The sequence below is a fragment of the Urtica dioica genome, chromosome 3 (assembly GCF_054948205.1).
Source record: "Urtica dioica subsp. dioica isolate 48M chromosome 3, U.dioica_male_clone48M_v1_H2, whole genome shotgun sequence".
Taxonomy (NCBI): Eukaryota; Viridiplantae; Streptophyta; class Magnoliopsida; order Rosales; family Urticaceae; genus Urtica; species Urtica dioica.
Genome location: NC_142758.1, coordinates 38,788,560 through 38,860,648, shown reverse-complemented (window position 1 = coordinate 38,860,648; position 72,089 = coordinate 38,788,560). Strand labels below are relative to the sequence as shown.

General features: G+C 39.1%; 1 pseudogene; it reads left to right on the top strand.

Moving 5' to 3' along the window:
- Window positions 1–39,596: 39,596 nt before the first annotated feature.
- LOC149402746 (UTP--glucose-1-phosphate uridylyltransferase-like) lies at window positions 39,597–71,226 on the top strand (annotated as a pseudogene).
- Window positions 71,227–72,089: the final 863 nt, after the last annotated feature.

The following is a 72,089-nucleotide window of genomic DNA, read 5'->3' as shown; positions in this document are numbered from 1 at the left end:
CGACGATAAAGTCGTCGCTAAATATGTGAAATTTACTATTAGCGACGAAGAAATCGTCGCTAAATGCCTGGTTTACGTAAGTTCATTTAGCGACGAAATGAAATCATTTAGCGACGAGAAAATCGTCGCTAAATGTCTTTAAATACCAGATCGCGACCCAGCTTCCCCATTTCTCTTTCTTTAACCTAAATCGATTTTCTCTCTCTTTTTCTCTCTCCCGCCGTCGCCGTGCCGTCCTCCGCCGTGTGCCGCCGACGCCGTCGACGCTACCCGGTAAGTCTCTCTCTCTCCTTACTTCTGTCTCTCCTCACATGCATCTCTCTCCTTACCTCTCTCTCTCTCCCGGTGCAGATCCTCCGCCGAGCCACTCCGCCGCCGACGCCGCCCCTCCGCCGCTCCGTCTGCTTCCCCTCTTCCCCGCGACCCGCGTCTGCTTCCCCTCTTCCCGGCGAACCCGCGCCCTCTTCTTCTTTTTGTCCTCCGATCGGTAAGTTTTTTTTAAAAAAAACTATATATATATATATATATATATATATATATTAGTTAGTTATAGGATTAATATATATTAGTTATAAATTTATGTATATATTAGTTATATATTAGGTATATATGATTAATATATATAGGATTATAAACTTTAGTTATAAATTTATTTTAATTAGTTATAGGATTATAAACTTTAGTTATATATTTGTTATAAATTAGTTATAAATGAATTATATAATTTTAGTTATAAATGTTTGTTATATATTTTTTAGTTATAATTTTAGTTATAAATGAATTATATAAGTATAAATTAGTTATAAACTTTAGTTATATATTTGTTATAAATTAGTTATAAATGAATTATATAATTTTAGTTATAAATGTTTGTTATATATTTTTTAGTTATAATTTTAGTTATAAATGAATTATATAAGTATAAATTAGTTATAAATGAATTATATATTTTTAGTTTATAAATTTGTTATAATTTAATAATCGAACCACTGAGGTTGGATTTATTGTTAGTTTTAGGACGTTTCTATGCAGGTTTTAAAGTTAAAGGCTTGATGCCGGGTTGTTAAGTTTATAGGGGAGGTTCTGTCGAAATTTCGGTAGGATCGATCGTGAAATTATAAAATAAAATCCGAAAACTACTAAATTTTGAAATGTTCAATCTATAGGTCAAATGAGTTATCCAAATAGGAATTGGATAATCGAGGACCAACGTTTAAGCGTTGAGTTTGCGGCTGGCATGACAGAGTTCATGGCAATGGCCCGACAACACGTAAATGTCGAAGGACGAGTTAAGTGTCCATGCAAGAGGTGTAACAACGTGTTGATGCAAAAAATTCCTGATATAGAGAATCATCTCTTTATCAGAGGATTTAAGAGGAATTACACGAGGTGGAACTTTCACGGGGAGGAAGAAGATGACGTAATGCAGTATCAGACGGAGTTCAGAGGAGGAGGGATGTTTGATGCTGTACACGATATCTTAGATCACAACGACGTAGACGGTGACGATGACAGTATTGACCCGAATGCAGAATACCAGAGTGGACAGTTCGATGACCTTTTCAGCGACCTGAACACAGAATTATGGCCGGGTTGTACGGAGTATTCGTCACTCTCATTTGTTGTCACGTTGATGCATTTGAAAGTGATGAACAAGTGGACGAATAAGTCGTTTGATCAGCTTCTGAAAGTACTGAAAAAATCTCATCCGATCGACAACACGATTCCAGAGTCACATTATGAAGCAAAGGCGAAATTGCGTCGATTTGGTATGGGTTACGAGTCGATTCACGTTTGCAAACACGATTGCGCGTTGTTTTGGAAGGACAACGCCAATCTAGACGAGTGTCCAGTTTGTAATGAGAGTCGGTGGCTGATGAAAGACGGTGGAAAAAAAGTAGCGCATAAAGTGTTGCGCTACTTTCCACTGAAAGATCGACTTAAGCGACTGTACGCGAGTCGGCACACAGCTCTAGAGATGCAGTGGCACGAGAATGAACGCATTAAAGAGGATGGTGTACTGCGACATCCTGCTGACGGAGCAACGTGGAAGGAGATCGACCGAAAATATCCCATGTTTGCGACAGAACCGAGGAACGTCCGGCTTGGACTTGCCGCCGATGGTTTCAACCCATTTGGTGACATGAGTTTATCGTACAGTATGTGGCCGGTAGTCTTGACTGCGTACAATTTACCGCCGTGGTTGTGCATGAAAACATCGTACTTGATGTTAACATTGCTTATACCAGGTCGTAGTGCGCCGGGTAAAGACATGGATGTTTTCTGGTTTTGCGGGGAATTTGAAGAAGAATGTTACCGCGGATGGGAGGTTGACGGGTTTAAAGTCTCACGATTGTCACGTGATTATGCAGCGCCTATTGGCTCCTGCTATTCGTCCTTTTCTGGAGCGAACAATTCGAGATGCCATAATAGAGCTCTGCAACTTCTTCAGACTTATTTGCTCTAGAACGCTGGTAATTTCAGACATTGAGAAGGCGCAAGAGGATGTGAAGCTTATATTGTGTAAGTTGGAACGAATTTTCCCGCCTGATTTCTTTACAATCATGGTTCATTTGGTAATGCATCTACCGGAGGAGGCAATTAACGGAGGTCCAGTTCATATGCGGTGGATGTACCCATTTGAGAGATACCTTGGAACGCTCAAGAACTTTGTGCGTAATCGAGCTAGACCAGAGGGTTCAATTGCCGAAGCCTATGTTGTAGATGAAGCATTGACATTCTGCTCAAGGTATCTAGAAGGCGTTGAGAATCGTTTCAACATGCCCCAACGAACAGACGTTGCGTCTAACTTCGAAGGTGTCGAACGGGAGTTATCGGTGTTTCAGTCATCAAGTTGTCGGCCTTACGGGAAGATGACCACGATACGCTTAGATGAGAATATACGATTGCTCGCTGAGTGGTACATTTTACGAAATTGTCCCGAAATTGACGATTTCATGAGGTAAATGAGTGAAATAAATGAACTTGAATTATATATATACGAAGTGATGTATTAAATGAACATGAGATAATTGAGTTCCCAAAGTGGTTTTGGGAAAAGGTATTTCACTACCAAACTCAAAAAATATGAGATAATTACTAACCGACTCGTTAATGGTTGTATGTAGGTATTTCGCATGAGCCAAGACGGATTATCCGTTACCTCCGAATTATATGCATTGGCATTGGGACCACATTTCGCACCACAGACGTATCCGTGTTGTGTAGTGAACGGGGTTAAATTTATCTCTCGTCAACGTGATAGCAGAAGAACAACTCAGAATAGCGGGGTATGTGTACCAAGTGAAGGAGGTCACGACTTCTACGGTCAAGTAGAAAACGTCATTGTCTTGACGTATCAGAACAATTGTCGCGTCGTCTTATTTCAATGTTGTTGGTTCGGTGATCAAGATCCGAGGAAAAGGACACGCAACGACAATAACTTGACAAGCGTGTATGTGGCAAAAGAATGGTACAAAGACGAGCCATTTATTTTGGCAACTCAAGCGAAACAAGTTTTCTACTTGGAAGATAACTTGAATGGTCCTGATTGGCGAATCGTCGAAGAGTGTAATCATCGAAATGTGTGGGATCTTCCTGATATTGACCTCATTCTTGGTCAATCTTCGTCTTCCGTTCAGTTGTCAGTAGAACCGTTAGATTTAGATTCACTGTCAACGCGTCATTAGTCTGCGATACCAGAGCCCGTGAGCAACGACGCAGTGAACTTGTTGGAGAATATTGAAGAAGAAGAGTTTATCGATGATGAAGAAACTGAGGACGAAGATTTGATGGAAGAAGATGATTTGTCAGACGACGATGATTGATAGTATATAACGTTTTTCATTTACTTACTAAATTAATTGATTTAAATCATTAAGAATGCATAACCAAATAATTTTTTTTTTGAATTTCAGATGGCTGCGGCTACAGGAGCTGGAGGCAGCGGAGGCGGGGATGACTTCTTAGCCCGTCTCCCGAATTATTGCCAGTCGGCGCCCGTATGTGATGGCGTCGAAGAAGAAGACGAGGATATCGAACCGGCCGTGCGTGGGCCGACGGTCGGGCATCGATCTGAGCGTGCACGGCTCCCCGGGGTGAAGGAAGTCGTTGTTTATAACGAGGAGTTTCAGTCGTTCTTGCAGCCAGAGCGCGAGATGGATCCGGATCTCGCGACGTTCGTGAACACGCTCGGGTTGGTCGTCCGAGACAAGATCTCGCCTACGGTCCCAAGGTGGACGAATGCGAACGTGGGGCCGGCGAAGGAGGCCGAGATCCGAGCAGCGATTCGAGACAAGTACGACATTCGAGTCGATGGTGATGCAACCGGGAAGAAGAAGGCGATTGTCGATGTGGCAATCATTCGAGACGCGAAGACTCGTCTTCGCGATTGGAGGCATACATTGCGGTCGTGGTTCGACATCGACTGCAAGAGCAGCGTACAGGTGGCGCGGTCGCTGAAACCGAAGACCGTTAAGCTCGACACCGAATGGGAGACGCTGATACAACGATATACGAGCGATGAATTTAAGGTAATATCGAATCATTTACGTTACTCGAATGTTTATTAAACGATTTGTTATTTACGTGTACGTTTACTTATATTACAACAGGCTATACAAGCGAAGAATAAGGCGAATCGCGCGAAGAAGAAGACAAAGACTCGACAGGGGACGATTGGGTTCTCGACCCACCGCATGAAAAACGTAAGTTTTATGTTTATATGATACATCAAATCGTTAAAATTATCTAACACTTGAAGTTTTGTTTACATGCAGAAGAGCGTCGAGACAGGCGCATTCGAGAGCTTGTTTGCGAACTACAAGCGCCAACATCAGTCCGACAAGTCTGAATGGCTGACTCCTGAAGCCTCCGCACGTTATGTAAGTTTACATTTATTTTTCTTATTTTTCGATTAATATATACTAACTAGTTAATTATATCAGGATCGACTGGTCGCTAGGTTCAACACGTTGCGAGCGGAGGCTGAGCACCAAGGAGCGGACGTTGATATTTCCGTTCTAGAGCAGCAGGCGATCCGCGATATTATGGGTTCGCGGACTGATCACTTGACCGGCGTCGGACGTTTGGTGCCACAGGGAGCACGGATGGCGGCTGAAGTCGCCGAAGTCTACGGTTCGGAGGCTGGGACGTCGCAACCAGGATATGTCTCGCAGGAGGTGTTGGCATCGACCCTCGCCGCGTTCGCCGAGACAATACAGAGTCAGGTGCCCGGCCTCAACCTTAGCTCGTTCATGTCCCAATTTCCGCAGAGTTCGCAGCAGGCTCCGTCATCCCACAGCCAGCAGACTCCGACGGCCGACGTCCACACTCCGACGCCCGACGTCCGCACTCCGACGGGCGGCCAGCAAAGGACTCCCGACGCCAGCCAGCAGACGACGCCCGGCGGACCAAGTCAGTCTACTCCGACGCCGCAGCCTGCAGAACTTCAGCGCCAGCAGAAGAGCGTTTCTCGTCGAGGAGGGGGAAAACGAGTGGCGGGACGACAAAGCAAACGTCGCGACTAGTGGTTTATTAGTTCTTTTGTGTATTTATTATTTACATATTTCTCGATAACCGAAAACGTACGTAACCGGATTTTATATAGTTGTTGATTTGGATAATATAATTTAGTTTTTATATGATTTTTCATTTTAGAATTTCACAACAAAAAAACCGTAAAAAAAAATAATTAACGACGAAAAAAAAAAATAATAATAATTAGCGACGATTTGATCGTCGCTAATTATCATTCACACAATGTTTTAGCGACGACTTCGTCGTCGCTAATTGGCGCGGGAAAAATTCCCGCGTGAATTAGCGACGACAAAATCGTCGCTAAAACTCTGTTTCACAACGAAAAAAACTTTTCGTCACAACATTTAGCGACGACTTTGTCGTCGCTAATTGACGCGGGATTTTTTCCCGCGGTAATTAGCGACGACAATTTCGTCGCTAATTGTCTGTTTCAAAATGAAAAAAAACTTCTGGTTACAACATTTACGGACGATTTTATCGTCGCTAATATCGTCGCTAAATATTTACCGACGATTAAATCGTCGCTAAATATATTTAGGCACGGCGAATTAGCGACGACTTTTATCGTCGCTAATATCGTCGCTAAATACATTTAGCGACGATTTCAGGGTTATTACCGACGAATAAAATCGTCGGTAAATGTTGTAAATGTTGTAGTGATGAAATGAAATTAATCCACAAGGCCCAATAAAAGTAATATTGGCCGAGTGATGCATGTCATCAAATGACCATGTCAAAAAATTTATTGACATTCATTTCATCCTATGTCTCAAAAGACAAAAATACCCTTTTGACAATTTTCGTAAAACTTGTCTCGTTTTTGTTTTGACTTAGATTCTAGTTTAACTATTCCTACTCGATATGATTTGTGACAGTGACCTCATGGATCCAAATGAACAAGGCTTGAGCTAAACATTTGGACTCAAAAGTTCACAAACCTTTTCCAACTTTAGCTTAATGTCAACTAACTCCACTAAAGAGTTGACACTGAAAAACTCTCGGTTCAAATGAATTTATTTTCTACTCAAGAATTCAACCAAATTATGATGAGCGGATCCACTGAATATTATCTATGTTTAACCTTCATGAATATCATCAGCTAGTCGGGATTTACGAAATTACCATTTTACCCTTCTAGCTTTTATTTCCTTAACTCCTTTGTTGCTTGTGAATAAGTTAGAAACAATGAATTGACGAGGAGCTAACAAGTCACATTGTTTCATCCAAAAGAGTCAGGACTCAATTTGGACACTGGCCAGTTCATTTATTCACATTCCAAGGAACAAAGCATGATGTGATATAAATTGCATTTCAGCAATCTTGTACATGAATTCCATATCTATGAGAACTTCACAAAGTTACTCATGACATCTTCACACCTTAGTACTTCACCAATAGGTCCTGTTCGGAATCACATAGTGAGTCCGAACTCTGACTTTCTCAAATGAGAATACGTAAGCTGTGAAATGACATGTCTCATTTCAGGATTAAGGTAAGCATGATGCAATTCATACGTAGTGACTTCGAGACATAAGAGGTTAAATGGTTTGTTCTTATCTTGTCTCTAGAAGTGAACTGGTCAATTCAGTACATTCAGACGATACCTAGAAGAACTATAGACTCTCTAACTCTCAATGCCCCATAACCAGACATCATAGATTCTCCTAACAATCGTACTGAGGTCAGTAGTCCTTTGACCCTTAGATTGCGAATATATCGTTTTAAGCAAACTACGAAGAGTTTGTTCATGCAAATCAATATTTGTCTCTTCGTAAGTTGTTGAGTTTGTTTATGGACTAAAGACTAAGGTTTTATCATAAAGCTTCAAACAAACAAGGAAGAATGAATGAACGTTTCACCTTTTTATTATTGAATAAGCAATTACAAGCAAGAGTCTTCGTGAGACTTTATTTCATCAAATGTACAAAATAAAGACTACAACTCTTCTTGTGGGCACTATTGACAACAAACTCTCACTTGACTCAAAGAAGATGTGGGTAATCCTTCATGCCTGATCCCTCTCGATGTTGGTCGAAGACCTTGTTCGCTAGGGCCTTGGTGAATGGATCTTCCAGGTTGTCCACCGGTTAGATCTTCTTCACTTCCACGTCTCCGCGCTGCACGATCTCTCGAATCGAATGGTATTTCCTCTCAATATGTTTATAGCGCTTATGGCTTCGAGGTTCCTTTGAGTTAGCGACAGCCCTACTATTATCACAATAAAGGGTCATGGGCTCGTCGACGTTTGGAACAATTTCCAAATACTTAAGGAATTTTCTAAGCCATACAGCCTCTTTGGATGCTTCACAAGCAGCCACATATTCTGCTTCCATTGTGGAGTCAGCAATGCAAGATTGTTTAATACTTCTCCACACAACAGCTCCACCATTAAGGATGAACACAGATCCCGAAGTGGATTTCCTGGAATCCTTATCCGCTTGAAAATCGGAGTCGGTATATCCCGTCATAGTCAGGTCAGTACCTAAGTATGTAAGCATCAAGTTCCTAGTTCTTCGAAGATACTTAAGAACATGCTTAACAGCAATCCAGTGCTCGGGTCCAGGGTTGGATTGGAAACGGCTTACTACACCAACGGCGAAACATATATCAGGTCTAGTGAGGCTTCCTACGGCAAAGGAGTAAGGAATTTCCTCATGTCTTCAATCTCTTGTGCAGTCTTGGGAGACTGGTCCTTAGAGAGTGAGACTTCATGCCTAAAGGGTGTTTGGCCCTTCTTGGAGTCTTGCATCGAGGAGCGATCCATCACCTTATCAATATAAGATGCTTGAGAGAGCGACATGGTCCGGTTTTTCCTATCTCGAAAGATTTAGATCCCCTGAATGTACGCGACTTCTCCTAGTATTCTAATTGCTTTGCTAGCCAGACCTTAACCTTAGATAATTTACCCACATCGTTACCTATGAGTAATATATCATCGACATATAGTACCAGAAACACAACTTTGCCTTTGTGTATTAACTTGTAAACACAAGGCTCATCTATTGACTGTTCAAAGCCGAAGCTTTTCACAGTTTCATCGAATCTAATATTCCATGGCCTAGATGCTTGCTTTAGTCCATAAATGGACTTAAGCAACTCACAAACCTTGGTATCTTGACCTTCTTCCACGAAACCGTCTGGTTGAGTCATGTAAATGCGCTCGTCAAGATTGCCATTCAGAAAGGCTGTCTTGACATCCATTTGCCAGATCTCATAGTCGAGAGCCGCAGCTATGAATAGGAGTATGCGAATGGATTTAAGCATTGCGACTGGCGAGAAGGTTTCTTCATAGTCAATCCCTTCTTGTTGGGTATAACCCTTCGCCACAAGTCGTGCTTTGAACGTCTCGACGTTCCCATCAGGACCCCTTTTTTTCTTGTATATCCACTTACACCCTACGGGTTTAATCCCTTCAGGAAGGTCTACAAGTTTCCAGACTTTGTTGACATACATCGAGTGCATTTCAACTTTCATGGCGTCAAGCCAAAGGTTTGATTCAGAACAAGCCATCGCTTGGCTATAGGAAACAGGATCATCCATGTCAGAGACGGCTACAAGCGAGTCTCCATAAGACATGTACCTGTCAGGCTTTTGAGTAGCCCTCCCACTACGTCGAAGTACTACTTGACAAGATTCTGATGAGTTAGGTTGTGTTTCTGTTGGGGTAAGAACAGTTCTTACAGATGAGGTAGAAGCTTCCTCACCCAACTTTTCTTCAAGCACAATTTTGCTTCTAGGTTTTGCATCCTTCATAAAGTCCTCCTCAAGGAAATGAGCATTCGTGCTAACGAAAGTCTTATCGTCCTCGGGACTATAGAATGTGAAACATTTGGTTTACTTTGGATATCCAACAAACAGGCGCAATTCTGACCTACTAGGAAACTTGCTAGTGTTTTGCCTTAGCACATGTGCAGGGCAACCCCAAATTTTGATGCGGCCAAGATTTACTTTACGGCCAGTCCATCGTTCATAAGGAGTACCAGGAACCGTTTTGGACGGAACTTGGTTCAGAATGTAAGCAGCTATTTTGAGGGCATATCCCCAAAAGGAAAGAGGAAGTGATAAGTAACTCATCATTGATCTAACCATCTCCATAAGAGTTCGATTTCTTCTCCCTAACACTCCGTTTTGTTGGGGTGTGCCAGGTGTGGTAAGCTGAGAAGCGATACCTTATTCTTAAAGAAAGTCATAGAACTCTCCAGACATATACTCAGCACCTCGATCAGATCGAAGGGTTTTGATCACTTTGCCAGTTTGTTTTTCCACTAAAGCCCTAAAGACCTTAAATACGTTAAAGGTCTCGGATTTGTGTTTGAGCAAATAAACAAAACCATATCACGAGTAATCATCGGTGAAGGTAACGAAGTATTCGTATCCTCCACATGCCTGTTGGTTGAGCGGACCACATACATCAGAATGTACTAGTTCCAGCAACTCAGTGGCTCTTCGACCCTTATCGGAGAAAGGTCGCTTAGTCATTTTTCCTTCTATGCAGGATTCACAAGTAGGTAGTGAACCTATTGCAGAGGCTTGGAGTGGACCGTCCCTCACAAGTCTCTTAATCCTATCTAGACTGATATGACCAAGTCTTAAGTGCCATAGGTATGTTGATTTTGTTAGATCGGAGGATTCAGAAAGTTTTATCCTCTTTGGCTCCCTAATTAGATCGTTATCTATTTCGGTGTCTAAAAGAGAAGGTTGAGTGGGATAAATGTAAAAAAGACCATTCTTCATACATGCATCAGTGACAAAAGAATTAGAAAAAGAAATACGAATTCCATTCTTTATAAACTTTAAACAATAATCTTGCTCGAAAAGTTGAGCAACAGATATTAAGTTTTTCCCAAAGGAAGGAACATAATAAACATTATTCAAAAAGTGCGATCTTCAAAAGATAGCGTCACGGATTCCACAGCCTTCGCAGACACCACGCTCCCATCACCCCACTTGAAGCAGAAGTCGCCATCCTAGAAGCTTTTGCTTTTCCTAAAACCAGTTAAGGAGCAACAAATATGGTTAGTAGCAGCGGAGTCAATAATCCACGATGATACATTATCAGCTACTAAAGAAGCTTAAGTAATAAGTACAATACCTTTTACTTTGGTTTTGAGGTAGGCAACACAGTTCCTACGCCAGTGACCAGGCTCATTGTAATGGTGGCACTTGTCGTTAGACTTGTCCACCTTCGGAACCTTTCGCGCCTTCTTCTTCATTTGAACCTTAGATTGGTTCTTCTTCTCAGCCTTGCGAGGTCTCTTCTTAGATCTAGAGGTAGAGGCAGTAGCATGTACCTCTCCTTGAGCCCTCTTTTTCATAGTGAGTCCTTCAGCGGTTTAAAGTTCCTTCATAAGCTCGGTAACAATGTACTCTAGCTTGTTCATGGAGTAGTCAGTTTGAAGGTATCGAAAGATTTGGGGAGAGTTTCCAAGATCATATCTATTTTAGTTTTCCCATCAATTTCAGATCCAAGAATCTCCATTTCGTTTAGATAGCTAATGATCAGCATCATATGATCTCTAACGGGAGTTCCAGCCTTCATGCGATAGTTCATAAACTGTCGGACCGCTTGTTCCCTAGCTTGACGTCCTTGCCCTCCAAACATCTCATTGAGATTGTAGAGCATATCGGTGGCAGTCTCGAAATCACGATGTTGTTGTTGCAACACATTGTTCATTGATGCTAAAATATAGCACCTCGCAATCTCATCGGATCGAAGCCAGGCCGCCAGGGCGTCTTTTTCCTCTTGTGTCGAATCTTCATTCGTTTGAGGACATGGGGTGGTGAGAACCTATCTGTGCTTGTCGACAGTAAGGACTATGTCGAGGTTACATTTCCAGTCAACGTAATTTTCGCCTTCGGGTTTATTCAAGGAAAGAATTTTTGAGATAGGGTTGAGAGACATTTTGCCTAAAAAAAGTTGAAACAAGTTTATGATTAGTCTTTGGTTTAGGTTTTAAGTTTTATTTAAGACTTGATAAAATCCAAAGGTGTTATAAACCAAACGATAATTTACTCCCTCAAGAGAAGGCCGCAAAAAATCTCCATTTATAAGTAAATGACACATCATTAATGCTTAGCCAAGATGTCAATACACCAATTTTGACTAGCCACCTTTTAAATTGGTTTGATCACTCACATCCTTTCGCAGAACCTCAAGGGAGGATTACTAGGGATTGAGCCTAACTGTGCAACCAACCACTTAGTCCAAAAGGTTAACTTTGAAAAACAATCCCCCAAGGGGAGGCCTTGTCATCATCATTTCACTCTCGGATGTAGCTCATTGAGCAATGATCGAAGCAAAAACGCCTTAGAGTACTCCCATTTAACAGAGGGCCACAAGAGTGGCTCTTAGTCTCACGTTAATTGCTTCTTTCTTTAGTGTTGGGGATCGTGGCTTACAAACAACAAGTATAACCCTCCCACTTAGTTTTTGGAGTTGGTACATTGACTCTTATAAGTTCGGAAACGGATTTCCTAGTTATAGAGCGATAGAGCGGACAACTAGAAAAGAATCCCAGAGTTTCATGTTCAGAGCAGTGTTAGTGCATAAAGGCACAAGGTACATACTCGGATCTTTTCTTATTTTCTATTCGGGGAAAGTGCATGAGGGAAGTGTGAACTTCAACTCACTCGAACACTTGAAAGTTTGAGATTACACATCTTTTTATTTTTCGGCTCGTCTACGAGGAGACCTCCCACCCAAATTTTCAAGAGCATATAGATTTTGAACATATGTGATATAGATATAGTTTTGAAAATACTTTGAAAACTTATTTGATTTGGATGACAAAATATTTTCAAGTTTGAAAATGAAAACGGTTTTTCAAAATTCAAACTAGTTTTGTAAAAAAAACATTTCCATTAAAATTTCCAAAATCCAAACATTTTAATCTTACACATCATGTTTATAATCTTATGAAAAACATTTTTGCTTAAGAAAATTTTCTCATTAGAGTTCTATAACTCATGGTAGTGGGGCTGAAAATCCGGATTTCTAAAAAAACTTGGACTTTCGGAATAGCCGCGCACCTCGGAGTAAAATCGCCATAACTGGCGGCTCCGATGACCTTTTGACCCAAAACCAGTGGCATTGGAAAGATTACAGACAGACCTTTAATTTTATATGAGAATCATTTAATTTAGAAATCTGAGCAGAGAGTTATTCCACTTTTACTTCGGGTTTTACTCCAGCTCGAAGAAAACATAAATAATTAAAGTTCGGTCTTTTAATGCGTAAAAAGAATCGAGTGTAACGAAACGTTTGAGGAAGTTGTTAAAGCTTTTATTTGTTTTTTATTAGAAAGGTAATAACATGATATAAAACAAATAACAACAAGCCTAAAACGATTAATGTAAATAAAAGAAACTAGCAAGACAAGAAAACTAGTCACAAAATTTACTCGAAATTTTCTCAAACTTTTAAAACACGTTTTTCAATATAAAAAATTAAAAAAATTTAGAACTGATTCTAATGTGTTTTAATAATATCCCAAACTCATAGAAAAACAACATGATTTTTAATTTAAAGGCAAGAGCAATAAATTAAAATAAAACTAAGATAACAATTCTAACTTGTCACAAAATTAGTAAACTTTCGAAAACGATTTTCAAGCTCATAATTTTAAAAACATGTACATGCATATCTTTGACCATAGCTCTGATACCATTTGTTGGATTTGATCTAGGGTTTAAGAAAAATTTTAACGCTTCGGTAAGCGGCGGAATTTTAAAAAAATTTCTTTTGCCAAGTAAAACGATTTTACTAACCTAGACAAAGAGCAAGCACATGTAAATAAAAACTATTATGAGCATTAAAGATTACTAACCTTTTTATAAGCTTGAACGTTGATGAGCCTTCAGAAGGTTGAAAACGTTCGTCTACCTCGCATCACGTCTCTCTTCTTTCCTCACCAATTTGAGCAACCACGATGGTTTTTATCACAAGAATCACTCGAGAAAAATAGGAATTAGTGTGTGGGCACTTTCAAACACTACGACTCGAGAACAAGTCTCAAAGTCGAAGAGCTAAACTCGCTAGGTCAAATGAGGACCTAGGTGCCAAAACAAAAAAAACGAAATTGACTAGAGAGAGAGAGAGAGAGAGAGAGGAGTCGGCCAAGCTAGAGAGAGAAGCTCTCAAATCTCTAAAACTTGGGATGAATGAAATGAGGAGAATAAGGCTCCTATTTATAGGAGAGGTCTCACCTTCAATAAGGTAGTTTCCTCTTCTATAGAATATCACATATTCATGAGCAAATATTACCTTATTCCCTCATGAGTCACACGGCCAAGGCAGCCTTCTAGAAGGCTTGTATTTGTTTCCTTTTTTGTTCCTTGCCTTGCCTTTGACTCTCTTGGCCGAAATTCCCTTATGCATGCATGGGAAATTTGTTTCCTCTTTTTCTTTTGGCAAGTATCTTGATACATTTATGCACAAAATATTCTCTCTTTTCTCTTGGGTAGTAGGCGCCCAACATCATCTAGAAAAGTCTTCTAGAAGCTTTTCCATTTGTTCATAACAACATGAAAAATGCCCATTAAGACTTTTCAATAAAAGTAATATTGGCCGAGTGATGCATGTCATCAAATGACCATGTCAAAAAATTTATTGACATTCATTTCATCCTATGTCTCAAAAGACAAATACGCTTTTGACAATTTTCGTAAAACTTGTCTCGTTTTTGTTTTGACTTAGCTTCTAGTTTAACTATTCCTACTCGATTTGATTTGTGACAGTGACCTCATGGATCCAAATGAACAAAGCTTGAGCTAAACACTTGGACTCAAAAGTTCACAAACCTTTTCCAAGTTTAGCTTAATGTCAACTGACTCCACTAAAGAGTTGAAACTGAAAATCTCTCGGTTCAAATGAATTTATTTCTACTCAAGAATTCAACCAAATTATGATGAGCGGATCCACTGAATATTATCTATGTTTACCCTTCATGAAAATCATCAGCTAGGCGGGATTGACGAAATTACCATTTTACCCTTGTAGCTGTTATTTCCTCAACTCCTTTGTCGCTTGTGAATAAGTCAGAAACAATGTATTGACGAGGAGCTAACAAGTCACATTGTTTCATCCAAAAGAGTCAAGACTCAATTTGGACACTGGCTACTTCATTTATTCATACTCCAAGGAACAAAGCATGAGGTGATATACATTGCATTTAAGCAATCTTGTACATGAATTCCATATCTATGAGAACTTCACAAAGTTACTCATGACATCTTCACTCATTAGTACTTCACCAATAGGTCCTGTTTGGAATCACATAGTGAGTCCGAACTCTGAATTTCTCAAATGAGAATACGTAAGCTGTGAAATGGCATGTCTCATTTCAGGATTAAGGTAAGCATGATGCAATTCATACGTAGTGACTTCGAGACATAAGAGGTTAAATGGTTTGTTCTTATCTTGTCTCTAGAAGTGCACTGGTCAATTCAGTACCTTCGGACGATACCTAGAAGAACTATAGACTCTCTAACTCTCAATGCCCCATAACCAGACTGTTGTCAATGGTGCCCACAAGAAGAGTAGTAGTGTCTATTTATGTACATTTGATGTCATATAGTCTTATGAAGACTCTTGCTTGTAATTGCTTATTCATTAATATAAAGTTGAAACGTTCATTCAATCTTCCTTGTCTGAAGCTTTATGATAAAACCTTAGTCTTTTAGTCCATAAACAAACTTAACAACTTACGAAGAGACAAATGTAGATTTGCATGAACAAACTCTTCGTAGTTTGCTTAAAACGATATATTCGCAATCTTAGGGTCAAAGGACTATTGACCTCAGTACGATTGTTAGAAGAATCTATGATGTCTGGTTATGAGGCATTGAGAGTTGGGGACTCTATAGTTCTTCTAGGTATCTTCCGAAGGTACTGAATTGACCAGTGCACTTCTAGAGACAAGATAAGAACAAACCATTTAACCTCTTATGTCTCGAAGTCACTATGTATGAATTGCATCATGCTTACCTTAATCCTGAAATGAGACATGCCATTTCACACCTTAGTATTCTCATTTGAGAAAGTCAGAGTTCGGACTCACTATGTGATTCCGAACAGGGCCTATTGGTGAAGTACTAAGTTGTGAGTATGTCATGAGTAACTTTGTGAAGTTCTCATAGATATGGAATTCATGTACAAGATTGCTGAAATGCAATGTATGTCACCTCATGCTTTGTTCCTTGGAGTGTGAATAAATGAACTGGCCAGTGTCCAAATTGAGTCCTGACTCTTTTGGATGAAACAATGTGACTTGTTAGCTCCTCGTCAATACATTGTTTCTAACTTATTCACAAGCGACAAAGGAGTTGAGGAAATAACAGCTAGAAGGGTAAAATGGTAAATAAGTAAATCCCGACTAGCTGATGAGATTCATGAAGGGTAAACATTGATAATATTCTGTGGATCCGCTCATTACAATTAGGTTGAATTCTTGAGTAGAAAATAAATTCATTTGAACCGAGAGATTTTCAGTGTCAACTCTTTAGTGGAGTCAGTTGACATTAAGCTAAACTTGGAAAAGGTTTGTGAACTTTTGAGTCCAAGTGTTTAGCTCAAGCTTTGTTCATTTGGGTCCATGAGGTCACTGTCACGAATCACATCGAGTAGGAATAGTTAAACTGGAAGCTAAACCAAAACAAAAACGAGACAAGTTTTTCGAAAATTGTCAAAAAGGGTATTTTTGTCTTTTGGGACGTAGGACGAAATGAATGTCAATAAATTATTTTTGACATTGTCATATGATGACAAATGAAATAAATATTTCTCAGCCATATTAGTGTAATTGGGCCTTGAGGATTAATTTCATTTCATAGAATTTTACTTGAAAATTCTTAATGGGCTTTTCTTATGTTGTCATGAACAATTGAAGAAACATCTAGAAGCTCCTTCTAGAAGCTCAAATTTCGTCCAACCCAAGGAAAATAAGGCTGAATTTCGTTCATGCCATAGTGGGAAAGAGAGTTTATTTTGTGCATTGATGTATGAAGATACTTGCCAAAAGAAAAAGAGGAAATAAATTATCTTTAGAAGGAAAGTGCATTTTCGGCCAACTAAGAGAGAACAAATGAGGAAACAAATCCAAGGACTTGCATGACATGTCATGAACGTCCAACATGGGTAGAAAAGAGGAAATAAGATTTGCTCATGCCTCCCCTATAAATAGAGGACTCATTCCTCTCATTCTAGTCATCCCACATAAGTTAGAGATTGAGAGCTTATCTCTCTAGACCTTGTGGCCGATCATCTCTCTCTCCCTCTAGTTATTTTCGGTTTTTGTTTTGGCACCTAGGTCCTCATTTGACCTAGTGGTTTTAGCTCTTCGACTCTGAGACTTGTTCTCGAGTCGTCGTGTTTAAAAGTGCCAACTCACTAATTCCTTTTATTTCGAGTGATTTAGTGATAGAAACTTTCGTGGTTGCTCGAGGTGCCGAGGAAAGGAAGAGAGACGTGCTGCGAGGGAGACGAGCGTTGCAACTTTCCAAAAGCTTCTCAAAGTTCAAGCTTCATGAAAGGTTAGTAAACTTCTATGCTCATATTGGTTTTAATTACATGTACTTGCTCTTTGTCTAGGTTAGTAAAAACTGTTTTTACTTGTAAAGAAATTTTTTAAAATTCCGCCGCTTCCCGAAGCGTTTAATCTTTTTCTTAAACCCTAGATCAATTCCAACAAATGGTATCAGAGCTATGGTCAAAGAGATGCATGTACATTTATTTAAAATTATGAGCTTGAAAATCGTTTTCGAAAGTTTACTAATTTTGTGACAAGTTAGAATTGTAATCTTAGATTTTTTTTTTAATTTATTGCTCTTGTCTTTAAATTAAAAAGCATGTTGATTTTCTATGAGTTTGGGATGTTTTTAACACACATTAGAATCAGTTCTAAAATTTTTTAATTTTTTATATTGAAAAACGTGTTTTAAAGGTTTGAGAAGTTTCGAGTAAAATTTTGTGACTAGTTTTGTTATTTTACTAGTTTCTTATTTTTGCTTGAATCGTTTTATGCTTGTTGTTATTTCTTTTATACCTTGTTATTACCTTGATAATAAAACACAAATAAAAGCTTTAAACAACCTTCATAAAACGTTCCGTTACACTCGATTCTTTTTTGCACCTAAAAAGGACCAAGCTTTAATGATTTCTTTTTCTTCGAGCTGGAGTAAACCCGCATTAAAAGTGGCATAACTCTCTGCTCAAAAATCGAAATTTAATGATTCTTGAATCAAATTAAATCTCTGTCTGTCCTCTGTCCAATGCCATCGGTTTCGGCTCAAAAGAACATCGGAGCCGCCAGATATGGCAATTTTACTCCGAGGTGCGCGGCTGTCTGAAACTCCAGTTTTTTTAGAAATCCGGATTTTCAAACCCCACTACTATGAGTTATAGAACTCTAATGAGAAAATTTTCTTGAGCAAAAATGTTTTTCATATGATTATAAACATGATGTGTAAGATTAAAATGTTTTAGTGAAATTGAATTTTTACAAAACTAGTTTGAATTTTGAAAAACCGTTTTCACTTTCAAACTTGAAAATATTTTGTCATCCAAATCAAATAAGTTTTCAAAATGTTTTAAAAACTATATCTATATCACATATGTTCAAAATCTATATGCTCTTGAAAATTTTAGTGGGAGGTCTCCTTGTAGACAAGCCGAAAAATAAAAAGATGTGTAATCTCAAACTTTCAAGTGTTCGAGTGAGTTGAAGTTCACACTTCCCTCACGCACTTTCCCGAAATAGAAAATAGGAAAAGATCGAGTATGTACCTTGTGCCTTTATGCACTAATACTACTCTAAACATGTCGATCTAGGATTCTCTTCTAGTTGTCCGCTCTGTCGCTCTCTAACTAGGAAATCTGTTTCCGAACTTATAAGAGTCGATGAACCAACTCCAAAAACTAAGTGGGAGGGTTATACTTGTTGTTTGTAACCCACGATCCCCAACACTAATGAAAAGTGCAAGTGTCGCCGGACTAAGAGTCACCCTCGTGGCCTTCTCTTAAATGAGAGTACTCAAGGGCGCTTTGCTCTGATCATTGCTCAATGAGCTACGTCCGAGAGTGAGACGATGATGGCAAGGCCTCCCCTTGGGGGATTGTTTTTCAAAGTTGACCTTTTGGACTAAGTGGTTGGTTGCACACTTAGGCTCAATCCCTAGTAATCCTTCTTCGAGGCCCTGCGAAAGGATGTGAGTGATCAAACCAATTTACAAGGTGGCTAGTCAAAATAGATGTATTGACATCTTGGCTTAGCATTAATGATGTGTCATTTACTTATAAAAGGAGATTTTTTGCGGCCTTCTCTTGAGGGAGTAAATTATCGTTTGGTTTATAACACCTTTGGATTTTATAAAAGTCTTAATAAAACTTAAATCCTAAACCAAAGACTAATCATAAACTTGTTTCAACTTATATAGGCAATATGTCTCTCAACCATCTCTCTATCTTTCTTTCCTCGATCAAACTCGAAAACGAAAACTACGTAGATTCGAAACGTAACCTCGAAATAATACCTACCGTTAACAAGCACAAATGGGTACTCACCACCCCGTGTCCTCCTCTGACGAATGATGATTCAACTCAAGAGGACAATGACGCCTTAGCGTCCAGGCTTCGATCCGATGAGATTGTGAGGTGCTATATCTTGGCATCTATGAACAATATGCTGAAAGAGCAACATCGTGACATCGAGACTGCCGCTGACATGCTCTACAATCTCCTTGAGATGTTTCGAGGGCAAAGGCGTCAAACAAGGCTACAAGCAGTCCGACAGTTTATGAACTGTCATATGCAGGCTAGGACTCCTGTTGGAGACTTCATGATACTGATCATTAGTTTTCTGAATAAAATGGAAATCCTAGGATCTAAGATTGATGGGAAGAATATCATAAATATGATCTTAGAAACTCTCCCCGCATCTCTTGATACCTCCAAGATGAACTACTTCATAAACAAGCTAGAGTACACTGTTACCAAGCTTATGAAGGGACTTCACACTGCTGTAGGTCTCACTAAGAGAAAGAGGAATCAAGGAGAGGCACATGCTACTGAGAAAACCGCCTCCGCCTCTGGAACTGTGAAGAGACCTTATAAGGCCGATAAAAAGAACTGTCCTGCCTATCTCAAAGCAAAGGAACATAGTATTGTAGTAGTCACTGAAGCATGCTTAGTAGCTGATAATGTATCAACGTGGATTCTTGACTCTGCTGCTACTAACCATATTTGTTTTTCCTTGAATGGTTTCAAGAAAACCAAAAGCTTAGAGGAAGGCTAGTTATGTTTCAAATGGGGTGATGGGAGCCTGGTGTCTGCGAAAGCTGTGGAATCTGTGATGCTGTCTTTCGAAGACTACACTTTAAACTTGAATAATGTCTATTTCATTCCTTCCTTTGGAAAGAACTTAATATCTGTTGATCGTCTTCTTGAGCAAGATTATTGTTTAAAGTTCATTAAGAATGGAATTCGTATTTCGTTTCCTGATAATTCTTTTGTCACTGATGCATGTATGAAGAATGGTCTTTTTTACATCTATCCCACTCAACCTTCTCTTTTAGACACCGAAATAGATAATGATCTAATTAGGGAGCCAAAGAGGATCAAACTTTCTGAATCCTCCGATCTAACAAAATCAACATACCTCTGGCACTTGAGACTTGGTCATATCAGTCTAGATAGGATTAAGAGACTTGTGAGGGACGGTCCACTCCAAGCCTCTGCAATAGGTTCACTACCTACTTATGAATCCTGCATAGAAGGAAAAATGACTAAGCGACATTTCTCCGATAAGGGTCGAAGAGCCACTGAGTTGCTGGAACTAGTACATTCTGATGTATGTGGTCCGCTCAACCAACAGGCACGTGGAGGATACGAATACTTCGTTACCTTCACCGATGATTACTCGCGATATGGTTTTGTCTATTTGCTCAAACACAAATCCGAGACCTTTAACGTATTTAAGGTCTTTAGGGCTTTAGTGGAAAAGCAAACTGGCAAAGTGATCAAAACCCTTCGATCTGATCGAGGTGGTGAGTATATGTCTGGAGAGTTCGATGACTTTCTTAAAGAAGAAGGTATCGCTTCTCAGCTTACCGCACCTGGCACACCTCAACAAAACGGAGTGTCAGAGAGAAGAAACCGAACTCTTATGGAGATGGTTAGATCAATGATGAGTTACTCATCACTCCCTCTTTCCTTTTGGTGATATGCCCTTGAAACAACCGCCTATATTCTGAACCAAGTTCCGTCCAAAACGGTTCCTGGTACTCCTTATGAACGATGGACTGGCCGTAAAGTGAATCTTGGCCGCATCCGAATTTGGGGTTGCCCTGCACACGTGCTGAGGCAAAAGACTAGCAAGTTGGCTAGTAGGTCAGAATTATGCTTGTTTGTGGGATATCCAAAGGAAACCAAAGGTTTTACTTTCTATAGTCCCGAGGACGATAAGACTTTCGTTAGCACGAATGCTCGTTTCCTTGAGGAGGACTTTATGAAGGATGCAAAACCTAGAAGCAAAATTGTGCTTGAAGAAAAGTTGGGTGAGGAAGCTTCTACCTCATCTGTAAGAACTGTTCTTACCCCAACTGAAACACAACCTAACTCATCAGAATCTCGTCAAGTAGTACTTAGACGTAGTGGGAGGGCTACTCAAAAGCCTGACAGGTACATGTCTTATGGAGACTCTCTTGTAGCCGTCTCTGACATGGATGATCCTGTTTCCTATAGCCAAGCGATGGCTTGTTCTGAATCAAACCTTTGGCTTGACGCCATGAAAGTTGAAATGCACTCGATGTATGTCAACAAAGTCTGGAAACTTGTAGACCTTCCTGAAGGGATTAAACCCGTAGGGTGTAAGTGGATATACAAGAAGAAAAGGGGTCCTGATGGGAACGTCGAGACGTTCAAAGCATGACTTGTGGCGAAGGGTTATACCCAACAAGAAGGGATTGACTATGAAGAAACCTTCTCGCCAGTCGCGATGCTTAAATCCATCCGCATACTCCTATCCATAGCTGCAGCTCTCGACTATGAGATCTGGCAAATGAATGTCAAGACAGCCTTTCTGAATGGCAATCTTGACGAGCGCATTTGCATGGCTCAACCAGACGGTTTCGTGGAAGAAGGTCAAGAGACCAAGGTTTGTGAGTTGCTTAAGTCCATTTATGATTTAAAGCAAGCATCTAGGTCATGGAATATTAGATTCGATGAAACTGTGAAAAGCTTCGGCTTTGAACAGTCAATAGATGAGCCTTGTGTTTACAAGTTAATACACGAAGGCAAAGTTGTGTTTCTGGTACTATATGTCGATGATATACTGCTCATTGGTAATGACGTGGGTAAGTTATCTGAGGTTAAGGTCTGGCTGGCAAAGCAATTCGATATGAAGGATCTAGGAGAAGCCGCGTACATTCTGGGGATCCAAATCTTTCGAGATAGGAAAAACCGGGCCCTGTCGCTCTCTCAAGCATCTTATATTGATAAGGTGATGGATCGCTTCTCGATGCAAGACTCCAAGAAGGGCCAAATACCCTTTAGACATGGAGTTTCACTCTCTAAGGACCAGTCTCCCAAGACTGCACAAGAGATTGAAGACATGAGGAAAATTCCTTACGTCTCTGCCGTAGGAAGCCTCATGTATGCTTTGCTTTGCACTAGACCTGACATCTGTTTCGCCGTTGGCGTAGTTAGCCGTTTCCAATCCAACCCTGGACCCGAGCACTGGATTGCTATTAAGCATGTTCTTAAGTATCTTCGAAGAACTAGGAACTTGATGCTTACATACTCAGGTATTGACCTGACTATGATGGGATATACCGACTCCGATTTTCAAGCGGATAAGGATTCCAGGAAATCCACTTCAGGATCTGTGTTCATCCTTAATGGTGGAGCTGTTGTGTGGAGAAGTATTAAGCAATCTTGCATTGCTAACTCCACAATGGAAGAAGAATATGTGGCTGCCTGTGAAGCATCCAAAGAGGCTATATGGCTTAGAAAATTCCTTAACTATTTGGAAGTTGTTCCAAACGTCGACAAGCCCATGACCCTTTATTGTGATAATAGTAGGGCTATCGCTAACTCAAAGGAACCTCGAAGCCATAAGCGCTCTAAACATATTGAGAGGAAATACCATTTGATTCGAGAGATCGCGCAACGCGGAGACGTGGAGGTGAAGTAGATCTCTGGCAGATCTATTCACCAAGGCCCTAGCGAACATGGTCTTCGACCAACTTCGATAGGGATTAGGCATGTAGGACTACTCACATCTTCTCTGAGTCAAGTGGGAGTTTGTTGTCAATGGTGCCCACAAGAAGAGTAGTAGTGTCTATTTATGTACATTTGATGTAATATAGTCTTACGAAGACTCTTGCTTGTAATTGCTTATTCATTAATAAAAAGTTGAAACGTTCATTCAATCTTCCTTGTCTGAAGCTTTATGATAAAACCCTAGTCTTTTAGTCCATAAACAAACCTAACAACTTACGAAGAGACAAATGTAGATTTGCATGAACAAACTCTTCGTAGTTTGCTTAAAACGATATATTCGCAATCTTAGGGTCAAAGGACTATTGACCTCAGTATGATTGTTAGAAGAATCTATGATGTCTGGTTATGAGGCATTGAGAGTTGGGGACTCTATAGTTCTTCTAGGTATCTTCCGAAGGTACTGAATTGACCAGTGCACTTCTAGAGACAATATAAGAACAAACCATTTAACCTCTTATGTCTCGAAGTCACGATGTATGAATTGCATCATGCTTACCTTAATCCTGAAATGAGACATGCCATTTCACACCTTAGTATTCTCATTTGAGAAAGTCAAAGTTTGGACTCACTATGTGATTCCGAACACGGCCTATTGGTGAAGTACTAAGTTGTGAGTCTGTCATGATTAACTTTGTGAAGTTCTCATAGATATGGAATTCATGTACAAGATTGCTGAAATGCAATGAACTGGCCAGTGTCCAAATTGAGTCCTGACTCTTTTGGATGAAACAATGTGACTTGTTAGCTCCTCGTCAATACATTGTTTCTAACTTATTCACAAGCGACAAAGGAGTTGAGGAAATAACAGCTAGAAGGGTAAAATGGTAATTTAGTAAATCCCGACTAGCTGATGACATTCATGAAGGGTAAACATTGATAATATTCTGTGGATCCGCTCATTACAATTAGGTTGAATTGTTGAGTAGAAAATAAATTCATTTGAACCGAGAGATTTTCAGTGTCAACTCTTTAGTGGAGTTAGTTGACATTAAGCTAAACTTGGAAAAGGTTTGTGAACTTTTGAGTCCAAGTGTTTAGCTCAAGCTTTGTTCATTTGGGTCCATGAGGTCACTGTCACGAATCACATCGAGTAGGAATAGTTAAACTGGAAGCTAAACCAAAACAAAAACGAGACAAGTTTTTCGAAAATTGTCAAAAAGGGTATTTTTGTCTTTTGAGACGTAGGACGAAATGAATGTCAATAAATTATTTTTGACATTGTCATATGATGACAAATGAAATAAATATTGCTCAGCCATATTAGTGTAATTGGGCCTTGAGGATTAATTTCATTTCATAGAATTTTACTTGAAAATTCTTAATGGGCTTTTCTTATGTTGTCATGAACAATTGAAGACACATCTAGAAGCTCCTTCTAGAAGCTTAAATTTCGTCCAACCCAAGGAAAATAAGGCTGAATTTCGTTCATGCCATAGTGGGAAAGAGAGTTTATTTTGTGCATTGATGTATGAAGATACTTGCCAAAAGAAAAAGAGGAAACAAATTTCCTTTAGAAGGAAAGTGCATTTTCGGCCAACTAAGAGAGAACAAATGAGGAAACAAATCCAAGGACTTGCATGACATGTCATGAACGTCCAACATGGGTAGAAAAGAGGAAATAAGATTTGCTCATGCCTCCCCTATAAATAGAGGCCTCATTCCTCTCATTCTAGTCATCCCACATAAGTTAGAGATTGAGAGCTTCTCTCTCTAGACCTTGTGGCCGATCATCTCTCTCTCCCTCTAGTTATTTTCGGTTTTTGTTTTGGCACCTAGGTCCTCATTTGACCTAGTGGTTTTAGCTCTTCGACTCTGAGACTTGTTCTCGAGTCGTCGTGTTTAAAAGTGCCCACTCACTAATTCCTTTTATTTCGAGTGATTTAGTGATAGAAACTTTCGTGGTTGCTCGAGGTGCCGAGGAAAGGAAGAGAGACGTGCTGCGAGGGAGACGAGCGTTGCAACTTTCCAAAAGCTTCTCAAAGTTCAAGCTTCATGAAAGGTTAGTAAACTTCTATGCTCATATTGGTTTTAATTACATGTACTTGCTCTTTGTCTAGGTTAGTAAAAACTGTTTTTACTTGTAAAGAAATTTTTTAAAATTCCGCCGCTTCCCGAAGCGTTTAATCTTTTTCTTAAACCCTAGATCAATTCCAACACAGACATCATAGATTCTCCTAATAATCGTACTGAGGTCAGTAGTCCTATGACCCTTAGATTGCGAATATATCGTTTTAAGAAAACTTCGAAGAGTTTGTTCATGCAAATCTATATTTGTCTCTTCGTAAGTTGTTGAGTTCGTTTATGGACTAAAGACTAAGGTTTTATCATAAAGCTTCAAACAGACAAGGAAGAATGAATGAACGTTTCAACTTTTTATTAATGAATAAGAAATTACAAGCAAGAGTCTTCGTGAGACTTTATATCATCAAATGTACAAAATAAAGACTACAGCTCTTCTTGTGGGAACTATTGACAACACATGCTTGGACTCAAAAGTTCACAAACCTTTTCCATGTTAGCTTAATGTCAACTGACTCCACTAAAGAGTTGACACTGAGAATCTCTCGGTTCAAATGCATTTATTTTCTACTCAAGAATTCAACTTAATTGTGATGAGTTGAATATTATATATATTTACCCATCATGAATATCATCTGCTGGATGGGATTTACAAAATTACCATTTTACCCTTCTAGCTGTTATTTCCTCAACTCTTTTGTCGCTTGTGAATAAGTTAGAAACAACGTATTGAGGATGAGCTAACAAGTCACATTAATTCATCCAAAAGAGTCATGACTCAATTTGGACACTGGCCAGTTCATTTATTTACATTCCAACGAACAAAGCATAAGGTGATATACATTGCATTTCAGCAATCTTATACATGAATTCCATATCTATGAGATCTTCACAAAGTTACTCTTTACATCTTCATAATTTAGTACTTCACCAATAGATCTTGTCTATATCACATACAGAATCTAGAACTATGACTTTCTCAAATGAGAATACGTAAGCTATGAAATGATATGTCTCATTTCAGGATTAAGGTAAGCACGATGCAATTCATACGTAGTGACTTCGAGACATAAGAGGTTAAATGGTTTGTTCTTATCTTGTCTCTAGAAGTGCACTGGTCAATTCAGTACCTTCGGACGATACCTAGAAGAACTATAGACTCTCTAACTCTCAATGCCCCATAACCAGACATCATAGATTCTCCTAATAATCCTACTGAGGTCAGTAGTCCTTTGACCCTTAGATTGCGAATATATCGTTTTAAGAAAACTTCGAAGAACTATAGAGTCTCCAACTCTCTATGTCTCATAACTAGACAACATAGGTTCTCCTAACAATCATACTGTTTTAAGCAAACCATGAAGAGTTTGTTCATGCAAATCTGTAATTGACTGTTCATTTGTTGTTAGGTTTGTTTAAGGACTAAAGGCTATAGTTTACCATAAAGCTTTAAACAAACAAGGAAGAATGAATGAACGTTTCAACTTTTATTAATGATTCAACAGTTATAAGCAAGAGTCTTCATGAGACTATATTACATCTAATGTACATAAAGAAAGACTACTACTCTTCTTGTGGGCACCATTGATAACAAACTCCCACTTGACTCAAAGAAGATGTGAGTAGTCCTTTATGCCTAATCCCACCCGATGCTGGTCGAAGACCTTGTTTGCTAGGGCCTTGGTAAATGGATCTTCCAGGTTGTCCACCGTTGAGATCTTCTTCACCTCCACATCTCTGCGCTGCACGATCTTCCGAATCAAATGGTATTTCCTCTCAATATGTTTAGAACGCTTATGGCTTCGAGGTTCCTTTGAGTTAGCGATAGCCCCGCTGTTATCAAAATAAAGGGTTATGGGCTCGTTGACATATGAAACGACTTCCAAATACTTAAGGAATTTTCTAAGCCATACAGCCACCTTGGATGCTTCACAAGAAGCCACATATTCTGCTTCCATTGTAGAGTCAGCAATGCAAGACTGCTTAATACTCCTTCACACAATAGCTCCACCATTAAGTATGAACACAGATCTTGATGTGGATTTCCTGGAATCCTTATCCGCTTGAAAATCGGAGTTGGTATATCCCGTCATAGTTAGGTCAGTACTTGAATATATAAGCATCAAGTTCCTAGTTCCCCGAAGATACTTAAGAACATGCTTAACAACAATCCAGTGCTCGGGTCTAGGGTTGGACTGAAAACGGCTAACTACGCCAACTGTAAAGCAGATACGTGGCCTAGTGCAAAACATAGCATACATGCGACTTCCTACGGCTGAGGGGTAAGGAATTTTTCTCATGTCCTAAATCTCTTGTGCAGTCTTGGGAGACTGGTCCTTAAAGAGTGAGACTCCATGCCTAAAGGGTGTTTGGCCCTTCTTGGAGTCTTGCATTGAGAAGCGATCCATCACCTTATCAATATAAGATGCTTTAGAGAGCGACAAAGTCCGGTTCTTCCGATCTCGAAAGATTTGGATCCCCAGAATGTACGGGGCTTCTCTTATATCCTTCATATCGAATTGCTTTGCTAGCCAGATCTTAACCTCAGATAACTTACCCACATTATTACCTATGAGTAATATAACATCGACATACAGTAACTTTGTGTCGTGTATTAACTTGTAAACATATGGCTCATCCATTGAGTTCCCAAAACCGAAGCTCTTCACAGTTTCATTAAATCTAATATTCCATGACCTAGATGCTTGCTTCAATCCATAAATGGACTTGAGCAACTCACAAACCTTGGTCTCTTGACCTTGTTCCATGAAACCGTCTGGTTGAGCCATATAAATGCGCTTGTCAAGATTGCCATTCAGGAAGGCAGTCTTGACATCCATTTGCCAGATCTCGTAATCGAGAGCTGCAGCTATGGATAGAAGTATGCGGATGGATTTAAGCATCGCGACTGGCGAGAAGGTTTCTTAATAGTCAATCCCTTCTTTTTGGCTATAACCCTTAGCCACTAGTCATGCTTTGAACGTCTCGACGTTTCCAGCCGGACCCCTTTTCTTCTTGTATATCCACTTACACCCTACGGGTTTAATCCCTTCGGGACGGTCTATAAGTTTCCAGACTTTGTTGACATACATCAAGTGCATTTCAACTTTCATGGCGTCAAGCCAAAGGTTTGAATCAAAACCAGCCATGGCATGGCTGTAGAAAACATGGTCATCCATGTCAGAGACGGCTACATGAGTATCTCCGGAAGACATGTACCTGTAGGCTTTTGAGAAGCCCTCCCACTACGTCGAAGTACTACTTGACGAGGTTCTGATGAGTTAGGTTGTGTTTAAGTTGGGGTAAGAACAGTTTTTACTGATGAGGTAGAAGCATCCTCACCCAACTTTTCTCTAAGCATAATTTTGCTTCTAGGTTTTACATCTTTCATGAAGTCCTCCTCAAGGAAATTAGCGTTCGTGCTAATGTAATTCTTGTCGTCATCGGGACTATAGAATGTGAAACCTTTTGTTTCTTTTGGATATCCAACAAACAGACACAATTATGACCTACTAGCCAACTTGCCAGTCTTTTGCCTTAGCACATGTGCAGGGCCACCCCAAATTCGGATGTGGCCTAGATTTACCTTACGGCTAGTCCATCATTCATAAGGAGTACCATGAACCGTTTTAGATGGAACTTGGTTCAGAATGTAAGCTACTATTGCAAGGGCATATCTCCAAAAGGAAAGAGGGAGTGATGAATAACTCATCATTGATCTAACAATCTACATAAGAGTTCGGTTCCTTCTCTTTGACACTCTGTTTTGTTGAGGTGTGCCAGGTGCTGTAAGCTGAGAAGCGATACCTTCTTCTTTAAGAAAGTCATCGAACTCTCTAGACATATACTCACCACCTCGATCAGATCAAAGGGTTTTGATTTGTTTGCCAGTTTTCTTTTCCACTAAAGCCCGAAAGACCTTAAATACGTTAAAGGTCTCGGATTTGTGTTTCAGCAAATAGACAAAACCGTATCTAGAGTAATCATCGGTGAAGGTAACGAAGTATTCGTATCCTCCTTGTGCCTGTGTATTAAGTGGACCACACACATCAGAATGTACGAGCTCCAGCAACTCAGTGGGTCTTCGACCCTTAGCTGAGAAAGGTTGCTTAGTCATTTTTCCTTCTATACAAGATTCACAAGTAGGTAATGAACCTATTGCAGAGGCTTGGAGTGTACCGTCCCTCACAAATCACTTACTCCTGTCTAGACTGATATGACCAAGTCTTAAGTGCAAAAGATGTGATGATTTTATTAGATCGGAGGAATAAGAATGTTTGATCCTCTTTGGCTACATAACTAGATCGTTATCTATTTCAGTGTCTAGAAGCGAAGGTTGCGTGGGATAAATTTAAAAGCGAGCATGCATCAGTGACAAAAGAATTATTGGAAAGAGAAATTCGAATTCCATTCTCAATAAACGTCAAACAATAATCTTGCTCACAAAGATGAGCAACAGATATCAAGTTTTTCCCGAGGGAAGTAACAAAATAAACATTATTCAAATTTAAAGTTTGATCTTGAAAAGATAACTTCACAGATCCCACGACCTTTGCTGACACCGAGCTCCCATCACCCCATCTGAAGGAGAAGTCACCTTCCTCTAAGCTTTTAGTTTTCTTGAAACCAGTCAAGGAACAACAAATATGGTTAGTAGTAGCGGAGTCAAGAATCCACGTTGATACATTATCAACTACTAAGCATGCTTTTGTAATTAGTACATTACTATTTTCCTTTTCTTTGAGGTAGGCAGGACAATTCTTCTTCTCGGCCTTGCGAGGTCTCTTCTTAGATCCAGAGGTGGAGGCTTTGTGCTCAGTAGCATGTGCCTATCCTTGATTCCTCTTTCTCTTAGTGAGACCTTCAGCAGTGTGAAGCTCTTTCATAAGCTCGGTAACTCTAGCTTGTTCATGGAGTAGTTCAGCTTGAAGGTATCAAAGATTTGGGGAGAGTTTCCAAGATCATATCTATTTTGGGCTCCCCATCAATCTCGGATCCTAGGATTTCCATCTCATTCAGGTAACTAATGATCAGCATCATATGGTCCCTTACAGGAGTCCCAGCCTTCATGCGACAGTTCATAAACTGTCTGACTGCTTGCTGTCTGGCCTGACGCCCTTGCCCTCCAAACATCTCATGGAGATTGTAGAGTAGGTCAGCGGCTGTCTCAATGTCATGATGTTGATGTTGGAGCACATTGTTCATAGATGCTAAGATATAGCACCTCACAATCTTATCGGAGCGGAGCCAGGCCGCTATGGCGTCTTTTTCTTCTAAAGTCGAATCAATATTTTCTGAGTAGGACACGGGGTGGTGAGTACCCATTTGTGCTTGTTAACGGTAAGGACGATGTTGAGATTATGTTTCCAATCAACTTAGTTTTTGGTTTCGAGTTTTTTTAAGAAATGATGATTGAGAGAGGGTTGAGAGACATCTTGTTGAAGTTAAGTTGAAACAAGTTTATGATTAGTCTTTTGGTTAAGGATTTAAGTTTGTTTAAGTTTTTAGGATGAACAAGACAAGAAAAATCCAAAGGTGTTATGAACGAAATGACACTTTACTCCTTCGAGGGAAGGCCGCAAAGAGTCTCCTTTCATAAGTACATGACTCATCATTAATGCGTAGCCAAGATGTCAATACATCGAGCTTGACTAGCCACCTTGTAAAAAAGTTTGATCACTCATATCCTTTCGTAGGGCCTCGAGAGAGGATTACTAGGGATTGAGTCTAAGTTTGTAACCAACTACTTAGTCCAAGAGATCAACTTTGAAAAAAAATCCACCGAGGAGAGGCCTTATCTCATTGTCTAACTCTCGAACGTAGCTCTTCAAGCAATGATTAGAGCAAAGCACTACTGAGTACTCTCATTTAAGAGAGAGCCACGAGGGTGACTGTTAGTCTGGCGACAATTTCACTTTTCATTACTGTTGGGGATCGTGGGTTGTAAACAACAAGTATAACCCTCCCACTTAGTTTTTAGAGTTGGCACATCGTCTCTTATAAGTTTGGAAACACATTTCCTAGTTATAGAGTGATAGAGTAAAATTCTAGAAAGGAATCTTAGATCTTCATGTTCAAGGAAGAGCAATGTTAGTGCATAAAGGCACAAGGTACATACTCGCACATTTTCCTATTATCTTATGAACTTCAACTCACTTGAACACTTGAAAGTTTGAGATTACACATCTTTATTCTTTCGGCTAGTCTTCGAAAACATTTTAATCTTTCACTTTATGTTTATTATCTTATGAAAAACAATTTTGTTCAAGGAAATTTTCTCATTAGAGTTCTATACTCATGGAATGGGGTCCGAATTCCGGAATTCAAAAAAATCTAGAAAACTAAACTTTCGGAGCAGCTGCGCACCTCGGAGTAATATCGCCATACCAGGCGGCTCCGACATCCTTTTAACCTTAAACCAATGGCATTGGAAAGAGGACAAACAGACCTTTAATTTGATTCAAGAATTATTAAATTTCGAATTCTGAGCAGAGAGTTATGCCACTTTTACAGTAGGTTTTTCTCGAGCTCGAAGAAAACTAGAAAAAATTAAAGTCCGGAGTTAAGTGCAAAAGAATCGAGTGTAATGGAACATTTTCGAGAGTTGTTAAAGCTTTTATATGTGTTTTATTGATATGGTAATAACATAGTATAAAAGTAAATAACAACAAACATAAAACGAAACGAGTAAACAAACAAAACTAGCAAGACAATATAACAACAAACAAACTTAGTAAAACACGTTTTTCATTATGAAAAACTTAAAAACTTTTAGAACTCATTCTAATGGGTTTTCAAAACATACCAAGGTCATAGAAAATCAACATGATTTTTAATTTAAAGAAACGAGAAATAAATTAAAAAAAATCTAAGAAAACAATTCTAACTTGTCAAAAAACAAGTAATCTTTCGAAACCGATTTTCAAGCTCATAGTTTTAATCATATGTACATGCTTAACTTTGACCATAGCTCTGATACCATTTGTTGGAATCGATCTAGGATTAAGAAAAGTTTAACGCTTCTTCAAGCGGCGGAATATAAAAAAAATTTAAACAAGTAAAAACCATTTTTACTAACCTAGACAAAGAGCAAGCACATGTTATATTAAATTAAAACTATTGAAGAGCATTTACTCGTTTACTAACCTTTATGTAGCTTGATCGTTGAGAAGCTTATGGAGGTTCAATCGCTCATCTCCCCACGTAGCTCGCCTTTCTTCGTTCTTCGGGAATTTGAGTAACCACAAAAGTTTCTATCACATGAATCACTTGAGAGTAGAAGGATTTAGTGTGTGGGCACTTTTAAACACGAAGACTCAAGAACAAGTCTTAGAGTCGAAGAGCTAAAACAAAATGCTAGGTCAAATGTGGACCTAGGTGCCAAAAACGAAAAGGGTTAGAGAGAGAGAGGGGCGACCAAATTCTAGAGAGAGAAGCTCTCAATCTCTAAAATTGTGTGTTGTGAATTTTGAATGAGGTGTGGTCTTTATAGGAGGAGGATTACCTTCAAAAGGTTGTTTCCTCTTTTCTATTGAATATCACATATTCATGAGCAAATCTTATTTCCTCTATTCTACCATGTTGCACGTCCAACCTTGTCCATCAAGGGCTTGGATTTGTTTCCTCATTTGATTTCTTCTCTCTCTTGGCCGTGTGGAAGGTTTCTTTCTAGAGGAAATTTGTTTCCTCTTTTTCTTTTGGCAAGTATCTTCATACATCAATGCACAAAATAATCTCTTATTCTCTCCTTAGGTTGGGCGGTCAAGGGCTTCTAGAAGGAGCTTCTAGATGTTTCTTCATTTGTTCATGACAACATAAGAAAAATCCATTAGGAATTTTCAAGTAAAATTCTATGAAATGAAATTAATCCTCAAGGCCCAAATGTTTCATTATGGCCGAGTTAATCAAATTCATTGTCATCATATGACAATGTCAAAAAAACTTATTTCTTGACATTCATACCAACCTATGTCCAAAAAGACAAAATTACCCTTTAGATAATTTTCGTAAAACTTGTCTAGTTCTTGTTTTGACTTAGCTTATAGTTTAACTAATCCTACTCGAAATGACTTATGACAGTGACCTCATGGATCCAAATGAACAAAGCTTGAGCTAACATACCTGGACTCAAACGTTCACAAACTTTTTCCAAGTTTAGCTTAATGTCAACTGACTCGACTAAAGAGTTGACACTGAGAATCTCTCGGTTCTAATGAATTTATTTTCTACTCTAGAATTCAACTTAATTTTGATGAGTGGATCCATTGAATATTATATATGTTTACCCATCATGAATATCATCAGCTAGATGAGATTTACAAAATTACAATTTTACCCTTCTAGATGTTATTTCCTCAACTCATTTGTCGCTTATGAATAAGTTATAAACAATGTATTGACGAGGAGCTAGCAAGTCACATTGATTCGTCCAAAAGAGTCATGAGTCTGTTGGAATTGATCCAGGGTTTAAGAAAAAGTTTAACGCTTCGGTAAGCGGCGGAATTTTAAAAATATTCTTTTAACAAGTAAAACCGTTTTACTAACCTAGACAAATAGCAAGCACATGTAAATAAAAACTAATATGAGCATTAAAGATTACTAACCTTTTAGAAGCTTGAACGTTGAGAAGCTTGTGGAAAAGGTTGCAACGTTCGTCTCCCCTCGTAGCACGTCTCTCTTCCTTCCTCGGCAACTCGAGCAACCACGAAAGTTTCTATCACTAAATCACTCGAGAGAAAAAGGTCAAATGAGGACACTTTTAAACACTACGACTTAAGAACAAGTCTTAAAGTCGAAGAGTTAAAACACTAGGTCAAATGAGGACCTATGTGCCAAAACCAAAAACGAAATTGAATAGAAAGAGAGAGAGAGAGGAGTCGGCCAAGTCTAGAGAGAGAAGCTCTCAAATCTCTAAAACTTGGATGAATGAAATGTGTGGAATGAGGCTCCTATTTATAGGAGAGGTCTCACCTTCAATAAGGTAGTTTCCTCTTCTATAGAATATCACATATTCATGAGCCAATTTCCCTTTTCCTTCATAGAGTCACACGGCCAAGACTTGCCAAGCAAGTCCTTGGATTTGTTTCCTCTTTTATTTGCTTCTCCCTTGACCCTTATGGCCGAATTTCCCTTATGCAATGCATAGGAAATTTGTTTCCTCTTTTTCTTTTGGCAAGTATCTTGATACATTTATGCACAAAATATTCTCTCTTTCCCTTGGGTAGTTGGCGCCCATATTCACTCTAGAAGGGGCTTCTAGAAGCTCCTTCATTTGTTCATGACAACATGAAAAAGGCCCATTAAGAATTTTCAATAAAATTCTTATGAAATGAAATTAATCCACAAGGCCCAATAAAACTAATATTAACCGAGTGATGTATGTCATCAAATGACCATGTCTAAAAATTTATTGACATTTAGTTCATCCCATGTCTCAAAAGACAAAAACACCATTTTGACAATTTTCGTAAAACTTGTCTCGTCATTGTTTTGACTTAGCTTCTAGTTTAACTATTCCTACTCGATTTGATTTGTGACAGTGACCTCATGGATCCAAATGAACAAAGCTTGAGCTAAACACTTGGACTCAAAAGTTCACAAACCTTTTCGAAGTTTAGCTTAATGTCAACTGACTCCACTGAAGAGTTGACACTGAAAATCTCTCGGTTCAAATGAATTTATTTTCTACTCAAGAATTCAACCAAATTATGATGAGCGGATCCACTGAATATTATCTATGTTTACCCTTCATGAATATCATCAGCTAGGTGGAATTGATGAAATTACCATTTTACCCTTCCAGCTGTTATTTCCTCAACTCCTTTGTCGCTTGTGAATAAGTCAGAAACAATGTATTGACGAGGAGCTAACAAGTCACATTGTTTCATCCAAAAGAGTCAAGACTCAATTTGGACACTGGTCGGTTCATTTATTCACACTCCAAGGAACAAAGCATGAGGTGAAATACATTGCATTTCAGCAATCTTGTACATGAATTCCATATCTATGAGAACTTCACAAAGTTACTCATGACATCTTCACACCTTAGTACTTCACCAATAGGTCCTGTTCGGAATCACATAGTGAGTTCAAACTCTGACTTTCTCAAATGAGAATACGTAAGCTGTGAAATGGCATGTCTCATTTCAGGATTAAGGTAAGCATGATGCAATTCATACGTAGTCACTTCGAGACATAAGAGGTTAAATGGTTTGTTCTTATCTTGTCTCTAGAAGTGAACTAGTCAATTCAGTACCTTCGGAAGATACCTAGAAGAACTATAGAGTCTCCAACTCTCAATGCCCCATAACCAGACATCATAGATTCTCCTAACAATCGTACTGAGATCAATTGTCCGTTGACCCTTAGATTGCGAATATATCGTTTTAAGCAAACTACGAAGAGTTTGTTCATGCAAATCTACATTTGTCTCTTCGTAAGTTGTTAAGCTTGTTTATGGACTAAAGACTAATGTTTTATCATAAGGCTTCAAACAGACAAGGAAGAATGAATAAACGTTTCAACTTTTTATTAATGAATAAGCAATTACAAGCAAGAGTCTTCGTGATACTTTATTATATCAAATGTACAAAATAAAGACTACAACTCTTCTTGTGGGCACCATTGACAACAAACTCCCACTTGACTCAAAGAAGATGTGTGTAGTCCTTCATGCCTAATCCCTCTCGATGTTGGTCGAAGACCTTGTTCGCTAGGGCCTTGGTGAATGGATCTGCTAGGTTGTCCATCGTTGTGATCTTCTTCACTTCCATGTCTCCGCGCTGCACGATCTCTCGAATCAAATGGTATTTCCTCTCAATATGTTTAGAGTGCTTATGGCTTCGAGGTTCCTTTGAGTTAACGACAGCCCCACTATTATCACAATAAAGGGTCATGGGCTCGTCGACATTTGGAACAACTTCCAAATACTTAAGGAATTTTCTAAGCCATACAGCCTCTTTGGATGCTTCACAAGCGGCCACATATTCTGCTTCCATTGTGGAGTCAGGAATGCAAGATTGCTTTATACTCCTCCACACAACAGCTCTACCATTAAGGATGAACACAGATCCCGAAGTGGATTTCCTGGAATCCTTATCCGCTTGAAAATCGGAGTCGGTATATCCCGTCATAGTCAGGTCAATACCTGAGTATGTAAGCATCAAGTTCCTAGTTCTTCGAAGATACTTAAGAACATGCTTAATAGCAATCCAATGCTCGGGTCTAGGGTTGGATTGGAAACGGCTAACTACGCCAACGGCGAAACAGATGTCAGGTCTAGTGCAAAGCATAACATACATAAGGCTTTCTACGGCAGAGAAGTAAGGAATTTTCCTCATGTCTTCAATCTCTTGTGCAGTCTTAAGAGGCTGGTCCTTTAGAGAGTGAGACTCCATGCCTAAATGGTGTTTGGCCCTTCTTGGAGTCTTGCATCGAGAAGGGATCCAACACCTTATCAATATAAGAAGCTTGAGAGAGCGATAGGGTCCGGTTTTTCCTATCTCGAAAGATTTGGATCCCCAGAATGTACACGGCTTCTCCAAGATCCTTCATATCGAATTTCTTTGCTAACCAAACCTTAACCTTAGATAATTTACCCACATCGTTACCTATGAGTAATATATCATCGACATATAGTACCAGAAACACAACTTCGCCTTCGTGTATTAACTTGTAAACACAAGGCTCATCTATTGACTGTTCAAAGCCGAAGATTTTCACAGTTTCATCGAATCTAATATTCCATGACCTAGATGCTTGCTTTAGTCCATAAATGGACTTAAGTAACTCACAAATCTTGGTCTCTTGCCCTTTTTCCACGAAACCGTCTGGTTGAGCCATGTAAATGCGCTCGTCAAGATTGCCATTTAGGAAGGCTGTCTTGACATCCATTTGCCGGATCTCATAGTCGAGAGCTGCAGCTATGGATAGGAGTATGCGGATGGATTTAAGCATCGCGACTGGCGAGAAGGTTTCTTCATAGTCAATCCCTTCTTGTTGGGTATAACCCTTAGCCACAAGTCGTGCTTTGAACATCTCGACGTTCCCATCCGGACCCTTTTTCTTCTTGTATATCCACTTATGCCTGACGGGTATAATCCCTTCAGGAAGGTTTACAAGTTTCCAGAATTTTTTGACATACATCGAGTGCATTTCAACTTTCATGGCGTCAAGCCAAAGGTTTGATTCAGAACAAGCCATCGCTTGGCTATAGGAAACAGGATAATCCATGTCAGAGACTGCTATGAGAGAGTCTCCATAGGACATGTACCTGTCAGGCTTTTGAGTAGCCCTCCCACTACGTCAAAGTACTACTTGACGAGATTCTAATGAGTTAGGTTGTGTTTCAGTTGGGGTAAGAACAGTTTTTACAGATGAGGTAGAAGCTTCCTCACCCAACTTTTTTTCAAGCACAATTTTGCTTCTAGGTTTCACGTCTTTCAAAGAGTCCTCAAGGAAACGAGCATTCGTGCTAACGAAAGTCTTATCAACCTCGGGACTATAGAAAATGAAACCTTTGGTTTCCTTTGGATATCCAACGAACAGACACAATTCTGATCTACTAGCCAACTTGGTAGTCTTCTACCTCAGCACGAATGCAGGGCAACCACAGATTTTGATTCGGCCAAGATTCACTTTACGGCCAGTCCATCGTTCATAAGGAGTACCAGGAACCGTCTTTGACGGAACTTGGTTCAGAATATAAGCGGCTGTTTCGAGGGCATATCCACTGAATATTATCTATGTTTACCCTTCATGAATCTCATCAACTAGATGGGGATTTACAAAATTACCATTGTACCCTCCTAGCTGTTATTTCCTCAACTCCTTTGTCGCTTGCGAATAAGTTAGAAACAATGTATTGACGAGGAGCTAACAAGTCACATTGATTCATCCAAAAGAGTCATGACTCAATTTGGACACTGGCCAGTTTATTTATTCACATTCCAAGGATCAAAGCTTGAGGTGATATACATTGCATTTCAGCAATCTTGTACATGAATTCCATATCTATGAGATCTTCACAAAGTCACTCATGAAATCTTCATAACTTAGTATTTCACCAATAGGTCTTGTCCATATCACATAGTGAATCTAAAACTCTAACTTTCTCAAATGAGAATACGTAAGCTATGAAATGACATGTCTCATTTCAGGATTGAGGTAAGCCCGATGCAATTCATATGTAGTGACTTCGAGACATAAGAGGTTAAATTATTTGTTCTTATTCTGTCTCTAGAAGTGCACTGGTCAATTCAAGACATTCAAAAGATACCTAGAAGAACTATAGAATCTCCAACTCTCTATGCCCCATAACGAAACATCATAGATTCTCCTAACGATCGTACTGAGATCAATAGTCCTTTGATCCTTAGATTGCGAATATATTGTTCTAAGCAAACCATGAAGAGTTTGTTCATGCAAATCTACATTTGTCTCTTCAAATGTTGTTAGGTTTGTTTAAGGACTAAAGACTATACTTTACCATAAAGCTTCAAACAGACAAGGAAGAATGAATGAACGTTTCAACTTTTATTAATGATTCAACAGCTACAAGCAAGAGTCCTCGTGAGACTATATTACTTCAGATGTACATAAAGAAAGACTACTACTGTTCTTGTGGGCACCATTGACAACACATTAGCCCCTAGTCATGCTTTGAACGTCTCAATGTTCCCATACGGACCCCTTTTCTTATTGGATATCCACATACACCCTTCGGGAAGGTCTACAAGTTTTCAGACTTTGCTGACATACATCGAATGTAGTTCAACTTTCATGGCGCCAAGCCAAAAGATTTGATTATGATCCAGCCATTGCTTGGCTATAGGAAACAGGGTCATCCATGTCAGAGACGGCTAAGAGAGTATCTCCGTAAGACATGTACTTGTCATGCTTTTTAGAAGCCCTCCCACTACGTCGAAGTACTACCTGACGAGATTTTGATGAGTTAGGTTGTGTTTCAGTTTGGGTAAGAACAGTTCTTACAGATGAGGTGGAAGCCTCCTCACCCAACTTTTCTTCAAGCACAATTTTGCCTCTAGGTTTTACATATTTCATAAAGTCATCCTTAAGGAAACGAGCGTTCGTGATAACAAACGTTTTGTTGTCCTCGGGAATATAGAATGTGAAACCTTTGGTTTTCTTCGGATATCCAACAAACAGACATAATTCTGACATACTAGCCTACTTGCTAGTCTTTTGCCTTAGCACATGTGCAGGGCAACCCCAAATTCTGATGTGGCCTAGATTTACTTTACGCCCAGTCCATCATTCATAAGGAGTCCCATTGAACCATTTTAGATGAGACTTGGTTAAGAATGTAAGCTGAGAAGCGATACCTTCTTCTTTAAAAAAGTCATCGAACTCTCCAGACGTAAACTCATCACCTCGATCGGATCGAAGGGTATTGATTTATTTGCCAGTTTGGTTTTCCACTAAAGCCCGTAAGACCTTAAATATGTAAAAGGTCTCGAATTTGTGTTTGAGAAGATAGACAAAATCGTATCTTGAGTAATCATCGGTGAAGGTAACGAAGTATTCGTATCCTCCCCGTGCCTTTGTATTGAGTGGACCACACACATCAGAATGTACGAATTCCAACAACTCAGTGGCTCTTCGACCATTAGCAGAGAAAGGTCGTTTAGTCCTTTTTCTTTCTATACAATATTCACAAGTAGGCAATGAACCTATTGCAGAGGCTTGGAATGGACCGTCCCTCACAAGCACTAGTAGAAAAAGGGCTTTCAATGGCGCCTCTGTAATGGCGTTAGTGAAAAGATATTGTATCTCGATTTCATGTTGTAAAAATATTGCCCTCCATGTGTTTGATTTAATGTCAACACTTGATAGTGTATTTGTTTTTTCTTTCAGCGTTTTGTTTGATGATTCGGGTTATTTGATAGTGTATTCATAATCAATAGGCTTTTTTTCTGTGTTTTGTAGATTGCTGATTCTGAATGTGTTTGATTCTGAATATTGCAGATAGTTATGCATTTTTATGTTTCTAGTTGATCACCACTCTCTGTCAATAGCTTAGCAGAACTTAATATCAGAAATTCCTATGGGATATTGTACTAGGTAGCTATTTCACTCATTGATATTTACAACAGGGCTACCTAAAAATACATATATAATCTTAGGATCAAACTATGATGCTCAGTAGACTTAAGAATCCTTGTTATAGTCTTACACAGGCAATATTGAATATGATTCTGTTTATAAACTGCAGAAACATTCAAATCATTTTAATGGTTTGATCATTTTATTAGATCATGCACGTAGAAATATATTTTTAGTTGCTGTTGGATCCATCATAGTTGAATTATCGATACAAGCTGTTTGAGTTCAGGTTTCACACAACCTAAACTGACTACAAACTTTTTGACTCACAGATCAGTCATCGAAATTCGCGATGGGTTGACGTTTCTGGACCTTATTGTTATTCAGATTGAGAGTCTCAATTCCAAATACGGATGATACGTTGAAGGTGAATGTTTTTCTAAGTTTCTTTAAAAGTTTTGTTTGATGTAGATTCTGACTTTTGTGTTTAATTTAGATTGTAGAGAAGTACTCCTCAAATGTCGAAATTCATACTTTCAACCAGGTTTCGTGCTCAAATTCTTGATAATAACCTCTCTATTTTCAATTATTTGCTTACAAGAATATAAAAGTTTATGCTTCTCTTTTTTCTGAGTACATTCAGAGTCAGCATCCTTGTTTGGTGGTGGATGATGTTTCGCCACTACCGTCAAAGGGGAACCATGGGAAGGAAGGATGGTACGATTCACAGTTTCTCATATTTCCATAGTATATAACTTATAATTTTTTAGCGGTTCACACATTATAATCGAGTATTGTTTATGCTATGTTTTGTGGTTCTAATGAAGCACTGGTGTGATCATTACATATAATTTTGGCATGGTTTCATAATTTATTGGTCCTGGATTGAAAAAGCTGATGTAGGATTTATTTCCACCACTTATAAAATGTCTTAATCATCAAAGTCTTTGGTATTCTTTTCTTGGCAGAATAATAAGTGTAGAAAATCAGTTCGTCAGCTAGTCTCAGTTCGTCAACTCGTCTCACCATCAGTTCGTCAGCTCGTCTCACATTCAGTTTGTCCTCAGTTCGGAATCCACCTCAGCTCACTCCGAACTAACCTCACATCTTGGAACCAGCCGGTTCCTTGGAACTCTTCTCACTTTGGAAAGAGTGTTACATTTATTTTTCATTCTATTTCCTATGTCTTGTTTTCTGTGTATATTTATTATTCTCTATTTCCTAGAAGTAGTTATTACGCACATTTATTACACTGATCATGTATTTAGTCTAGTCTAATGTATCCACCATATCTATAAATATGTGATACAATTTCATATCAATAACAAGAAGAATATTTCTCAGACTCAAATCCCTCTCTCTCTAAATTTCAACATGGTATCAGAGCAGTAGAGCAGTTCGACCTCAAAGCTTCCGCCAACTCCGCCCGACGGCGATCGTCGTCGAGCGGAACACAAAAATACATATTTCACTCTCACACAATTATATGAGCTTATTTCCTGGTCCAATACCAAAAGCTCTATCCATTTCATTACTCACATATAGTTTATTATAGACTCTGGAAAATAACTCTGAGCTTATTTCACGGCCTCACGCCAAAAGCTCTTTCACACTTCCATATCTTCCAAATTCAAAAACATCAAAGGCTAATTTTTCCAAACGGCCTCCTATCCGCAAGAGTCTCATCATCAAGTCTCCTCATCACCGATTCTTCTCGTCGCCAAATCAGCTCTTCACCGAGCCTTACTTTGGTGACCTCTTCACTTCGGTGACATCTCCACTTGGTGACATCTTCACTCTTGCAGCCTAGTTCTCCGACAACTTCACAACCTCTGGCGCCATCCACAGCGGACACCCCGCAACGTCGCCAGAGATCCCAGAGCCAGCGCCACCTCTGCGACCGAGTCTTCTCTGATCTCTCATTCATGGACGTCTGTCGCAGCTCCGCAAATCAGCATCTCGACTTCGCCACTCGTTCCAAGTTCAACCTTGACTTCGCCTCTCTTCCCAAGCTCAACCTCGACTTCGCCACTCGTCCCAAGCTCGACCTCGACTTCGCCACTCGTCCCAAGCTCGACCTCGACTTTGCCTCTCGTTCCAAGTTCGACCTCGACTTCGCCACTCAGTCTTGGACCTCGACCTCGACTTGGATCTTGACCTCGACCTCAGTCTTGTTTGGAAAAGTGACTACGAGGTAACATTTTCATATATATATAGCGTCCCACTTCCGATAGTCAGGGGGAAAACCAAAACAATGCATATCCAAAGTGGTGCACCTATGATAACAAAGTATTCAGTGTCAAGCCTATTTGCCAAGTGAAGAATTCCGAGTGTCATCATCACCACGTATCAGCTTTGCACCGAGTCATCTCCTCTCTGAGTCACATCCTCACCAAACATATCAATTGGTGACCTCTCACTCGAAGAAATTCACAAAGCTTAAATTCATGTACTTTGGATAGTCAGGGGGAGAAATGAATCAATGACTATCCAAAGTGGGAAATGGCACACACTGAGCACACATCATTGAGCTCACCACCTCGACCTCATAACAATGAGCTCACCACCTCGACCTCGTAACAATGAGCTCACCACCTCGACCTCATCACAATGAGCTCACCACTGCCACCTATCAACAACGAGCTCACCATATCAACCTCGTCACAACGAGATCACCATCTCGAGCTCTCCACAGCGAGCTCTCATCATCAAGCCGAGCTCTCCGCACCTCGCACTCATCACCAAGTCTTCTCGTCACCGAATCATCTCGTCACCAAATCAGCTCTTAACCGAGCCTTACTCCGGTGACCTTTTCCCTTCGGTGACATATCCACTTGGTGTCATTTCGGCCAGGACATTATTCCCCACTACATCGAGCTCGCCACTAAGAAGTCTTCACTCTCAAGAGATCATTTCTTCTCCACTTCTGATAGTCAGGGGGAGAACAGAATAACTATCAGAAGTGAACGACACATTCGGGCTCTCACCAAATGAGCTCTTCACTTCATCACCAAGCTCTTATCCAACGAGCTCATCACTCAGTCAGAGGGAAAACTTGATCAATGACTATCCGATGTAGTCCCGCCAAGTTCTCACTCAGACGCCGAGCTCATGATTCAAAGCTACCATCTATGTCAAAGCTGGAAGGATCTCTACGCTGCTCGAACAAGTCAAGCTCCAACACCACTCCACACAACAACATGAACCAGCTCCAAGACTCAACTTCTGTTCCAAGACGCAACTCTAGGAACGAAGACCTGCAAAAGCGACAGGCATGCTTGGAGGAAAATCAGTTGTAGTCATGTGGAAGCTTGTATCACTGAACAAGCATATTCCAACTCGGACTCGTCGAAGCTTTTCTCACATCAAGCTCTCAACACAAGTTGTAGCCCAACCCGCCGAAGTTTTCAGCTCTCAAGATGGAGCCGAAGTCCTCGAAGCTCGCATCTCAACAGAGAAACCTTGTAACGTCCAAGCTCATCCTCAGACTCGTCCGCACTCACCTCACATTGAGACCAAGCACGAGAAAGTTCAACTCAATGACTATCCAATTGACGAGCCTCTTCGAACTGTGCAATCCAAGCTCGATTTCTTCATCATATTAAATCAAGCTTGAGGGGGAGTGTAGAAAATCAGTTCGTTAGCTAGTCTCAATTCGTCAGCTCGTCTCACCATCAGTTCGTGAGCTCGTCTCACCATCACCACGTCAGCTCGTCTCACCATCAGTTCGTCAGCTCATCTCACATTCAGTTCGTCCTCAGTTCGGAATCCACCTCAGCTCACTCCGAACTGACCTCACATCTTGGAACCAACCGGTTCCTTGGAACTCTTCTCACTTTGGAAAGAGTGTTGCATTTATTTTTCATTCTATTTCCTATGTCTTGTTCTCTGTGTATATTTATTATTCTCTATTTCCTAGAAGTAGTTATTACGCACATTTATTACACTGATCATGTATTTAGTCTAGTCTAATGTATCCATCATATCTATAAATATGTGATACAATTTCATATCAATAACAAGAAGAATATTTCTCAGATTCGAATCTCTCTCTCTCTAAATTTCAACAATAAGTATAAATATTTATTGTGATACCAGTCTGTTATTAGTTTCTTACCATAAATCAACACTACTAGATTTATCTAGACACAATTTTTATAACACTTAAATCAATTCTGATTGATAACATATCCTTGGCATAATGACAAGTATAGATATTTATTGTGATACCGGTGGAACAATATAGCATTTGAATCGATATAGAGTGGGTTAATATGGGTTGTTCTCAGAAATAACTACATTGGAGATGAGTTTCGCAGAAGTTATAACTTCTGCAGTGATATTGGTTCTAATTATAAATCCTAACTATCTCCTTTACGAAGTGCATACAACTGAAGAGATAATAAGGCTTCGATGCATACTTACTATTCCTTAGAATTGAAAACTATGTTTCATTTTCAATGTATGTAAGACGTATTTCTGCTCGATATAGAGATCATGCAGATAAGAAAAGATATATTATGAGAACCCTACAAGGTGGGCTGAACATTGAATAATCATATGTTCTGGAAAAACAAAGGTTTGAAATTGCTCTATGAATAATTCAAACAAGTTACTACTTGGAGAGATATAGATTAACCATCCTCACTGGTCCTTCGCCTTCAGAGATTTATGTTATAATTATTGTTTCCATCCTATGGATTAGATTTTTTCATCACTCTTTCTTCATAGTTTAATTTTATGGCGTTGCGTGTATGCTTATGGATTCCATTGTACAACTTACTTAAAAAAAAAATTATGTCATTTTATTTATTTAGGTATTCTGTAAGGAGTGTTTATGCTTTGTCTTTGTGGTATCAGAATGATTTCACTAACCTGCCTTGCTGTGTAGTGTCCGATGCTATATAACTTTTGTTATAATACTGTTCGTGATTCTTTTGTAATGAAGGTACCCACCCGACCATGGCGACTTATTCCCATCCCTAAAGAACAGCGGGAAGCTTGATGATTTATAATCTAAGGTGAGAATAGTATATAAAATTTATAAATCTCGTCGCACTTTCTCTCCTTTACAAGGCTATAGCTTTAGGCCATCCCTCCATATTTTATAACACAGTAACTTACCATTGTACTTTATCGTCCTATGCAGGGTAAAGAATATGTATTCATTGCCAACTCTGATAACTTGGGCGCCAATGTGGATTTGAGTATCCTTTACAATTACTTATCCTAGTTTGTTAATTTACTTGTGAGATATGGAATGCAAAGTATCCTTTTCTGCAACTATTTTTTCCTTGACTAGACATTACAGATATCTCAAGTCATTTAATTAGGAACAAAAACGAGTACTGTATGGAGGTATGCAAATCAATTTCCTCACCTTTTAATGCATCAGTGTTGTGCTCAAAATTTTTATTTTCTGAACCAGGTTACACCCAAAACCCTGGAAGATGTGAAAGGTGGTACTCTCATCTCGTACGAAGGGAGAGTTCAGGTATGTCATTTCATCCGTTTTCAAATACTTTCCATTTTTGTAGGTATCATTTTTAGTGGTGCGATCAAGACACTTACAATCAAGTGGACATCAACGAGTTTCGTGACGAATGGTATCAATTTTTTTTAGATGACATTTCCAAGAAAGACAAAGACGGATATGTTAAACATACTTAGACCTTATGAACTTGGTGAAGACGTTAGATATAGTTTGAACTTATGAATATGGTGGATGTTAATTGTTTTTATTTTTATTTTTGATGAACTTGTGAATCATAGTTAGAAATATTTTTCTAGCTTGGAAAATAGAAGAAATTATGGTATTATGAATGGTTTCTTTTTTTTTTTTTTAAGAAAAAGAATGGTATCATGTATTGTTTTTCTTGGTTGGTTTTTGGTATTAAGATTATATTTTTATTGATGTATGTAAGAATGCAGAATTGCAGGCTACTGATATTATTAATATCTATTTTGAGAGCAATAATTAAGAAACTTTTTGAATAAAAAAAAAAAAAAAACCCACAAATAATGGCGGTCCGTTAAATGTCGCCATAATAGCTTAAATAACGCGCCAACTTTACAGCGCCATTTAAAGTTTGAATTTCGCGGGTTGTATGACGTGACAAGACTTTTAATGGCATTCGAAAGAGAAACGCCATTAAAACCCTTCCCAGTACTCTACCACGCGGATATGACACGTCGGCACATTTAATGGCGCTTTTTGGTTTAAACGACATTATATATCTTTAATGTCGCCTATTTTAATGGCATTCAAAAAGTTACATTAATTCTCTATAATGGTGCACTTTGAACGCCATTAAATCCATTTTTCTACTAGTGAAGTCTATTAATCCTGTCTAGACTGATATGACCAAGTCTTAAGTGCCAGAGATATGTTGATCTTATAAGATCGGAGGAATCAGAAAGTTTGATCCTTTTTGGATCCTTAACTAGATCGTTATCTATTTCAGTGTCTAAAAGCGAAGGTTGTGTACGATAAATGTAAAAAATAGCATTCTTCATACATGCATGAGTGACGAAAGAATTATTGGAAAGAGAAATTCTAATTCCATTCTTAATAAACTTAAACAATAATCTTGCTCACAAAGACGAGCAACAGATATCAAGTTTTTCCCGAGGGAAGTAACAAAATAAACATTATTCAAATTTAAAGTTTGATCTTCAAAAGATAGCGTCACAGATTCCACGACCTTTGCTGACACCGAGCTCCCATCACCCCATCTGAAGGAGAAGTCACCTTCCTCTAAGCTTTTGCTTTTCCTGAAACCAGTCAAGGAACAACAAATATGGTTAGTATCAGCGGAGTCAAGAATCCACGTTGATACATTATCAGCTACTAAGCATGCTTCTGTAATAAGTACAATACATTTTTCCTTTGTTTTGAGGTAGGCAGGACAGTTCATGCGCAAGTGTCCGGGTTCATTGCAGTGGTGACATTTGTCGTTAGACTTGTCCACCTTGACTGCCCGGGGCTTCTTCTTCTTCTGAACCTTGCCTTGCTTCTTCTTCTCGGTCTTGTGAGCTCTCTTCTTTGATATAGAGGTGGAGGCTTTGTGATTAGTAGCATGTGCCTCTCCTTGGTTCCTCTTTCTCTTAGTGAGACCTTCAGCAGTGTGAAGCTCCTTCATTACCTCGGTAATAGTGTGCTCTAGCTTGTTCGTGGAGTAATTCAGCTTGAAGGTATTAAAGATTCGGGGAGAGTTTCCATGATCATATCTATTTTAGTCTCTCCATCAATCTCCGATCCTAGGATTTTCATTTCATTCAGATAACTAATGATCAGCATCATATGGTCTCTGACAGGAGTCCTAGACTTCATGCGACAGTTCATAAACTATCGGACTGCTTGCTGTCTAGCCTGACGCCCTTGCCCTCCAAACATCTCATGCAGATTATAGAGCATGTCATCGGCTGTCTAAATGTCACGATGCTGCTGCTGGAGCACATTGTTCATAGATGCTAAGATATAGCACCTCGCAATCTCATCGGAGCAGAGCCAGGCCGCCAAGGCGTCCTTGTCCCCTTGAGTCAAATCATCATTTGTCTGAGGAGGACGCAGGGTGGTGAGTACCCACTTGTGCTTGTCAACGGTAAGGACGATGTCGAGGTTACATTTCCAATCAATGTAGTTTTCGCCTTCGAGTTTGTTTGAGGAAATGATGGTTGAGAGAGGGTTGAGAGACATTTTGCTGAAAATAAGTTTAAACAAGTTTACGATTAGTCTTTTGGTTTAGGATTTAAGTGTGATGACCCGACTTTTCGGACCGTCTTACTTATCTTACTTTTTAAACTTTAGAAAAATCTTTAGAAAAACTTGGAGGAATTTTTTTTTAAAACACATCGAATAAAGGCGAACCTAAATTTTAAAGATCTTAAAAAGAAACAAAAGCATATAAGACAAATATGAAGATTGCATATCAAACATTTCATGAGAAGTACTTAACCAAAATTGAAAATACGAATTTGAAACAAAACATAGCACCAAACATACTAAAACATTATCCATAATCTAAAACTCAGCCAAAGTAGAAAACTCTTTGAAACTTCATAACTTTGAAATAATTGAAAATAAAAACTTTAAAATTTATTTCATAAAGACTTGTAGCGGAAGACTTATTCTGTAAATGAAAACCATAACTCAACCATCTCGCTATCGACGCCACTAGTCCGCCCTGCTCAGTTCCTTGCAAGTTGTATACCTACAACACAGACGTATATTTTTTTTGTTGAAGAAATGAGCTTACGCTCAGCGAGAATAATATAAAGCTCACAAAATAAAAAGAGTAATGCAATGCATGAACCGGTTATTAGTATTTTAAAACTAATTGGTGACTTGATCATTCTTTTCTTGATTCTATTAGCTTTTAGTTCGGGGTGCCCCTAGGGTAGTCGTACCTATTTCAGTGCGCACTTTAGAGACAAAGATATGGAGTTGCAAGGTCTCACACTTTGCTCTAGCTAATAAGCATATTAGGGCCTCGACCCGAGAAATGTCCCCATTTGGGCCCTTAAATCGGATCGAGAAATTCTCATTAAGACCTCCGTAGCTCGAGACGGTACGACTCCCTTGCTTATCTTTATCCTTTCACTTTTTTATTTTTGTTACATGCATGAATGACGTATGACATAAAATATACAGGATAACATGACTAGAAATAAAAACATGATATAAGTATTCTAATTTATAACATATCATCATATAACATACCATACCATATCATATCATCACATAACATACCATACCATATGATATCATAAACTCAACATATCATAACATATCAGTCATAATTTATCATACCATACCATATCATACCATAACACACATGTGTCAAACAATCACACAATAACAATTTCAAAAAAAATAAATTATTAACTCATTCAGATCATATACTTATCGTATTTTATTTTGAACTAATCTGTGTTGTAGTGAGATTATTTTCACCTTCGTTTCGGAAACTACGACCGTTAGTCGTGCACGGCTCGGAAAAAATAGACGGCTCGGAAAAGCTAAGCGGCTTAGAACCTAATCGATGGAAAATATTTTTGGGGATCAGCTTCGAAACGGATTTCAAGACATAATTTAGATTCTGGAAATTTTCAGAAACGACATTCAACGTGAAATTACTAAAATACCCTTGGCTACTAGGGTTCCGGGGGAAAAATAGGACTCTGTAAAAAAAATAACTATAAAACATAAATTTGAGCACTTTGTGAAAACATCCTTTAACTATTTCTTAAAAATAGAACAAGTATATCATCTTACTTTAAAACTTGTGAAAAACTTGTCTGCGGACCGATCGTAAAATAACCATAAAATAATATGTATAGCATGAAAATATTTTTCGATTAGTGTTTTGAAAAGAAGACATGTAAACTAGTATCTCCAAAAAGAATCAACGCAAAATCATAATTTTTGAATCCACAGAAAACATTTTAAAGTTTGAAAATCAGAAATAGGCCAGACCAGCGAATCAGGTCTGCGCACTGATTTCAAAATAATCGGAAAATATTATGTATTTCATAAAAATATTTTTCGATTAAGGATTTAGATAAAAGACCTTTAATCCTAACGTTTCCAAAAAGAATCGATGCAAAAGAATGACTTTTGAAGCCACGATAAGCATATGAAAATTAGGTTTTGATTAAAACCGAACCAGAAACCTTTTTTTAGCTAAAAGCTCACTCAAAATAAAGTCACAAACAATATAGAAATTAATTTGAGAAAGACCACGAAATATATATCAAAATTCTCAGACGATTCTGAAAAGTAAGTCTTCAATGCTTACAAAACTCAAGAAAAAAGAGAGAAGGATTTATTTATTTGGTGGATAGTGTTTTTAGGATAAGAGATAGTGAAAAATGGGAGAGAAATAGGCAGGGGAGAGCGTGAGAGATAAACAGCATGAGAAGGGATGAAAAAGAGTTTCTCACATTCCTTAAAGTGTTTATATAGGCATTTATTCTAACCCTAAGTAAAACAATACAAGTTTTTTTTTTTTTTGAAGCACACAACTACGTACGCGGCTTCAATGCTGCTAATAAAAACTGTCGAGGTTTTATATCAGTCGCAGTTAAGAATTAGTCACAACACAAATAATATCTAATAGAATTATAGATATTTCCATCTATATATGCGGTTATTTTTTTTCACGTGAAGTAGCTTCCTAATCTACACTATAATATTATGTATAAAGATTTTATTGTATGCGAGTAAACAAAAATACAAACCAAACACTTATACATGTTTATATAGTATTACTATACATATTCTTATTGTGATCGTAGACATCACTATTATATGAATAAAATAATATTTATTCTCGTATGCACATACATATATATATATATATATATATATATATAAATATATGTTTATAACTTTTAATTTTTGGAAAACTAACTCTATATTATTTTGTTTTCTTGAAAAACAAATAAAACAAGATGTATACATCTACGCATTGCCTATATAATAATAACATATAAATTTACATAAAATATATATATATATATATATATATATATCAATAAACTCCGTATAATTTTCTTTGGACATAATTCCAACTGAAAAATTAGAGAAAGCTCTATATGAACGTGGCTAATATATTCTACACATCTCGAAATTAAAATTTCAATTCTAAGTATGAAAATTTTAGAACGTAGATTTTTGGGGTTTCACACTAAGTTTGTTTCTTTAGGATGAACAAGACAGAAGAATGAACAAGTTTGACTAGCCACCTTGTAAAAAGTTTTATCACTCATATCCTTTCGCAGGGTCTCGAGGGAAGATTACTATGGATTGAGTCTAAGTGTGTAACCAACCACTTAGTCCATGAGATCTACTTTGAAAAACAATCCACCAAGGGGACGCCTTGTCTCATCGTTTCACTCTCGGACGTAGCTCTTCTAGCAATGATCAGAGCAAAGCACCGTAAGTACTCTCATTTAAGAGAGGGCAACGAATGGGACTCTTACAATTGTACTTTTCATTAGTGTTGGGGATCGTGGGTTGCAAACAACAAGTATAACCCTCCCACTTAGTTTTTATAGTTGGCACATTGTCTTTTATATGTTGGGAAACACGTTTCCTAGTTTATAGAGAGACAGAGTGGAATTGTAAAAAATGAATCTTAGATCAACATGTTTCAAGGGAGAGCAGTGTTAATGCACAAAGGCAAATAGTACATACTCAGACATTTCCTATTTTCTACAAGGGAAAGTGTGTGAGAAAAGATTTAACTTTTAACTCACTTGAACACTTGAAGTTTGAGATTACACATCTTCTTGCATCTTCTTGCCAACTGGTCTTCGAGGAGACCTCCCACTTAAAGTTTCAAGAGCAATAAATTTTTAACATAAGTGATATAGATATAGTTTTGAAAACATTTTGAAAAACATATTTGATTTGGATGACAAAACATTTTCAAGTTTGAAAGTGAAAACTTTTCAAAATTCAAACTAGTTTTTATAAAATCTCAATTTCAAGTAAATATTCAAAAAATCAAAACTTTTCAATCTTACGCATTATGTTTATTATACTTAAAAAAAATATTTTTTCTCAAGGAAATTTTTGCTTCGAGTTCTAGAACTCTCAGAATGGGATCCTGAATTTGGAATCCAAAATTTTTCAGAAATCCTGGAATCCCGGACTGCAAGCACCTCGGAGTAAAAATGCCATAGACGGCGGCTCCGATGTCCAATTGAGCTAATTCCAAATTATTTGGAAAGTAGACCCATAGGCCTTTAATTTGGTCTATGAACTATTCAAGTCCGAGTTTCGATCAGAGAGATACACTCATTTTACGGAGACGTATTCTTAAGCTCAAGGAATTTTGGACAGAAATTCAGACGAGGACAAAAATGCAAAAGAATTAGGTGTAACGAAATATTTTATTGAGTTGTTAAGTCTTATTAATATGTTTTTATTAAAACAAGGTAACAATATAGCACAAAAGAAAATAACAACAACCATAAAACAGGCGAGTAAATAGTGTAGAAAATCAACATGCATTTTAATTTAAAGGCAAGAGCAATAAATAAAAAAAAATCTAAAAAACAATTCTAGCAAATTCATTACTCGAGTAAAATTAAGAAAACAATTTTCATACTCATAGTTCAAATTACATGCACATGGTTAAACTTTGACTATAGATCTGATACCATTTGCTGGAATAGATCTAGGATTAAGAATAATTTATCGCTTCCAGTAAGCGGCGGAATATAAAAAATTCTTTAAAACATGTAAAACGATTTTACTACATGGACAAAGTGCATGAACATATAATCTAAAATAAAACTATAATGAGTTTTCACTCGTTACCAACCTTGCTTGAAGCTTGAGCGTTGAGAAGCTTTTGGATTTGTTGAATCGCTCGTCTACCCACTTAGCTTGTCTTCTTCGTGTCTTCTTAAATTCGAGTAACCATAAAAGTTTCTACCACTAGAGTCTTCGAGTTTAGAAAGCATTTAGTGTGTGGGCACTGTCAAACACAATGACTCAAGAAGTAGTCTTAGAACCAAAGAGCTAATACAAAATGCTAGGTCTAATGAGGACCTAGGTGCCAAAACAAAAGAGCAAGAAGAAGAGAAGGAGAGAAAGGTGGACGGCCAACTTAGAGAGAGAAGGTCTCACCAAAAACTTGTTTCAACATTGTGAATGTGGTGTGGTATTTATAGGCGAATGGATTGTCTTGAAGAGGCAATTTCCTCGTTTCTATTATGGTTGAATATCACATATTCATGAGCACAATATTTGTTTCCCATTCCTATCATAATATTACCAAGGCTGGAAATTTGTTTCCCTTTTCCTCTATGTTGGCCGTGTGACTTAATAGCTATATGCTATAAATTTGTTTCCTCTATTCCTTTTTGGCTAGTATCGTCATACATAAATGCACAAAATAATTTCCCTCTTTCTCTTGATGGTGTCCACGAATTTTTCATCTAGAACAAGCTTCTAGATGTTTATTTATTTGTTCAAGATAATACAAGAAAAGTCCATGTAGAATTTTCACATAAAATTCCATAAAATGAAATTCAATCCTCAAGGCCCAAATCCTATCTTGGCAGTGTGGATTAATTCACATTGTCATCATATGACAATGTCCAAAATCTTATTTTGACATTTATACCACCTCATGTCGTTATGGACAAAATTACCGTTTAGACAATTTTTGTAAAATTTGTCTAGTTCAACACTCGAACTTGTTTTGACTTAGCTACTAGTTTAACAAATCCTACTCTAATGACTTGTGGTAGTGACCTCATGGATCAAAATGAACAAAGCTAGCTAGCATACTTGGACACAAAACTTCACAAACCTTTTCCATGTTCTAGCTTAATGTCAACTAGCTTAATACTTGGACATTTTCGTAAAATTCGTCTAGTTCAACACTCGAACTTGTTATGACTTACACTACTACAAATTCATATTTCTGGTGCGGATAGGTATTAGGTGCGACATGTCGCACCTAATAGTCACACCTAAGCACATATTAGGTGTGACATTTCGCACCAGAAAGTCCTTCGGATGACTAAAAATTTTGTTAGTGTTTAGTGGTATTCGGTGCGACATTGTCGCACCGGATATAAAAATGTCGCACCGAAAAGTATTGTCGCACCTAATACTTTCAGGTGCGACAACTGTCGCACCTAATGGTTTTAAAATTTAAAACTGTCAGAAAAATCCCCCCGAAAATTTTTGGTTGTGTGATTTTATATTCGGTGCGATATTAGGTGCGACATGTCGCACCGGATATGAGTATTAGGTGCGACATTGTCGCACCCAATAGCTTTAGGGTATTTTAAATACCCAGCATCCTTCTTCCTCGCCCGAACGCTTTCCATCTCTCTGCATCTTTCACTCTCTCTATCTTACTCTCTCTCCCTCTCCGACGCCTCCACTCGGCCTATATCCGGCGACTTCCGTCCTTTCCGCCGTGAACCTCGCCGTCCTCTTCCAAGGTACGTCTCTCTCTGTCTCCCCCTCTCTCTTTCAATCTCAGTGTCTCTCTCCGAGCTGCAGGTCCGTCGACGGCGACCGCAATTGAAGCCGCCACTGAGTACTCGTCCTCTTCCGCCATTGGCCGCCCGTGACCCCCTCAGCTGAGCCCCGTTCCTCCCCTAGCCGCCCGTGACCCCCTCGGCTCTGCCCCGGTCCCCTCGCCGCCCGTGATCTCCTCGGCTCAGCCCCGGTCCGCCCGTGACCATCCCTCGGTCCAGCCCCGTGATCCCATCGGCTTAGCCTCAGTCCGCCCAAACAGCTCCCGGCCCTTCCCCGGCCCGCTGACGCCCGATTCATGTTGTCAATGGTGCCCACAAGAAGAGTTGTAGTCTTTATTTTGAACATTTGATGTAATAAAGTCTCATGAAGACTCTTGCTTGTAATTGCCTATTCATTCATTAATAAAGTTGAAACGTTCATTCAATCTTCCTTGTCTGAAGCTTTATGATAAAACCATAGTCTTTTAGTCCATAAACAAACTTAACAACTTACGAAGAGACAAATGTAGATTTGCATGAACAAACTCTTCGTAGTTTGCTTAAAACGATATATTCGCAATCTTAGGGTCAAAGGACTATTGACCTCAGTATGATTGTTAGAAGAATCTATGATGTCTGGTTATGAGGCATTGAGAGTTTGGGACTCTATAGTTCTTCTAGGTATCTTCCGAAGATACTGAATTGACCAGTGCACTTCTAGAGACAATATAAGAACAAACCATTTAACTTCTTATGTCTCGAAGTCACTATGTATGAATTGCATCATGCTTACCTTAATCCTGAAATGAGACATGCCATTTCACACCTTAATATTCTCATTTGAGAAAGTCAAAGTTCGGACTCACTATGTGATTCCGAACAAGGCCTATTGGTGAAGTACTAAGTTGTGAGTCTGTCATGAGTAACTTTGTGAAGTTCTCATAGATATGGAATTCATGTACAAGATTGCTGAAATGCAATGTATGTCACCTCATGCTTTGTTCCTTGGAGTGTGAATAAATGAACTGGCCAGTGTCCAAATTGAGTCCTGACTCTTTTGGATGAAACAATGTGACTTGTTAGCTCCTCGTCAATACATTGTTTCTAACTTATTCACAAGCGAAAAAGGAGTTGAGGAAATAACGGCTAGAAGGGTAAAATGGTAATTTAGTAAATCCCGACTAGCTGATGACATTCATGAAGGGTAAACATAGATAATATTCAGTGGATCCGCTCATCATAAATAGGTCGAATTCTTGAGTAGAAAATAAATTCATTTGAACCGAGAGATTTTCAGTGTCAGCTCTTTAGTGGAGTCAGTTGGCATTAAGCTAAACTTGGAAAAGGTTTGTGAACTTTTGAGTCCAAGTGTTTAGCTAAAGCTTTGTTCATTTGGGTCCATGAGGTCACTGTCACGAATCACATCGATAGGAATAGTTAAACTGGAAGCTAAGTCAAAACAAGAACGAAAATAGTGAAAAGGGTATTTTTGTCTTTTGAGACAAACGATGAAATGAATGTCAATAAATTTTTGACAAGGTCATTTTATGACATGTTTCACTCGGCCATGACTTGATCATTTGGCCTTGTGAATTAATTTCATTTCATAAGAATTTTATTGAAAATTCTTATTGGGCCTTTTTCATGTTGTCATGAACAAATGGAAAAGCTTCTAGAAGCCCATTCTAGAAGGACATAGGCGCCCAACATACCCAACCAAGAGAGAATATTTTGTGCATAAATGTATCAAGATACTTGCCAAAAGAAAAAGAGGAAACAAATTTGCATGAGGATGCTATATGGAATTCGGCCAAGAGAGAGACAAGGCAAGGCATGGAACAAAATAGGAAACTATTCCAAGACTTAATGAAGTCTATTTTGGCCGAGCTTCTCAAGGAAAAGAAAGAGGAAATTGGCTCATTTTATAGAAGAGGAAACTACCTTATTGAAGGTGAGACCTCTCCTATAAATAGGAGCCTCATTCTTCTCATTTTCAATTCATCCAAGTTTAAGAGATTTGAGAGACTCTCTCTCTAGAACTTTGGCCGAAAATCCTCTCTCTCTCTCTAGTTTATTTTCGATTATTTCTTGTTTTGGCACCTAGGTCCTCACTCGACCTAGTGTTTAGCTCTGCGACTTCGAGACTCGTTCTCAAGTCGTAGTGTTTAAAAGTGCCCACTCACTGATTCCTTCTTTTCGAGTGATTTAGTGATAGAAACTTTCGTGGTTGCTCGAGGTGCCTAGGAAAGAAAGAGAGACGTGCTGCGAGGGGAGACGAGCGTTGCAACTTTCCAAAAGCTTCTACAAGGTTCAAGCTTCAAGAAAGGTTAGTAACTTTAATAGCTCATATTAGTTTTTATTTACATGTACATGCTCTTGTCTAGGTTAGTAAAAACTAGTTTTACTTAAAAAGAAAATTTTTAAAATTCCGCCGCTTAACGAAGCGTTAAACTTTTTCTTAAACCCTAGATCGATTCCAACAAATGGTATCAGAGCTATGGTCAAAGGAATGCATGTGCATGTTTTTAAATTATGAGCTTGAAAATCGTTTTCGAAAGTTTACTAATTTTGTGACAAGTTAGAATTGTAATCTTAGATTTTTTTTATTTTATTGCTCATGCCTTTAAATTAAAAACCATGTTGATTTTCTATGAGTTTGGGATGATGTTAAAACACATTAGAATCAGTTCTAAAAGTTTTTAATTTTTTATATTGAAAAACGTGTTTTAAAGGTTCGAGTAAAATTTTGTGACTAGTTTTGTTACCTTGCTAGTTTCTTATTTTTACTTGAATCGTTTTATGCTTGTTGTTATTTATTTTATGCCTTGTTATTACCTTGCTAATAAAACACAAATAAAAGCTTTAAACAACATCTTAAAACGTTCCGTTACACTTGATTCTTTTTCGCGCCTAAGTAGGACCAAGTTTTAATTTATTTCTTTTTAAAGCTCTGTCTGTCCTCTGTCCAATGCCACCGGTTTCGGCTGAAAAGGACATCGGAGCCGCCAGATATGGCGATTTTACTCCGAGGTGCGCGGCTGTCTGAAACTCCAGTTTTTTAGAAATCCGGATTTTCAAACCCCACTACCATGAGTTATAGAACTCTAATGAGAAAACTTTCTTGAGCAAAAATGTTTTTCATATGGTTATAAACATGATGTGTAAGATTAAAATGTTTTGATTTTTGAAAGTTTAATTGAAATTGAATTTTTACAAAACTAGTTTGAATTTTGAAAAACCGTTTTCATTTTCAAACTTGAAAATTTTTGTCATCCAAATCAAATAAGTTTTCAAAATGTTTTCAAAACTATATCTATATCACATATGTTCAAAATCTATATGCTCTTGAAATTTTGAGTGGGAGGTCTCCTTGTAGACAAGCCGAAAAATAAAAAGATGTGTAATCTCAAACTTTCAAGTGTTCGAGTGAGTTGAAGTTCACACTTCCCTCACGCACTTTCCCGAAATAGAAAATAGGAAAAGATCGAGTATGTACCTTGTGCCTTTATGCACTAATACTGCTCTGAACATGTCGATCTAGGATTCTCTTCTAGTTGTCCGCTCTGTCGCTCTCTAACTAGGAAATTTGTTTCCGAACTTATAAGAGTCGATGAACCAACTCCAAAAACTAAGTGGGAGGGTTATATTCGTTGTTTGTAACCCGCGATCCCCAACACTAGTGAAAGATGCAATAACGTGGGACTAAGAGCCGCTCTTGCGACCCTCACTTAAATGTGAGTACTCCAAGGCGTTATTGCTTCGATCATTGCTCAATGAGCTACGTCCGAGAGTGATGTAATGATGGCAAGGCCTCCCCTTGGGGGATTGTTTTTCAAAGCTGATCTTTTGGACTAAGTGGTTGGTTGCACGCTTAGGCTCAATCCCTAGTATCCTCCCTTGAGGCTCTGCGAAAGGATGTGAGTGATCAAACCAATTTACAAGGTGGCTAGTCAAAATAGATGTATTGACATCTTGGCTTAGCATTAATGATGTGTCATTTACTTATAAATGGAGATTTTTTGCGGCCTTCTCTTGAGGGAGTAAATTATCGTTTGGTTTATAACACCTTTGGATTTTACAAAAGTCTTAATAAAACTTAAATCCTAAACCAAAGACTAATCATAAACTTGTTTCAACTTTAATAGGCAATATGTCTCTCAACCCTCTCTCTACAATTCTTTCCTCGAATAAACTCGAAGGCGACAATTACGTCGACTGGAAACGTAACCTCGACATAGTCCTTACTGTCAACAAGCACAAATGGGTTCTCACCACCCCCTGTCCTCAAACGAATGATGATTCGACGCAAGAGGAGAAAGACGTCCTGGCGGCCTGGCTTCGATCCGATGAGATTGCGAGATGCTATATTTTGGCATCGATGAACAATGTGTTGCAACAACAACATCGTGATTATGAAACTGCCACCGATATGCTCTACAATCTCCATGAGATGTTTGGAGGGCAAGGACGTCAAGCTAGGCAACAAGCGGTCCGACAATTCATGAACTGTCGTATGAAGGCTGGAACTCCCGTTAGAGATCATATGATGCTGATCATTAGCTATCTCAACGAGATGGAGATTCTTGGATCTGAGATTGATGGGGAAACTAAAATAGATATGATCTTGGAAACTCTCCCCGAAACCTTTGATACCTTCAAGTTGAATTATTCCATGAACAAGCTGGAGTACACTGTTACCGAGCTCATGAAGGAACTTCAAACCGCTGAGGCACTCACTAAGAAAAAGAGGGCTCAAGGAGAAGTACATGCTACTGCCTCCACCTCTGGATCTAAGAAGAGACCTCGCAATGCCGAGAAGAAGAACCAACATAAGGTTCACACGAAGAAGAAGGCGCCAAAGGCTCCAAAGGTGGACAAGTCTAACGACAAGTGCCACCACTGCAACGAGCCTGGTCACTGGCGTAGGAACTGTCCTGCCTACCTCAAAACCAAAGCAAAAGGTATTGTACTTGTTATTGAAGCCTGTTTAGTAGCTGATAATGTATCATCGTGGATTATTGACTCCGCTGCTACTAACCATATTTGCTGCTCCTTGACTGGTTTTAGGAAAAGCAAAAGCTTAGAGGATGGCGACTTCTGCTTCAAGTGGGGTGATGAGAGCGTGGTGTCTGCGAAGGCTGTGGGATCCGTGACGCTATCTTTTGAAGATCGAACTTTAAATTTGAATAATGTTTATTATGTTCCTTCCTTTGGGAAAAACCTTAATCTGTTGCTCAACTTTTCGAGCAAGATTATTATTTAAAGTTTATAAAGAATGGAATTCGTATTTCTTTTTCTAATTCTTTCGTCACTGATGCATGTATGAAGAATGGTCTTTTTTACATCTATCCCACTCAACCTTCTCTTTTAGACACCGAAATAGATAACGATCTAATTAGGGAGCCAAAGAGGATCAAACTTTCTGAATCCTCCGATCTAACAAAATCAACATACCTCTGGCACTTAAGACTTGGTCATATCAGTCTAGATAGGATTAAGAGACTTGTGAGGGATGGTCCACTCCAAGCCTCTGCAATAGGTTCACTACCTACTTGTGAATCCTGCATAGAAGGAAAAATGACTAAGCGACCTTTCTCCGATAAGGGTCGAAGAGCCACTGAGTTGCTGGAACTAATACATTCTGATGTATGTGGTCCGCTCAACCAACAGGCACGTGGAGGATACGAATCCTTCGTTACCTTCACTGATGATTACTCAAGATATGGGTTTGTCTATTTGCTTAAACACAAATCCGAGACCTTTAACGTATTTAAGGTCTTTAGGGCTTTAGTGGAAAAGCAAACTGGCAAAGTGATCAAAACCCTTCGATCTGATCGAGGTGGTGAGTATATGTCTGGAGAGTTCGATGACTTTCTTAAAGAAGAAGGTATCGCTTCTCAGCTTACCGCACCTGGCACACCTCAACAAAACGGAGTGTCAGAGAGAAGAAACCGAACTCTTATGGAGATGGTTAGATCAATGATGAGTTACTCATCACTCCCGCTTTCCTTTTGGGGATATGCCCTCGAAACAGCCGCCTACATTCTGAACCAAGTTCCGTCCAAGACGGTTCCTGGTACTCCTTATGAACGATGGACTGGCCGTAAAGTGAATCTTGGCCGCATCCGAATTTGGGGTTGCCCTGCACACGTGCTGAGGCAAAAGACTAGCAAGTTGGCTAGTAGGTCAGAATTGTGCCTGTTTGTAGGATATCCGAAGGAAACCAAAGGTTTTACTTTCTTTAGTCCCGAGGACGATAAGACTTTCGTTAGCACGAATGCTCGTTTCCTTGAGGAGGACTTTATGAAGGATGCGAAACCTAGAAGCAAAATTGTGCTTGAAGAAAAGTTGGGTGAGGAAGCTTCTACCTCATCTGTAAGAACTGTTCTTACCCCAACTGAAACACAACCTAACTCATCAGAATCTTGTCAAGTAGTACTTAGACGTAGTGGGAGGGCTACTCAAAAGCCTGACAGGTACATGTCTTATGGAGACTCTATTGTAGCCGTCTCCGACATGGATGACCCTGTTTCCTATAGCCAAGCGATGGCTTGTTCTGAATCAAACCTTTGGCTTGACGCCATGAAAGTTGAAATGCACTCGATGTATGTCAACAAAGTCTGGAAACTTGTAGACCTTCCTGAAGGGATTAAACCCGTAGGGTGTAAGTGGATATACAAGAAGAAAAGGGGTCCTGATGGGAACGTCGAGACGTTCAAAGCACGACTTGTGGCAAAGGGTTATACCCAACAAGAAGGGATTGACTATGAAGAAACCCTCTCGCCAGTCGCGATGCTTAAATCCATCCGCATACTCCTATCCATAGCTGCAGCTCTCGACTATGAGATCTGGCAAATGGATGTCAAGACAGCCTTTCTGAATGGCAATCTTGACGAGCGCATTTACATGGCTCAACCAGACGGTTTCGTGGATAAAGGTCAAGAGACCAACGTTTGTGAGTTGCTTAAATCCATTTATGGACTAAAGCAAGCATCTAGGTCATGGAATATTAGATTCGATGAAACTGTAAAGAGCTTCGGCTTTGAACAGTCAATAGATGAGCCTTGTGTTTACAAGTTAATACACGAAGGCAAAGTTGTGTTTCTGGTACTATATGTCGATGATATACTACTCATTGGTAATGACGTGGGTAAGTTATCTGAGGTTAAGGTCTGGCTAGCAAAGCAATTCGATATGAAGGATCTAGGAGAAGCCGCGTACATTCTGGGGATCCAAATCTTTCGAGATAGGAAAAACCGGACCCTGTCGCTCTCTCAAGCATCTTATATTGATAAGGTGATGGATCGCTTCTCGATGCAAGACTGCAAGAGGGGTCAAACACCCTTTAGGCATGGAGTTTCACTCTCTAAGGACCAGTCTCCCAAGACTGCACAAGAGATTGAAGACATGAGGAAAATTCCTTACGCCTCTGCCGTAGGAAGCCTTATGTATGCTATGCTTTGCACTAGACCTGACATCTGTTTCGCCGTTGGCGTAGTTAGCCGTTTCCAATCCAACCCTGGACCCGAGCACTGGATTGCTGTTAAGCATGTTCTTAAGTATCTTCGAAGAACTAGGAACTTGATGCTTACATACTCAAGTACTGACCTGACTATGACGGGATATACCGACTCCGATTTTCAAGCGGATAAGGATTCCAGGAAATCCACTTCGGGATCTGTGTTCATCCTTAATGGTGGAGCTGTTGTGTGGAGAAGTATTAAGCAATCTTGCATTGCTGACTCCACAATGGAAGCAGAATATGTGGCTGCTTGTGAAGCATCCAAAGAGGCTGTATGGCTTAGAAAGTTCCTTAAGTATTTGGAAATTGTTCCAAACGTCGACGAGCCCATGACCCTTTATTGTGATAATAGTGGGGCTGTCGCTAACTCAAAGGAACCTAGAAGCCATAAGCGCTCTAAGCATTTTGAGAGGAAATACCATTTGATTCGAGAGATCGTGCAGCGCGGAGACGTGGAAGTGAAGAAGATCTCAACGGTGGACAACCTCGCAGATCCATTCACCAAGGCCCTAGCGAACAAGGTCTTCGACCAACATCGTGAGGGATTAGGCATGAAGGACTACACATACCTTCTTTGAGTCAAGTGGGAGTTTGTTGTCAATGGTGCCCACAAGAAGAGTTGTAGTCTTTATTTTGAACATTTGATGTAATAAAGTCTCATGAAGACTCTTGCTTGTAATTGCCTATTCATTCATTAATAAAGTTGAAACGTTCATTCAATCTTCCTTGTCTGAAGCTTTATGATAAAACCATAGTCTTTTAGTCCATAAACAAACTTAACAACTTACGAAGAGACAAATGTAGATTTGCATGAACAAACTCTTCGTAGTTTGCTTAAAACGATATATTCGCAATCTTAGGGTCAAAGGACTATTGACCTCAGTATGATTGTTAGAAGAATCTATGATGTCTGGTTATGAGGCATTGAGAGTTTGGGACTCTATAGTTCTTCTAGGTATCTTCCGAAGATACTGAATTGACCAGTGCACTTCTAGAGACAATATAAGAACAAACCATTTAACCTCTTATGTCTCGAAGTCACTATGTATGAATTGCATCATGCTTACCTTAATCCTGAAATGAGACATGCCATTTCACACCTTAATATTCTCATTTGAGAAAGTCAAAGTTCGGACTCACTATGTGATTCCGAACAAGGCCTATTGGTGAAGTACTAAGTTGTGAGTCTGTCATGAGTAACTTTGTGAAGTTCTCATAGATATGGAATTCATGTACAAGATTGCTGAAATGCAATGTATGTCACCTCATGCTTTGTTCCTTGAAGTGTGAATAAATGAACTGGCCAGTGTCCAAATTGAGTCCTGACTCTTTTGGATGAAACAATGTGACTTGTTAGCTCCTCGTCAATACATTGTTTCTAACTTATTCACAAGCGACAAAGGAGTTGAGGAAATAACAGCTAGAAGGGTAAAATGGTAATTTAGTAAATCCCGACTAGCTGATGACATTCATGAAGGGTAAACATAGATAATATTCAGTGGATCCGCTCATCATAATTAGGTCGAATTCTTGAGTAGAAAATAAATTCATTTGAACCGAGAGATTTTCAGTGTCAGCTCTTTAGTGGAGTCAGTTGGCATTAAGCTAAACTTGGAAAAGGTTTGTGAACTTTTGAGTCCAAGTGTTTAGCTAAAGCTTTGTTCATTTGGGTCCATGAGGTCACTGTCACGAATCACATCGATAGGAATAGTTAAACTGGAAGCTAAGTCAAAACAAGAACGAAAATAGTGAAAAGGGTATTTTTGTCTTTTGAGACAAACGATGAAATGAATGTCAATAAATTTTTGACAAGGTCATTTTATGACATGTTTCACTCGGCCATGACTTGATCATTGGGCCTTGTGAATTAATTTCATTTCATAAGAATTTTATTGAAAATTCTTATTGGGCCTTTTTCATGTTGTCATGAACAAATGGAAAAGCTTCTAGAAGCCCATTCTAGAAGGACATAGGCGCCCAACATACCCAACCAAGAGAGAATATTTTGTGCATAAATGTATCAAGATACTTGCCAAAAGAAAAAGAGGAAACAAATTTGCATGAGGATGCTATATGGAATTCGGCCAAGAGAGAGACAAGGCAAGGCATGGAACAAAATAGGAAACTATTCCAAGACTTAATGAAGTCTATTTTGGCCGAGCTTCTCAAGGAAAAGAAAGAGGAAATTGGCTCATTTTATAGAAGAGGAAACTACCTTATTGAAGGTGAGACCTCTCCTATAAATAGGAGCCTCATTCTTCTCATTTTCAATTCATCCAAGTTTAAGAGATTTGAGAGACTCTCTCTCTAGAACTTTGGCCGAAAATCCTCTCTCTCTCTCTCTAGTTTATTTTCGATTATTTCTTGTCTTGGCACCTAGGTCCTCACTCGACCTAGTGTTTAGCTCTGCGACTTCGAGACTCGTTCTCAAGTCGTAGTGTTTAAAAGTGCCCACTCACTGATTCCTTCTTTTCGAGTGATTTAGTGATAGAAACTTTCGTGGTTGCTCGAGGTGCCGAGGAAAGAAAGAGAGACGTGCTGCGAGGGGAGACGAGCGTTGCAACTTTCCAAAAGCTTCTACAAGGTTCAAGCTTCAAGAAAGGTTAGTAACTTTAATAGCTCATATTAGTTTTTATTTACATGTACATGCTCTTGTCTAGGTTAGTAAAAACTAGTTTTACTTAAAAAGAAAATTTTTAAAATTCCGCCGCTTAACGAAGCGTTAAACTTTTTCTTAAACCCTAGATCGATTCCAACAATTCACCCCCGGCCCGCTGCCGCCCGATTCGCCCCCGGCCCGCTACCGCCCAAACAGCCCTCGGCCCAGCCCCAGGCCCGCCCTCGACCCACCCGCTGCCGCCCAAACAGCCCCTGCCCTCTCTTGGCCCAGCCCCGGCCCCGCATCGTAGCTCGTCGCCTCGTCGTCGCCTCGGAAAAGGTTAGTTATTTGTAATTAGTAATATTTTTTAGATTATTTCATATAGATTAATTATTAATATATATGAAAATATAACTTTGATTTGATGTTAACATGTTTAGTTAATTAATTAATTAGTAACATGTTTAGTTAGATTAATTAGTAATATATATGAAAATAGTAACATGTTAGATTAGTTTGCTAAAAATTTGTAATATATAGTAATTGTTAAAAATTTTAAGAATATGTAACATGTTGTGTGTTTTTTTTTAATTGCATATTTTGGTTAGTAACTATTTTAGGGGAAACTCTGCCGAATTTTTGTTAGAATAAAATCTATTTGTCAAAAAATTAACTCTTTCAATAATATATTTTACCGAATTAACTAATTTGTCGAAATTGATTAACTTGGTAATGAAATCAGCAGTGAATTTGTATCTAATAACGAATTCTAACAATTTTTCAAAATTAATATATGTCTTTCACCATTCCTCTTTCAGTCTTACAAATTCGCTCTCGACTCTTTCAAATATTAACGATTCACTCTCAATTTACTAACAATTCATCACTCTCAATTTCCTAACAATTGATTCTAAATTTCAAATATTAACGATTCACTCTCAATTTTTACCTCTCAATTTCCTAACAATAAACTCTTACAAAATGAATTCTAACGATTCATTTTTACCTCTCAATTTCCCGTCTCATTCAACGGAATGTCAAATCCAAGTAGAGATTGGATTACCGAGAACAATCGGTTGAGTTTGCAATATAAAACAGGGGTTAACGAGTTTATCCGCCTTGTAAGCAGACTCCCGAACGAAAATGGTCAATATCGTTGTCCTTGTAAATCTTGCAATAACGTGAGATGGCAGGAAATCGGGGTCGTAAAGAATCACCTTTTAAACAAGGGGTTTACCCCGGGATACACCGAATGGTATCATCACGGCGAACGTCATGTGCCAACCCCAGTAAAAGATGCCAGCAAAACTAACCAGAGAGGAGTAAGTGGATTACACGATGCTCTCCATGATATAATGGATCACGAGGACTTCGACGACTTTGCGGATCCAACTCCGAGTGAAGTGCGCGCAGAGGAGCAAGTGGAAGACTTATTCGTCGAGTTGGAAGCAGAATTGTACACTGGATGCAAAGAGTTTTCATCTTTGTCGTTCCTGATTTCGTTGATGCACATCAAAGTCACGAACCATTGGACGAACAAGTCGTTTACATAATTGTTGCAGATGAAGCGTTGTGTGGCGGTCCGGTGCATATGCGATGAAGCGTTGTGTGGCGGTCCGGTGCATATGCGATAGATGTACCCAGTTGAGAGATATCTTGGAACGTTAAAATAATTTGTCAGAAATAGAGCTAGGCCCGAAGGCTCCATTGCGGAAGCATACGTTGTAGAAGAGGCATTGACATTTGTTGCAAGGTATCTCGAAGATAAGAAAACTGTCGATGAAGTTCAAGTGTGGGAACTTAATGTTTTCCGGTCCGAAAACTTTGTGCCTTACGGGATGATGAAGCCGATAGTTTTAGACGACGACCAGAAAAAGAAGGCGGAGTGGTACATTTATACCAATTGTCAAAAAATCGATCCGTATTTGATGTAAGTTAATCGTTCATTTAAATATGTACATTACCTAGCTCATTGATTTACATTTAATTACGTAACATTAACAGTGAGCATTTGGAACTTATTCAAAATAACTCTGAAGCGGAAACTGAAGAATCTGATATCAAAGCAATGCATAGAAAAGAATTCGAAATTTGGTTTGCGAAAAAGGTAAAATGAAAAGATTCATTTGCTAAAAGCATACTTAAACTGCAAATGACATCATCTTCATTTGCATATTCCATATTTATGACATGAAAGCTAGTGGTTCCGACATGTCCGAAGAGCGTTACGCATTGTCTGCTGGATCTATGCAAATTGCTCATCAGTATCCGAGTTGCTTTGTGGATGGCGTGAAGTTCATCACGCATCTTCGTGATAACCAACGAATCACCCAGAATAGCGGTGTTTGTGTACCCGTGAACGAGTTCAACTTTTACGGTCGAATGGAAGACGTCATCGTGCTGAACTATAGACATAACTGTCGTGTCGTACTGTTTAAATGCATATGGTATGGTGACAAGTACAATGCAAGACGTATAGTGCACGTTGATAAGACCACCGGAGCAACGAGTTCGTATACTGCCAAAGAGTGTTTTACAGAAGAGCCGTATATACTCGTGAATCAAGCGAAGCAAGTGTTTTACATCCAAGATCTCGTTAAGGGTCGCGAATGGGAAATCGTTCAGGAATGCAATCATCAAGGGATATGGGATATTTCTGAAGTTGACCCGACCACTTCAGTATCGATTTGTTGACAATAAAATTGTCAAATATCGACCGTCTTAATCACCGATACAAAACTGCTACGGCCGAGCTTGTTACTGTTGTTGAAGATGATGAAGAAGTGGATGAAGAAGATGAGGCATGCGCCGTTTTTTAGGGAGACGATGTTGATGTCGATATTAACATTACATCGAGTGACGACGATGAATGACTAACACCATGATCGCTACGATCAGACACAGCAGGCATTCTACCAAGACGTCAGGGAGCAAAATCCATTGATCGGGACGTTCTAAAACCGAATAGGAAACCTGATCAAGAGTACCATTCCAGTCGACCTCCTAGAGTGGAATCATGTGCCTGCGGAGAGTGTAGCGGCTCTTATGAGCTCGATTCATAACGAGTACCACTTCGTTTACGCTCATCCTGACACTGGCGAGCTTGTGTCAGCAGATCCTATTCGCAACGAGATTGATATGGCTATCATTCGCGATGCGAAGAGGATGCTCCGTGGCCAGAAGTCGAGATTATCACAACTCTTCGTCAAGACGTTTTGAGGGAGTAAGGATCTCGCTAAAAACAAAACTCCCGAAGGCTATAACCAGGAAGCCTGGTTGAAGGCAATAGAGACGTTCGCCTCGCCGGAGCATAAGGTATGAGTTGAACTTCTGAGGGTTATTTGAATTTCTAATATTGAACTTAACGAATTTATGTCTCATAGGCGAAGTATGTCCGCAACCGGGAAAATTCGAAGCAGAAGAAGACGAAGGCGAGACAAGGGTCGCTTAGTTTTTTTGGTCATCGCTCGAGGAACATAAGTCGCTTAATATTAAGATGCAATATATATGTGATTCATATTTAATGTTGAAAAATTACAGCGAAGGGAAGATGGGAGTATAGGCTCGGCTTTAGCGATATGGTCAGAAAAACACCATGACGCTAAGGGATCGTGGACGACGGACTTCGCGAAGTCGCAATTTGTAAGTTATTTGTTTTATTTACTATATTTAATTACATAAATTATTCTTATCTTATAAGTTTTTGTGGTTTTTTTTGTGAACGATCAAATCACCGCCCAGACGATAGATATTTTGCAACAAGCGGAGGAGCAAAACACCGTGATCTCCCTAGAAAATGCAGAGATGTACGCGATGCGCGACGTTTTGGGAGTACGCAGAGACTGGGAAGTCGGTTTGGGGCCTTCAATCCCAAGGTCATCATTGGGTGTTGCCCAAGCGCTAGATAGAGGCTCGTCAAGTTCGTCATCTCAGACCGATCAATTGGTTGCCGAGATGCGAGCTCAGATGGATGCCCAACAAGCCGAGCTGCAGGAGATGCGGCAATAGATCGTCTTCCTCACCCAGATGCACAACCAGCCTCCCACGACTCCCCAACCTCCGCCTACACTACAACCAGGTGGCACAGATCAGCAGACGTCAGGTTCTATGGATTTCTTGCGAGACCGTCCTTACGGAAACGGCAGAACGAGCGGCAGCGCCTCAGGCAGCGGTGGACGAGGACGAGGAAGCGGTTCCCGAAGTTCTGGCAACTTATTCAGTAGAGGGAATTCTACTATCGATAAGTTGTATATAAAAAAAATTAAGAATTAACTTTTTTGTTTTTGTTAGACTGGATTTGTATTTTTAATTAAGAATTCTATTTTCTGAATATTATTTCTAATTTAGAATTTTGTTAATTAATTTTTATTTAATTGTTGATGAATTTTGATTTAATTTTTTAATTTCTAATTTTGTAATTTTGTAATTAAAATAACCTATTCGGTGCGACATGTCGCACCGAATATAATGGCGGGAAGATTATTCGGTGCGACATGTCGCACCCGATGTGAAATCACTCGCGAATTTCAAGATTTTTGGCAGCAAAACAGCTTTAACATTAGGTGCGACATGTCGCACCTGAAAGTGTCGCACCTAAAAGTGTCCATATTAAGTGCGACATGTCGCACCTAATACCTTTAGCGACGGGCTTTTAGGTGCGACTTTGTCATACCTAAAGTCGCACCTAATAAGCTATTAGGTAGGACTTTTGACGCATTTGGTGCGACAATCGTCGCACTGGATGCCTATATTTGTCCTAGTGTTAGCTACTAGTTTAACAAATCCTACTCTAATGACTTGTGGTAGTGACCTCATGGATTCAAATGAACAAAACTTGAGCTAGCATACTTGGACAAAAAAGTTCACAAACCTTTTCCAAGTTCTAAATTAATGTCAACTGACTCCACTAAAGAGTTGGCACTGAAAATCTCTCGTTTCAAATGAATATATTTTCTACGCAAAATTATACTTAATTGTGATGAGTGGATCCATTGAATATTATCTATGTTTACTCTTCATGAATATCATCAAGTAGATGGGATTTATAAAATTACCATTTTACCCTTCTAGTTGTTATTTCCTCAACTCATTTGTCACTTGTGAATAAGTTAGAAACAATGTATTGATGAGGAGCTAACAAGTCACATTGGTTCATCCAAAAGAGTCATGACTCAATTTGGACACTGGCCAGTTTATTTATTCACATTCCAAGGAACAAAGCATGAGGTGACATACATTGCATTTAAGCATCTTGTACATGACTTCCATATCTATGAGATCTTCACAAAGTTGTTCATGACATCTTCATAACTTAGTACTTCATCAATATGTCTTGTCTATATCACATAGTGAATCTAGAACTCTGACTTTCTCAAATGAGAGTATGTAAGCTATGAAATGACATGTCTCGTTTCATGACTGAGGTAAGCATGATGGAACTCATACATAGTGACTTTGAGACAGAAGAGGTTAAATGGTTTATTCTTATATTGTCTCTAGAAGTGCACTGGTCAATTCAGTATCTTCATATTGGGATCATAGGTTCTCCTAACAATCATACTGAGATCAATAGCTCTTTGATCTTTAGATTGTAAATATACTGTTTTAAGCAAACCATGAAGAGTTTGATCATGTAAATCTGTATTTGACTCTTTATTTGGTGTTAGGTTTGTTTAACGACTAAAGACTAAGGTTTACCATAAAGCTTCAAAGAAACAAAGAAGAATGAATGAAAGTTTCAAATCTTTATTAATTATTCAGCAGCTACAAGCAAGAGTCTTTGTGAGACATTATTATATCAAATGCATATAAGTAATAATTACTACTCTTCTTGTGGGCATCAAGCGAACACATTTGGTTGGGTTAAGCTTCATTTGGTACATGTTAAGTACTTTGAAACACTCTTCTAAATGTTCGATATGGTCGTTCTCTCTTAGGGATTTCACAAGCATATCGTCAATATATACTTCCATGGTTTTTCCTATTTTTCGATGAACATCTCGTTGACTAACGTTTGATAGGTGGTTCCCCCCATTTTTTCAGTCCGAATTGCATAATCTTGTAGCAATATGTGCCTCGGTCCGTTATGAATGCCTTTTTTTCTTGGTCGTTTGGATGCATTAGGATTTGGTTATATCTTGAGAATGCATCCATGAATAACACGATTTTGTGTCTCGTGGTTGCCTCAACTAGCTGGTTGATGTGTGGCAAGGGGAAACTGTCTTTCAGGCATGCCTTGTTTAGGTCCGTGAAGTCGATGCATAACCTTCTTTTTCCGTTTTTTCTTTTTAACGATGACGGTGTTAGCTAACCATTACGGACACTTTACTTCGCGGATGGACCCGGCTCCAAGGAGCCTATCTACCTCGTCATTGACTACTCATGCCCTGTCGGGATCGAGCTTGCATCTTTTCTGCTTTACTTGCTTGAAACCAGGGTCAACATTAAGCTAATGGGACGTAATGTCAATACTAATCTCAGGCATATCTTCTATTTGTTTCGTTTTAGGAAACAAATCAACTCTCGCCGCACATTTTCTTTGAGCTCAGCTCCGATTCCCATGATTTGGTGGGATCGAGGCTGTCGAGCTGTATCTGGATTGTCATCTTAGTGCTTGGGGAGTCCGACTCATCCAATTTTGGGTCTTCTTTGTGAGTCAGCTCAATGTTCATTACTTGCTATTGCTTCTCAATGGGCGGCTTCGTTTTCTGCTTATGGCTTGTGAGGTAGCAACTGCGAGAGGTCGCATGTTTCCCTCTAATTTCCTTTACTCCTTCTGGTGTAGGAAAGCAGATACACTGATGGAAGGTTGAAGGCACCACCCTCATCCTGTGTATCCAACAGTCTTCCAAGTATTATGTAAACTATCTTGTGGATTCCTTCCATCTTAACGGGTAATTTTATCGTTCCTATCGAAGGAGTGGTTACTCCATTGAAATCCGTGAGTTAGGTCAGCTCCATTTCTATCTTGGATTCATCTAAGCCCATTCTTGTTAGGGTGTCTTTGAAGATGAGATCCACAGAAATTCCTCCATCGATGAGGACTCTAGCGACTTCCCAATTGGACACGTCGATTGTTATAATGAGTGTGTCGTCATGTGGCTTTACTATTCCGGATGCCTCGCTTTCCAAGAATATGATTTGGACATCCTATTTCGATCCGGACCGGGTGGTCTTGTTCTGCAGCTGTCACTGATGACCTTTGATCTAGTTGACTGAGTTGCTACAAAATTTTGAGCCCCTCATTATGAAATCCACTCGATGTTTTGTTTGTGTCGGCGGGGAGTCGTGCTCCCCTTCTTCAGTTGGGGACCTAAATCGACATTCTTTAGTTCTCCCTTCGCGTATTTTTTGGCCAAGACTTTTTGCATAGTCTCACAGTTCACCGTCGTATGACCGTTGCTCTGATCTAACTCGCAATACGCGTTCGGATCTCTTGTCCATTATTTGCTTGGGTTCATCCCTCCTTACATTCATCGCCTATGTTGAAAGCAAACCCCAGAGGGGCGTGGTGATTCTTAGCTTGTGGTCCAGTGTCTTAGGGGTTAGCCCTCCTAGGGTTATTTCACCCGTTTCTGGTCTTATCCAAGTGTTCGAGTGAGGCTTCTTTTCGGTCGTATGTTTCTTAGCCAATGAGGTAATTTCCTCCTTGGCTTTCGCATAATTTGGGGCCCTATGGATTGCGTCTTCAAGAGTGGGAGGTTGGTTGACGGTGATATCTAACCTGAATCTTGATTCATGCCATAGCCCGTTCTTAAGAGCGTTCAAAGCTGATTCAGCGTCGACATTGGATATCTTTGATAAAATATCCTCGAAACACACCATAAATTCCTTCAGGGATTCATATTTTTTTGTTGAATCCCCCATAGGTCGGCCATCGTCAGTTTGTCCTCGACGAACATTGAATAGTGTTTTAGGAACACTGAGTATAGTTTTGTAAAACTATCGATGGACTTGGCCTCTAATCTAGAAAACCACTCCAAAGCAAACCCTCTCGACGAACAGTTTGTAATAACCTCCGTCTTGTTCTCTTTCTATCAATATAGCCCGTCGCATAGCAATTCTAAAAGACATGATGTAAG